Below are 71864 nucleotides of genomic sequence, written 5' to 3'. Positions count from 1 at the left end.
TGTTTTATACCGTCATGTCCATGATGTTATCGAGACAGTTTTGCTATCGTGATACCGCGATATTGAAAATACCGTTACATCCCTAACCAGATGTGATAGCATGCTATGACACCATAGACAAAGCATGTAAGTGTTTTAGAGTCCACAGAGTCATTAAATTCAAGTCAGTCCTGTGGTGGTTTTTAATTTTTAAGTCAAGTATGCTTATATTTCATGGAAAAGGAAGAGCATACTATGAATAAATTCTTCTTTTTAACTTCATTAGCTTAATTTTTTATTTGATTTTCAGATTGGTGTGAAGCTGTGGGAAAGAGACACCGAAATCCAGCAGAGCAGCAATCAGAAGTCGGCCTCATCTTTGGAATGTAATGAGGCGTGGTGGGAGGGTTCTGTGATGCGAAAGGTCAAAGGGTACCATCGAGTATGGGAGTTACACGCAACCCCTGCAAAAACTCTAGAACGACCAATCACAAATGAAATACCGTACAACAAAGACAACTCGGTGAGAATGACATGTAAACACATTAACAAATAGTAATGTGTAAATATTAAGCATTCTGTTTGAGTTTGCATCCGTTTCAACAACATATGTTTGTGTTAATTGAGATAACTAGTGTAAACATAGCATTGTTTGTTTTGTGTTTGTAAGTAGCAGTGTGTCAGCACTCAAGAGTGTTTGAATCCTGCCCAAGTCACTCACTTCAAAGGCCCTAGCTGGGAAAAGGGCAACGGGAGAGAGCATGAACAAATGAGAGAGAATGAGAGGAATATTGGCAACGAGAAGACAAGGACAGAGGGAGATGTGAAAAAGACAGACATGGAGAGGAAAAAGCAATCTGAAAGAGTGGCGAAGAGATTTAAGATATTAGACTCAGATGATGATGATGGCAACAAACCTCTACAGCACTGCAGCACACCAATAGGGGGCGGCAGAGATACACAGGGGTAAACATTAATGATAAATGTATGTTTTGCTTTAACAGTTTTGCTTGATAAATACGTAATATAGAGCAAATAAAGAGCAAACATCAGTGTCTTTCAAAAATATATTTTACACTTGTGGCTAGAAAATTTCAGCAAATAGATTTTTTGTTGGAAAATGTGAAAGTATGAGTTAATGTGAGTTATCTGAATTTCTCATTCCTAGTTGTTTTATTCAGAATATACATAATTCATTTCATGTCAATGACTTTTCAAGACAGAGTCAGTAAATTTTTCCTTCTCAAGGGAGTGACATTTCTCTCTCCGTTTTATTTTTCTTGGGTTTCAGCCCAGATATTTTCAGACATCCTGATCCCATGAAGAGAAACCAGAGCACACATGCTTGCTCTGATGGTAAATCTTACTAAAACATCACGCTCGCTTTGTGCTAAGTCACACCAAAACCTTTGATTTCTCCCCACCTCTTTGTTCATTAAAAGTTTTAGATTGTGAATTTGTGCTGTTTTTCAGATGATATGTCTCTGTGCTCTCAGCTATTAGACACAGAAATCAACAGGTTTCTGAAGCCACCATCTGCCTCTAAACCCAGCAGTCTACGCTGTGCAGGTGTCTGTATAAATGCACACAAACAAACAACACATTAGATAATAAAAGCAATACTGCCACTTTCTGTTTTTTTTGTGCTCTTACTGTTCATTTTGTCTCACATGTTCTTTTTCTCACAAATCAAATCTCAGGTTGTGTGAAACATATGAATGAGATGGACAGTCGTACATTTGGCGCTGTGTTGCGTAGCTGCAGGTTTCAGTGTGAAATGCACCTGGTGCTACGAGAGGCTGAGGATCGATTTAGGAGAAGCCAGCAGTTAAAGACTACTAGCTACACTCTAAAACACACTCACATCAACACACATGACAAAAACAGAAAGAGCACTAGTGAGGATACAGAGAGGAGCAAGAGGGAAAAACACAGGCTGAGTCATCAACCATCAGACAGATGTAAGAGACGGCGTCCACATGGTGTTTCACAGTGTCTTTGGGATTGTTGAAAGAATTGCTCCAACCTCAAATGTTTAGAGAGTAGCTTTGATAGAAAAAGGCCTGGAGAGCCAAACACACCCTCATGATTTATGTTTTTCATTAGGAGATACTTTCATCCAAAGCAACTGGAATTTATAAGTACATCCAAAGTCTGATGATCCGTTTATATTCTAACTCTATTCAGATAGATGTTAAAAATTTAAACAGTATGTGACGAATGGTCTGTGGAATTGAGATGCAATTTTATGATGATTGTGTCCCATTGCATAGAAGTATGCAGCCATTTTTCTTTAACAACAAGGTATTTTCACATGCTATAATGGCATTTTAATGCATTTGGTGCTTCTTTTCTGTTCTCTAATTCTCAGTGTTTCTTTCTCCAGATGTTAGGATCACACCCCTGAGACGCCCGAGAGAAATATACAGTAAGAGAAGTGTTCTTTCCCTTTCAGGTCAAAAGAGAATTGTAACTTTTAGACATACAGTTGATCTCAAAAGATTACATACACCTTGTAGAATCTTCAAAATGTTAATTATTACCAAAATAAGAGGGATTATACAAAATGCATGTTGTTTTTTATTTAGTATTGACCTGAATAAAATCGTTCACATAAAAGACATTTACATAAAATCCACAAGACAAAATAATAGTTGAATTCATAAAAATGACCCCGTTCACGAGTTTACATACAATTGATTTTTAATACTGTGTTGTTAAGTGAATGAACCACCGCTGTTTTTTTTTTTTGTTTAGTGATAGTTGTTCATGAGTCCCTTGTTTGTCCTGAACACTTAAACTGCTCGATGTTCTGCAAAAAAAATCTTTCAGGCCCACAAATTCTTTGGTTTTTCAGCATTTTTGTGTATTTGAACCCTTTCCAACAATGACTGCATGATTCTGAGATCCATCTTTTCACACTGAGGACAACTGATGACAACTTATTTTTCTATTACAAAATAAGAAAAATGTATACATATTCATTTTGTTCAGAAGTTTACACCCCTGGCTCTTAATGCATCGTTTTTCCTTCTGGAGCATCAGTGAGCTTTTGAACCTTCTGTAATAGTTGCAAATGAGTCCCTCAGTTGTCCTCAGTGTGAAATGATGTATCTCAAAATCATACAGTCATTGTTGGAAAGGGTTCAAATACACAAAAAAGGATTGAAGGATTTTTCTGAAGAACTACAGGCAGTTTAACTTGTTCAGGACAAACAAGGGACTCATGAACATCTATCACTATACAAAAAAGAAACCACAGCTGTGGATCATTCAGGTAACAACACAATATTAAGAATCAAGTGTATGTAAACTTTTGAGTGGGGTCATTTTTATAATTTCAGCTATTATTTTCTCTTTTAGACTATATGTAAATGTCTTTTATGTGAAATATCTTATTCAGGTAAGTAGTAAATAAAAAACAACATGGACTTTGTGGGATTCCTCTTATTTTGGTAAAATAATTAACATTTTGCAGATTCTGTAAGGTGTATATAAACTATTGATCTCAACTGTATCTCAGTTTGAAGGTAATTCATAATGTCTGTGCCACTATAAACATCTTCAAACTGCCCCGTTAATTTGATAAACGGTACATATGCATTTGCTTCTTTTTTGCTCTCTAATTCTCAGTGTTTTTTCTCCAGGTGTTAGGCTCACACCCCTGAGAAGACAGAGAGACATATACAGTAAGAGAAGTGTTCTTTCCTATTCAGGACAAAAAGACTAGCTCTTTAGTTTAGGAGTGAGGGGGAAGGAAGCATTTATAATGCCTCATAATGTCTATGCCACTATAAACATCTGCAAACTGCCCCATACATTTGATAAATGGTGCGTATGCGTGCAAAGAACTAGGCTATATTATTGAATAAGGAGTTATGTAACACGAGACTCATATGTTGCTTAAATGTCTTTCCATCTTTGCTTTCAGTTTTTTCCTTTTGCCCTCCTTTTTCCCCTCAGCCTTGCTCATTCCATTCCCTCTATTGCCGAGTTGTGGTCACTGAGTGCTGTTCAGTTGTTCCGATGTGGCTTCTTTCCCGTAACCTCAAGGCTTACTCACTGAACCTTCTAGAGATGTTCTCACTGTAATTGTCAAGTAAAGGCTAATGCAATGTCAGCCAGTCATTAACCATAATCAGACCTGGAAAGGGTGATCAGGAACCCAATCAGAAGATTTCCACTTTACATTTTACTCTTATTTAATAGACTTAATGCCTGGATGAAACAAGTAAAAGAAAAAAAATTGTGTATGTGTTTGTGTATGATAGAGAAAGACAGTGAGAGAGATAGTTGGAGCATATGTGTAGGAAAGATGGATACTAGTCTGTTCTGAACCCCACAACAAAGTTATTAGGACTGAGGTTATGACCAGACACAAGCACAAACTTGCAGGATTAAAACTCTGCAGTTCACACTTCACACACTGTTTCACTTTAACAAGATCAGTGTGTTCCAGTCCACCACTACACACGTTTGTATACTGCATCCGCATTCATACACACTAAGGGTTTTGTTTCTCTCAAGAGTTGGTGCAACAATCTGACTTTATTATACAATAAGAATTCCCCTCATGCTGAGAGGAATGTCCTGCTGTAGTCCTGCTAAAGAACAGTTTGTATTTGCTCTGTAGGATACTAGTACATGGTTCAGTACTGCGAGTGCAGTTTCACAGACTGCCCACTAAATCATTCTAAAGATCAATATACCTCCCTGCTGCCTGTGCAAATCTAACTATTTGTATTGCTGTTACCAGCATGGACACATTTTGTATGGTTTGGTTCTTTAATTCCACTTCCTGCCTCTCTTGTTCTAACTTTTCATTTTCTCTCAGGCCCAGGCATAAAAAAGAACACGGATCACAGCCATCTCAAGAAAACCTCAAAAGACTGTCTACCAAAAAATGTAAGGCACTTTTAATTAGGGCTGGGTATTGTGACCAATTCGGCGATTTGATTCGATTCGATTCTTATTTTTATGGTTTCGATTCGATTCCGATTTCGATTCGATTCGATTCGATATCGATTAGCTATCAATATTTCATTTAAAATGTTAGTTTTGCAGACATGGGATCCATATTTTGATATAAATTCTGGTAACTGAAACTCTCCTACTTAAGTTTATTACTGAAATACACATCTACATTAATAATAGGGTGCACACAGTTGTTTATTTTAAACAACTTTTATTTTAAATGAACACTGTAACAAGAAGTCATAAATATGTGCATCCATTGTACACCATGTAAACAAACTGCAAAATGCACATTACTGTAAAAAAATAAAAAGACTGTAAATGTGCAACAGTGAAATCTATTAAGAACTTCAAACATGTTTAAGAAATAAAACATTTTTCTAAATTCAAAACGTTCAAAACAGACCCATTATAAAGCCCTTGTCTGCGTATACAAAACATTCTAACTGTCCATAAAACTAACAGTTCTTAACTACAGCCTTATCATTTTTGATCACCAGATTTTTCTGCAAAAAAAAGCAACTGATCAACATGTTCTGATAGCTCCTTAGTTTGCGCTGTGATTAGATCACCAGCAGTTGAGAAAACTCTCTCAGCAGGAACACTAGTGACACCTTCAGGACGAGAGTGGAATATTCATATCCTCTTACGTGAAGCACGTGCATTAATCCCCGAATCGATATCGTTGGGGTAAACTGAAGATCGATTAAAATCGGAGAATCGATATTTTTTACCCAGCCCTACTTTTAATATTGGGTGAATTATGCCATAATTTCACACTAAGTTAACTTGCATTGAATCTGGAACATCCTATGTTGTTTTACCATATTTTTATAGTGCACACAGTCATGCATTGTTCTTTCTGTCATAATATTCTGAGTAGGGCTGCACGATAAATCGCATGCAATATCAAATGCGCATCTTGTCAGTAAAGCCGGTTCTGTAATCAATAGTAAATCTCCATCACGTGTGTCCTTTTAGATAGAGCAGCGTTTGCTACGCAGAGCTGTAGTTCATTGACAAGCTGCACAAAACCATGCAGACAATATCAGCAAGTTTGCGCAGCTTGTCAGTGAACAGCGGCTCTGTGTAGTAAACGCTGCTCTATCTAAAAGCACACACTGGCTTTACTGCGCATTTGATATTGCATGCAATGTATTGTGCAGCCCTAATTCTGAGCATAATCATGAAAAATTCATTAACTTGTTCTTTCACTGCAACAATTCACATTGACTTTAAACCAATAATATTTGTGCACTCATATGCATAATGCATATGTGACCCTGAACCACAAAACCAGTCTTAAGTAGCATGTATATTTGTCACAGTAGCTAACAATACATTGTATGGGTCAATATTATACATTTTTCTTTTATGCCAAAACTATGTTCCATGAAGATATTTAGTAAATTTCCTACTGTTAATATATTACAACTTAATTTTTGATTATTAATATGCTTTGCTAAGAACTTAATTTGGACAACTTTAAAGGCGATTTTCTCAATTTTTTTTTTTTTTTTTTTTTGCATCCCTAGATTCCACATATTCAAATTGTTGTATCTCAGTCAAATATTGTCCTATCCTAACAAACCAGAAATTTGACCCTTATGACTGGTTTTGTGATCCAGGGTCACATTTCATCTTAAGTCCCCATTTTTATCTAAATGTGAATTTGTAAAGGTTTTCTGCTTTAGTTTTCAGGCAAACACCGACAGAGACATAACTTTTCTGCTGATGAGTTGCTTTACCTCGATATGGGTGTGAAGAGGTTTGGTCACTCTTGGAACTCCATCCTCTGGACGTATCCCTTCCAGCCCGGACGCACCAATGTAGACCTGGCCAAGAAGTACCAACACATGCAGGCATGACATGACCAACAGTGAAGATCAGTTTTCTGAATACTGTAACTTAGGGATATGCGATATATATATATTGTTTGCGATAATATCTCAAGTGCACTACTGCACATGCGCATTTAGAGTTCATGCTTTCACTACGCCATTTAGTCTATTAAAACACATTTAGAATTCCCCCAAAATTTAGGATAAAGGGGGAAATATGACTTTTAAATGTCTTTTATATTTATATAATCTGATATAGTTAAAAGTACGCAAAGTGTACTTTTTTTTTCTCCAGATATCAGCAACGATTGCAAATGTGACATTTGATTTTATAAAACAGTCCGATTTTCAATAAGTTAATATTAATTGACTTACATTTAGACACAATTTCCAGTTTTTGCTCTCTTTTCATCAAATAAAAAGTTCCAACAAAGCCACAGCAGAACTGTTTTGCGTCTCTGAGCAACACACAAGAATTTACTTATTAAAATGTAAGAATTTAACACCAAAGATGATGCGTACATTTAATTAGATTAGAAAAAAATTGGCCTTATAAAGGTAAAAATGCCCATAAAAGGTAAAAATCAATTTAAACTTTATTGGAAAAGTTTATTTCTGTTACTGATGCAAAACGAGGATGATTCACATTACAGTAATGAGAAACTGGAGAAGTGCTAAATTAAGCCAAAAAAAAATCGGAACATCAGCATATTAGAATGATTTCTGAAGGATCATTTGACACTAAAGACTGGAGTAATGATTTTGAAAATATTTTTTTGCATCACAGAATGAACATTTTAAAATACAAATGTTTAAAAATAATATATATAAAACGTATTTTAAAAGAAATGCAGGCTTGATGAGCATGAAAAAATCTTACTGACCCCAAACTTTTAAAAAGTTGTGTGTTTATTTGTGTATTATTTAAAGTGAATAGTAATGATTAAATAAACCGATATTCGAATCCCAGCAAACGAATAATCTCACTAAGAGGAAATGCTAAAGAAACTGTGGCCGCTTTGGTATGTGACCGTCACACTGTTGCATAACGCAGTCTGTTCTTCTGGTTGTCTTTCTCAGTTCAAAACAACAACATGATATGTCCCACATTTGATGTACAGGCCATCAGATGTTAGTTATATTGCCGTGCCAGTACCTTCATAGCTGTGGTATTATCTAGCCTGTATTGTGAAAGAAGGGCACATATCATATTTTTGCTTCCTGTTTCATTTCCCTAGTTCTGCCATTTCAGAATCCTGATTCTGTTTTCTTTCTTTTACTGACAGAAAGCCAAAGCACGGGGTGTGGATCTGTCTGGGGCAGGAGACGCATAAAACATCACCAGATGAACTCATTTTCAGCCATCACAATTTGTTAAATCTTATTTGAACATGATTATTAGTTATGTATTGTAGATTTTTGTTAGAAATAGAACTAGAGAAAAGGAAAAAATATTTAGTTTTAAATGTTATATTTTTCCCCCATGCTCAATTTATTTGCAAAACAAGTCCTGTGGGTATCACAGTTACCTCTTTGTTTGTTTTCTGTCAAATCTACTTTATTTGCATGGGAGTCCACACTGTATGTATATTTGTATAAAGTTTACTTGTTGTGCAACAGCAGATTCCCTAGAGCCATGTCATCTAAATTCATTCCTCTTATGGCTGAAGTACACAAAGCTCTGTTATACAAGGATAATGAGGCATGGCATTTCCTTGAGATTCTAGCAAACGGAAGCAGCTTAATATTTCATCAAAAACTTTGCTACGCGTTCAGTACAGCAAACTCGGTTGAAATATGTTTATTTATGTGAAGCCGAAGTTTCTTGGGATAACAGCCAAAAAAGTTAACCTTAAAAAAAAATGTCCCATGAGACCCCTTTTCTCTGGAAAGAATGTCGCCCCTCTCCCCAGAAGCTTCACTGGGAATACTAGGAGAGATGTTGCTTGTTATCTTCCCAGAAACTTCCCGGGAAACTCCCATGTATTGGGATTGTTCATGCACTTCTGTGTTGAGCTTTGTTTGTACTCCAAATTAATTCTGTTGAATCAAGCTTTTCAAATATTGATGTTTTGTTCAAATGTTTGACAAGATACTTTTGCATACCACAAACATATTTGATTAAATACAAAATACAGATCAAGGAACAGTGCTGTTGTGGTGTGTTACAGTCTTTATTTTCCTTTACTACAATCATTGTTTTAATGTACATTCTTTTTCTCTTCCCCTATGGGAGACTGGCTGAACGGTTCATACACAATCACCACAAGCTTGGAAGAATATAGACCATCAAGAAAAGATATCAGAGAGCTGGTTTGCTGCTTGTCAACAAATTGGTAGGCATAACATAAGGAATGTTCATTAGATATCTGAGATGACTGGTTTTACATTTAACTTTAAACCTTTTCATGACAGGGTTGTGTAAACTTTAAAATAAGGCTTTGTCAAGCTAATATTTATGATAAAAATGACAGTTTTATGAAATTCTGCATCCAATTTGCTAACTCAGTTCAATTCTGAATGACAAACAACCCTGTTTTATGACTACATCTTCTGGGGAAAAAAAATGTAATTGTTCATTAATTTCTTGAATATTGTTCTGACATACTTGCACCTAATGACCTTCCAGCCACCGAGTAGTGGTTTATATAAGGTTGACTGCATCAACAGCATTCTGTCCCACATCTTCCAAAGTGAATGATGGATCCGAGTTAGGGATTGTGGATTCATGGGTCAGTTCACAGTCCAGAAGGTCCACTGAGGGCATCTCTACCTTATCCAGACTATCCAACAAATCCTTGTTCTCGGCTGATCCAGGATTACTAATTTTGTCTTCCACTTTCCCGCTGGTTATGGCTTCACTCACCATATTGACTCCAGAAATGAGGGCTTCTGAAATTGGAGATTTCAGGAGGTCATCCAAGAGGCTGGGTTCTTGGGGAACATCAGAATTGGCAAGATCTACCACAGGTTCAGGATCTTTCTCTGAAGCAACGGGTTCCTTCTCAATCAGGCTGACGGATGCCAACGCGGACTCCATTGCCTCAATACCTTTGTTTATAACATCTTCCACTGGTGCAGCTATCTGTTCAGTGACTGCGTTGACCGTTCCTCCTACAGCTTGTGTAAGGCTCTGCAGAACGCTGGTTGGAGAGCCAGGCTCACCGATGGTCTTCTCTTCTGCAGGCTTAGTGTCTTCTTGAACCTCGCCTTCAGAACATTTCTGCTCTGCATTTTTAGCCACAGGTGAATCCTCAGCTGTTCCAATCTCTTGTACAGCTGGACCTATTGTCTCTGCTCCTATCCCCGCTTCACTCTTCTTCCGACTGAGCTTCGCTCCCATTCTGCCTCCTTGCAATACAGAAATATAGCAGTTATTAACTATATATATATATATATATATACAACACCTCTAGTTTATCTAATACTGGAAGAACATAGTGAGAGGTTGTCATTGGGCCAAGCCCAAAAGTTTCATGGCAATGGTCTCAGACTATAAACTGAATTACAGATATTTTTACCGTTTTGCAAACGGCATAAAACAACATTATAATGGAAAGGAACTAAATCAAGAATTGTTCATCATAATTCTAAAGTTACTAACATGTAGGTATAATGTGGCCAGGGTGATTTGCATATATTTATGCAAAACATCAGCTAATGGAACATGTAGACCCAAAAACTATGTATAACCACTACTGCACTTATATATGCATACAACATATATATGTGACCCTGGACCACAAAACCAGTCTTAAGTAGCATGGGTATATTTGCAGCAATAGCAAAAAATACATTGAACGGGTCAAAATTATCAATTTTTCTTTTATGCCAAAAAATAATTAGGAAGTGAAAATGGATATTTAGTAAATTTCCTACCATAAATACATCACAACTTAATTTTTGATTAGTAATATGTATTGCTAAGAACTTAATTTGGACAACTTTAAAGGTGACAATATTTAGATTTTTTTGCACCCTCAGATTCTAGATTTACAAATAGTTGTATCTTGGCCAAATATTATCCTATCTTAACATCAATGGAAAGCTTATTTATTCAGCTTTCAGATGTATAAATCTTATTAATTTAACAAAAATTTACCCGTATGACTAGTTGACTATGACTAGGTTTTATAAACTTCAGCTAAATCAAGAACTGTTGGTCATAATTTGAAAAAGTTACTAACATGTAGGTATTACGTGGTCAGGGTGTTTTGCATAATTATGTAAAACAGCCAGTGGAACATGTAGAACGAAAAACAACTGAATTAGCTTGCCTAAATTTACATGTATAACCACTAATGCACTTTACATACAATATATATATATATATATATATATATATATATATATATATATATATATATATATATATAAGAAAAGACAAACTCTTTAAAAAACAGTATATTGGATAAAAGTCTGGAACTTGGGAAGCAGCATGGTTCCACATTTAATTATTAGATGTCTGAACATCATGTTCTGTTGTGGTTTTATTGGCTACTAAATAGGGAAGAGAAACAAGCACACATTGATGAATATGAACAGCTTCCATTAGCATTTATGTAAATTAAAACAAAAAGCTGCTCTTATTTTGCATACCCTGGACATTAAATGAAAAGCTTCTCATAAATTTACAAATATAAATTATTTTAAAATAGATAAAAGTTTATATGCAAGACAGTTTTATCTCAGCCACACCTTCCAACTGCTTAAGTGCTTTGAACACAGATCTCATCTGGGGACCACACTCAAAAAGAGATTTAAAGCACAGCCTATACTGTGAAATTAAGTTTTCAGAATAATAAACCCTGAATTAACACGGTGGAGTTTAAACACGTTATACTTTTTGCCACTGACGTGGCATCAGAACTGGAACACAGACAGAAGGACAAAGCAAAGTCCTGCTAAGACTACCGATAAGCAGGACACTTCTTTATTTTACTACTAATCTAAAACGTTAACATTACAACCTATGCATGCGTGATAAATCAAATAGTCAGTTAAGTAAAAACCTACCTTTGTTGAACAGTGAATGAGTGGAAACGCTAGCAGAGGCAGGATCTGGGATGGAGAGACTGACTGTGCAAACGGAGGAAAACTCTCGGATAGTGATGCACAGTTTCCAGACGAATCGTTTATTTGAACCGATTCTTTTGAATGATTCGTTCGAACCGATTCATTGGACTGCGTGACTGCAGAACTGCAGAAATATGCGAAATATGACTTTTCCAAGCAGTTAAAAAACACACAATGTTAAAGATAGTTAAAACTCAATATTTCACTAAATATAAACAAGTACAAGCGTACTCAGAGTGTATGAAGTGAATCTTAAGGACTGAGAAAGCACCTGAGGAGGTTTTTTCATGCGCATATGAATGTATATCGACAAAACATGTCATTATATATTAGTTAATTGTTCATTTACATACCATAAACAGCCTAAGTTTTAAAAACTCTTAACGTTTGACTATGCTAATCATAGATATGCTAATACAATTTAATTTCGCGAAAACAGATTCCGCGGCGAAAATACATGCCAGAAAGTCTGTCAAATTCGACCTAAATATTTTTTTAAACATAAATCAACTAAATTCCGCACTTCTAAGAAAATTTCATGACTTCGTTTCGAACCGGTTCATTAAAACGAACCGAGTCGTGAAAATGAATCGGATCTAATGCTACCCTTGATTGACTCCCTCCGTCAACAGGGCTGTTGGAAATTTACGTGTTCCACACAGACACTCCCTGCTCGCTCTCTTTTACAACGTCCGGTTTTAAAATGTGGAACTATTGATTAAAGTGAGTCATTTTCTGCCTCTTTGACTGCACAAACGGTTCAATGATGCCCAGGCATTCAGAGCTGTATATTTACACTGACACAGTTACACAGACACAACAAATACAGTTACTGTTCCAAACACTTTACTGACAGTATTTAGTATTTCAGGAAGTAGGCTAGAGATGATTAGCAGTATGCCACATCCTGCTTTTCATATCAGGATAAAAAATTAAGAAGGCTGAGGACAAAACTGCCCATCTGCATTGTATTTTTTCTTATATTTTGTAATATTTTATAATTTTTCATAATACTACAATACAATACATATTGCTGGTGTAAAGTTGTGTATCTTATTTAGTTTTTTTGTTGTGTGCTATTTTTTGTGGAAATTATCCACAAGATGGAGACAGAGCTGTGGATCATTTTGGCAACTTGATATGTACTAGTCTGATGTAACACTGAAAATGGACAGTGAACTTCATGTTTTTATAAGTTACCTTATGTGACCTTGAGATTAAAACATTGCTTTAGCTTTATATCTTCCCTTTTAATATTCTAGAATCTACTACATTCATGCAATTTCATCGCTCTCTTTATTTCTTTCTCTACTCTTTCTCTTGTTTGCATGCATGCAGTCATGTGCTTTTGCTATAGATGATGGCAGCTGTTGTTGTTAGCAGTAATTGTACAGCTGAAGCTGTAATTGCAGAGCTGTGAGAACTAGCTGCTTGTGTAATGAGTGCGAGAGACAGAGAGATGAAGCTGTTATCACTCTTAAGACTCTCAATCCCCTTATTTTGATTCCTCTCTCAGTGTCTGTCATGACATTTTCATGCTCTTCGTCCTTTTTTAGAGGAAGCTCTTTGCACGGAAAGTAAATACCCAGGGATGATTAGAAACATATGTTTCAGTAGCGATGTTGGAGTACTAGTGTGTTTGAGTTTCCAGCTCTGTAATTTGGATTGGATATGTGTTTTGCTGTTCTGAAATTGTCTTCTCACCTCGGAGGAAATAACATACACATAGATTTCCTTCTAACGCAGGGTGCATTTATGTTTCTTTTATTGTGTAGTAAAACAAACACAAAAAAAAACTCAAAAATCTAAATGTATGCCAGTCCAGACAGATATAAGAGTTTCATTGTCATTCAGAGCATGTGTAATGACAATGCCTTGGGTTTAATCCATTGTGTCTTTGATCACATGTATAGCCATAGAAATGTCTGATGATGTAACTCATGGGAATTTATGGACAGATTGAGATTTGACATCGAGATTTATACAGAAATCACGAGAAGTCACGTTTCAGACTTCTCAAGATTATAAGCTCAAACATCTAACAGATGTGGTCCGCTGTAAATAAAGATCATATTATTTAAAAGTTTTCGGGATTTTAATTTTCAGGTTAGTTTGACTATAGAAAAGTTACCTTTAAATAACTTTATACATGCTTGAGCCAGTGAAGATCAGTATGTGTTTCTGACCTCTTTGGTGTGAGTGGGTTGTTGGTGGCTTTAGTGTATTTTGAGGTTATTTTTATTCTGAGGGATGTTGAGAGATTTGCTGAAGTCTCAGATTGCTTGACATCTCCCTCCCCATGTTCTTACAGACAGAGGCCAGCTGCCTGCATTTCTTTCTTTCGGTGAAAATCTTAGAGCTGTAGATCTGTGCTACTGCCATTTTCAATATTGTTAAACTGTACCTTTAGTTAAAATAAAATGATTTAAAAAAAATTAATAAATCAAAAAGGTTCAATTAATTTGTAATATTTGTATTATTTTTATTTTACTTACACTACCAGTCAAATGTTTTTGAACAGATTTTTAATTTTTTTAAAGTCTCTTCTGCTCACCAAGCATGCATTTATTTGATCCAAAGTACAGCAAAAACAGTACAATTTTGAAACATTTTTACTATTTAAAATACCTGTTATTTGAATATGTTTAAAAATGTAATTTATTAATGATTTCAAAGCTGATTTTTTAGTATCATTTCTCCAGTCGCATGATCCTCCAGAAATCATTCTGGTATTCTGATTTGCTGCACAAAAAGCATTTATTGTTATTATTATGTTAAAACAGCTGATTTTTTCAGGTTTCTTTGATGAATAGAACATTCAGAAGAACAGCATTTATCTGAAATAGAAATCTTTCGTAACATTACAAATGTCTTTATTATAACTTTTGATTAATCTTCCTTGCTTTACTGTTTTAAATATTGATAATAATAATAGTACAAAATGTTTCTTGAACAGCAAATCAGCATATTATAATGATTTCTGAAGGACCATGTGAAACTGAGGACTGAAGTAATGATGCTGAAAATGTAGCTTTGATTACATTTAAATAGAAAGCTTTTTTTTTAAATAGTAAAAATATTTTACAATATAATTGCATTTTTATATATATTTTATAATATATACTATATTTTGGATCAAATAAATGCAGGCTTGGTGAGCAGAAGAGACTTGTTTAGAAAAAACATTAAAAATCTCACTGTTGGAAAAATTTTGACTTGTAGTGTAGATAGATAGATAGATAGATAGATAGATAGATAGATAGATAGACAGATAGACAGATAGATAGACAGACAGATAGACAGACAGACAGACAGACAGACAGACAGACATCCACTGTATCTTCAATGACATCTTGAAATCAGTCTGTCACATGTTGTAGTCTAATCCAGAGTATTTCCTGGATTTAACCCTTCAAATCACATACACATATGGCCATACATGGGTTTAACTGTGTACCATGTGTTCTATGCTGTAAATTTGAAATACATAGGCTACATTTATTATCAGGTGATATTAAGCATCATATATAAAGCATGTAATGTTACTGATTCTGATAAGAAGATTTTGTGGTTGCACATTAGTGTAGGAGTACATATTGATGTACATATGATGTATACATAGACATAGACACACACATATACACAATTTAACATATTTTTTTATTTTTTTTTTAAATATTAATTATGTTAATTATAACGAAGTAAATTACACTAAAAAGCACTATAGTAGTTAATTATAATAATAAAATGACTGTCATTTTATTTTACTATGCTATTTTACTACGCAGATCTCACATTGTTTTTCTCGTACATAACAGTACATTCCTTGTTTCCTCTTCCTTGAAATTAAGTTTGCTGACAGGAAATCGACTAGCAAATGCTCCCTCACTCTCTCTCTACAAAGCACCAGATTAACAAAAAGATTTTACTCTTTTCTTAATCCTTCAACACTCAAGCAGATGCGACGGCAAGATTGACTTAGATCTGCAATCGCGTGCACACAAGTCATGAACTTTAGATGCTGCAAAAAAAAAAAAAAAAAAAAAAAATGCCATGCCTAACTGATGCTCTTTTTGACTGTTTTGAGCGTCATCCAAAATAAATGTAATGTTTTATAGCATAGCTCAGATTATGTTACATTACAAGTTTTTGTACAGCATCACATAATGACCTCATGGTACACTATTAAAGGAATAGTACATGCAAAAATTAAATTTTGCAGAAAATGTACTCTCAGGTCATCCAAGATATAAATGAGTTTGTTTCTTAATTGGAAGAGAGTTGGAGAAATTTAGCGTTACACCACAGCGTTACTCACCACTGGATCCTCTGCAGTGAATAGGTGCCGTCAGAATTCACAGACTTCACAAGTTGTTAATTGATGGACTGGAGTGGTGTAGATTATCGTGATGGTTTTATCAGCTGTTTGTAACCTCATTCTGATGGCACCCATTCACTGCTGAGGATCCACCGGTGAGCAACATTTTTGGGTGAACTATTCCTTTAAAGAGTGAAAGATTTGTCACATTTAAACAGTAATTGTGCAATTATTAAGTAATTTTTTGTGCTTTTGGAATTGCTAAATATATGTGCAAAAATGTTAGTCACAACCCATTTTACTTCCATAATGTGATTCATTTCCAAAACACTATACAGTGGTGTGAAAAAGTGTTGGCCCCCTTAATGATTTTTTATTTTTTTGCATGTTTGTCACACTTTAATGTTTCAGATCATCAAACAAGTTTAAATATTAATCAAAGAAAACACAAGTAAACACAACATGCAGTTTTTAAATGAAGGGTTTTTTTTATGAAGGGAAAAAAAAAATCAAAACCCACTTGACCCTGTGTAAAAAAAAAAACAAGTGTTTGCCCCACAAAAGACAAAAGACCCCACAACAACATCTAAAGAACTGCAGGCATCTCTTGCCTCAGTTAAGGTCAGTGTTTATGACTCCACCATAAGAAAGAGACTGAGCAAAAAGATGAAAACCGCTGCTGAGCAAAAAGAACATAAAGGCTTGTCTCAGTTTTTCCAGAACACACCTTGATGATCCCCAAGACTTTTGGGAAAATACTCTGGACTGACGAGACAAAAGTTGAACTTTTTGGAAGATATGTGTCCCATTACATCTGGCGTAAAAGTAACACAGCATTTCAGAAAAAGAACATCATAGCAACTGTAAAATATGGTGGTGGTAGTGTGATGGTCTGGAGCTGTTTTGCTGCTTCTGGACCTGGAAGACTTGCTGTGATAAATGAAACCATGAATTCTGCTGTCTACCAAAAAAATCTTGAAGGACAATGTCCGGCCATTTGTTCGTGACCTCAAGCTGAAGCGAACTTGGGTTCTGCAGCAGGACAATGATCCAAAACACACCAGCAAATCCACCTCTGAATGGCTGAAGAAAAACAAAATGAAGACTTTGGAGTGGCCTAGTCAAAGTCCTGACCTGAATCCTATTGAGATGCTGTGGCATGACCTTGAAAAGGCGGTTCATGCTTGAAAACCCTCAGATGTGGCTGAATTACAACAATTCTGCCAAGATGAGTGGGCCAAAATTCCTGCACAGCGCTTTAACAGACTCACTGCAAGTTATCGCAAACACTTGATTGCAGTTGTTGCTGTTAATGGTGGCCCAACCAGTTATTAAGTTTAGGGGGCAAACACTTTTTCACACAGGGCCATCTGGGTTTGGATTTTGTTTTCCCTTCATAATGAAAAACTTAATTCAAAAACTGCATGTTGTGTTTACTTGTGTTATCTTTGATTAATATTTAAATTAGTTTAATGATCTGAAACATTAAAGTGTGACAAACATGCAAAAAAAATAAAAAATCAAGAAGGGGGCCAACACTTTTTCACACCACTGTATATCAATGAAAAAAATGTGTCTAAAATGTGTTTAAAGTAAACCTTTAAACTAAAAATGCACTAGCCAAATGTGGATCCTGTACCTCAATGGCTGCATGTTGACTTCTGCACAGTAAGAGTGGCTTCATTGCCTTATCTAGGCCATTGTAAGTGAATGTGGCAGAATCTCTATTCTCAGGTGAGAATCTCATCTTCTCTGTCAGAGATGAAAGAGAGTTTGAGCTTCATTTGAATTGCAAATAAGTGCCATCATACTTCACTGGCAGCATAAGTTATTTATGAAAGCTCTTTTTATGTTAGTTGTCAGCAGGCATGGGTCTTGTTGGGCCATGAACGGAAAATAGCTGTTCTGTGATCATTTAAGCAGTGCATATATTTTAACTGCTTTGGAGCTTAATTCAAAAGGCTTTTTTGCAGTGTCAAAGTTTACTTTTGAAACTTGTAGCCAAAAGTTACAAAATCTGTGCTGTTAACATACAGAATAAAAATGAGAATGCATGATTATCATTCACCAAACAATTCGAGGAAATGGATTTGCTAAATTTTGATAGATGGAAGCCTTTAAAAGGCAAAAATCATAAATCTGATCACTTTATGTTTGTACCGTCAACACTGTGGGATAACAGTTTACTACTAAAGGTCAAGGTTTTATGAGCAATAATAACAGTGATGCTTGCCAAGTTTAAAGGTTATTATTGTCATAGTGCGACAAACCTTGACAGTCAATGCATTACGTGATCAGACGTTGAAAGTCAGATATTATTAGAATTCATATCCCTCCGTTCAGCGACCATGTAATCAGCTTCTGCGACACGCCTCATCAGTTCAGTCCCCATACTGCTTATCAGGCGTTCATGGGTGGGACAGACCCCTCCGAGAGACCAGTGTTAAGTCTCAAATCCCTTGTTTCCAACAGCTGTGCGGACCCCATCCGAGACTTAGCTTGTGAATATTACTTAGGTCATGTGGATGCTTCTTTGTAATCTTCCTAGAGCTGTGGGTTCTCAATCCTGGTCCTGGCTGAAGTACATTTTAGATGCCTTCTAATCTAACATAACTAATCGGCTCGTTAATAGAGGGTTCAAGACCAGAAATGTGTGCGTCCAGTAAGGGGAGACAGACAAAACGTGCAGTGCTGGTGGGCCTCCTGGACCAGGATGGAGAAACATTGTCCTCAGCCCTTAGTGACCAAATCAGTTTGGATGCTGCTGTAATTATTTCTGATTTCTAATAATATTTGTATGCATAATTGTACTATATACAATTATATATGTTTTCACAATGCATCATCAATCGGCCAACGAACCAAACGAAACTTGCATATTTTGCTGATTATTACTGCTGATAACAGTCAATTATTGTCATGTTTTGGGCTGTACTAATCGATCAGACCCCAAAAAACATTTGGAGTATTATAGACTGCCAAAAGTTATGACAAATCAAGGAGAAGACTGCAAAAAAGAGTCTTGAGAAGGTTGCATGAAATGCAAAACAATGAATATTCCTTAGTATTTTTGTCTTATTTTTCAATTCAAATGTCAAAATACATTTACTAGAGATGCAAAATGAAGGTATAAAGTCTTGTTTTCTGAAAAAACAAACACCTGCCAGTTTTTATTTTTTATTTAATTGTTTGATTTAATTTTAAATGCAATATGAAATATGTTTTATTTTTTCTTACATTCTGAAAAAAATGTCTGATTTAATGGTTAAATTACATTTTATTAATCAGAAAATTCAGCAACAATTTATTGTTTGAGCTCAACAAAAAAGGGAAAAATTACATATTTAGGGCCCTTTGGCATGTTTGTTTGTTTTTTTAACTATATTTCCCAAGTTTTTTGCTTATTAATGGTTTAATTTAATTTTAAGTGAAATGTGAAATACATTTTTCCCAAATTATAATGAAATTAATAATAATAATAATAATAATAATAATAATAATAATGTTATTAAATAAATATTCATCAAGTGAAGCATAAAACATTAACAATTCAGTTTTGGGGAATAAAAGCATCTTTACATTTAAATTACTTTTTTTTTTTTTTTACTCCACTGACAGATATCTGTTCTTGTTTTATTCATAAATTTACTTAAATTTGACAAGGAACTTTAGTTTGCCAAAATATTGCGCCTTTCCTGCTTACTAAGTCCTTCTCTATATGATTTAGCAGCTTCCACGTTTTTTACATGGTTTAGACAGCATAAATTACCAGAAAAATATATTCAGTAGTACATTAACCGTGCAATCCATACTGTGTTGTTTACATCCGAGTATCGCCAGTATAGCCATGCATTGGGGTAACTGACCAAATTGTGACTTAAGTGCAAACCCTCTATATATTTATAACTGACCATACATTTTATAAACTTTTTTATTGAATAGATTATATTATTAAAATACATATCTCTGCAACTGTAATTTGTGCATCATTAAAAAACCTGCGTAAATGCTGATGCAGCTTCTGTGCTGCTTCGCACAGACGTAATTAATATTCATGAGTATTTTATTAATCAGCAGTTGAGTGGTGCGGATTTAGCGCCTATCAGCCAATCAGCTGCACATACTGCGCTTATGTCATTGAACTAATTAATATTCATGAGGCAAGTCTTCTCTCTCCCTCTCTCTCTCATCACTGTCATAATGATAACTGGCTTTTCAGATACGCGACGCTCAGGAGTTTCTGCAAACGTCTCGACGTACACAGTTTAATTTACTGCTTTCAGATGGATTTTTTCGACTTTATTCCAGGAAAGAGATGCTTCTTTATTCATGAAATCTGTTGCAGAGCCGTTTGGTCTAACTTCATGTCGCTTAAAATGTAGACAGCAAACAATCTTACGAGGGCAGAAGTGTTCAGTGAACGTGGAAATGCATGAGGGTGAGTTTGTGTTTTAATTATTGATGTCGTTTCATTGTTAATGAATGCTAATTTTGGACAAAACTTATTTGTACAAATGTCAAATGTGTTTTGAGAACATTTAATGTAAAGTACTGTGGTTTTACCATGGTACAGTGATGGTATCAAATAGCAAAAGCGTGTTGCTGAATGATATTTATCATAATTGTTTTCATAACTGTCATAATAGCATCTCGTTCAATTTAACTAGCCAGAATAATTTGCTATTTATGGTCAGTTTTATAAGTTTTCAGTTTTAACATCTATTTTCTTCATTGTTAATCAAATTTAGATTTGTGGAAAAGACTTCACTGCAATCGGTGACTTTAAAAAGAATCAGCAATCAAACTGCATATTTTATACAATATCTAAAATACTTAATTTTAGAATACCATTGTATTTTTAATTTATTTTGTCCATTTATCCAGTTTATAACATCATTTACAGTTTAAAACATAATTATTTCTTGGCTTTTCGCTCTGTTGTTTGGTCAGCCAGCCCAGAATGCCTTTTAGTAGAGTTATATCAAACCAGGCTGAATGTCTGCTTTGACCACTGTCTTTATATTGTTCAGCAAAATTGCAGCATGTGGTGCTGAATAGACAGCTCCTATACAAGCCCTCAATCAAACCACAAATTATAGAACTGTATTCACAAAATCAGAATTAGAATTTAGTAAGCTAACTCCCAATCACATGTAACGTCCCTAAACACAACACTGGCTAACACGTGCTGCAGTATATTTTAGAAACCTGTTGTCAAGCATTGTCAATGACATCAATTCAACTTTGAGTTTGAGGTCTGATGGCAAACCATTCTGGGTTCAGATTTTAGACTGGCTTCCTTTTCCTTTTCAATAAAACTTGTAAATTGGCAGCTCTGAATGTGTGGATGTATTCTAGGAGTTGGGGAGCTTGTTAAAATTTATTTTAGACTTGATGAATGTGACCTGAACATCCACATCCCACTGTGAGTGCTGACAAGTAGCAGTATAAGCAGGTGTGAAGTAATAAGCAATAAGCAGCAGACAAATGTGACCCTGGACCACAAAACCAGTCATAAGGGTAGATTTTTTGAAACTGAGAGTTATACATCATCTGAAAGCTGAACAAATAAGCTTTCCAATTCAATATGTGGTATATGTGCAATTAGTATATTTCCATTGATGTATGGTTTGTTCTGACAGGACAATATTATACAGTGTCCGAGATACAACTCTGAGGGATGTCTGAGGGTCCAAAAAATCAAAATACTGAGAAAATTGCCTTTAAAGTTGTCTAAAGTATGCATAGAATATTACTAATCAAAAATTAAGATTGTATGGTAGGAGATTTACAAATCTTCATGGAACATGATCTTTACTTAATATCGTAATGATTTTTGGCATAAAAGAAAATTTTCACCCATACAGTGTATTTTTGGCTATTATTACAAATATACCCGTGTTAATTAAGACTGGTTTCGTGGTCCAGGATCACAAATGACAAATTAGTAAGGTGTTTGTAATTATTTAATTATGTTCATATTAAGAAAACAGTTTGTTTCAATGTTTTCAACATTGATTAAAAAATAATATTTTTTTCTTGAGCAGCAAATCAGCAAATTAGAATGATTTCTGAAGGATCATGTGACACTGAAGACAAGAGTAATGATGCTGAAATTTTAGCTTTGCATCACAGGAATGAATTACACTTTAAAATATATTAAAATGGAAAACAGCTATTTTAAACTGTATTAATATTTCACAATATGTTTTTACTATGTTATTGATCAAGTAATTACAGGCTTGTAAACATCAGTGACTTCTTTTAAAACATTAAAAACACTATTTTCAACCCTAAACTTTCGAATAGTAATTTATATGTACAAAATCTGCATTTGTGAGTGTATATTTTGTTGTATTTACTTTGTAGCATGTATCCTGTTAAGAAACGTTCACTGAACATCCAAGATGTCCAAGACTTAAACATGCCCCATTGGTGTTTTCTTGCAGCCTTGGTTCTGCTTATCCTGATAGAGGAGGGTTTCGCACTGGCACAGAAAACTCAAGGTTGGTTTGAAGTTGGAATTCACATGCAAAGCCAAATATGGCGTGTGAAAAGATTGAAAATTGAAATCAATCTTTAATAAGTCTTTCCTATATTTTTTGCCTTTAATGTGTGTATGTATCCTGTTAGCTTTGCCGGAGAATGTGGCTGTCGAGGATAAGAAACCCGCTCACTGTGGAACTTTGGTCCAGACTGCAAATGGAGGATCGTTCAGTTCTCCAAACTACCCCAACACTTACCCACCAAACAAGGAGTGCATCTACATACTGGAAGGTACGAGTCTTACATTTCACAGGCTTCCACAGATACTTGTCCTATTTGTTGCTTTGGTAAAATGCATGCAGAACCATTTCTGAAGCATTATGTGACACTGAAGACTGGATCAATGATACTGAAAATTCAGCTTTGCATCACAGGAATAGATTACGTTTTAAAATATATTCAAATGGAAAACAATTGCTTTCACTTTTTAATATTATTTCAGTTTTTACTGTAATTTTGATCCAATAGATGCAGCCTTGATGGGCATAAGAGATGTTTTCTTTCAAAAACATTTAAAAAAATTTAATAAACCCAGACTTTTGAACAGTTGTGTATAAACCACTGTTTCTTGTCTACATCAGCTCATCCACGGAAGAGAATCCAGCTCATCTTCAATGACATCTACTACATCGAGCCATCCTTTGAGTGCCGCTTTGATAACATTGAAATCCGTGATGGTCCATTTGTTTTCTCTCCGTTGATTGATCGCTTCTGCGGGGCAAAGAGTCCAGGAATTGTCACCTCTTCTGGTCGCTTCATGTGGATCAGGTTTTCCAGCGATGAGGAGTTGGAAGGACTGGGCTTCAGGGTGGAGTATTCATATACTGCAGGTAAATGCATCTTGCAATTCTTCATGTTAGTATCTTTTGCTTTTTTGATGCTCTTGTCCTCTGTATCCTTTGTATTAGTTTTATTGGACTTGATTTTTAATCAAAATCCTCTCTTGCATCCAGATCCTGACTTTCATCTCCATATCGGGGGACTCTTGAACCCCATTCCAGGTAAACATAAAACAATGATGTATGTAGTATGGGGTGGATGGTGGAACATGCAACTTATATAGATTGTTTTTACATTACATTATTGAAAAATTGTGCTAATCTATTCAAAACTTTTGTATTTAAGTATTTTCTATTTAGTATTTAATTTTTTAGATCAGAAAAAAAACATTGAAATTTTATACTGGTTTATGTCAAATTTGATTTAGATTTCTATTAACCTACTAACTAAACCTAATGTTGAAGGTCCTGCAGAAACTTAAGTACTTAAAGTTTGATTTTTCAATATGTTTTTCTACCTATCAGAATGACACTTCACTCACCCAATTTTTCAGTTGCTATGGTTACTGCACCCAACAAATATAAATGTAAATTCCATCTTTAGTGCATCAGTTATGTAAACTCCTGAATATTTCAGTGCCCTAGAATTTATTAGTATTACTTTTCCCAGCTGCGGTATGCAGACTCTCGGGTCTCTTTCTCAAGTAGTTGAAAGAAATAATGTTATTGCTGTAGTATTAATGTGTCTTTGTCTCTTCTGTTGTCTCATCCCATCAGACTGTCAGTTTGAAATGTCTGGATCAGATGGTATAATCAGATCCAGTCAAGTTGAGGAGGAAAACAAAGTTAAATCAGGGGAAGCAGTGGACTGCATTTGGACCATACGAGCTCCACCGATGTCTAAGGTTAGTAATGCAACCCTGATGAAACATCCGTTCATCTCACACAGATTTGTAATGGATCATGTACAGTCACTGACGTCAAGTCTTGAAATTAAGTTGTGTTAGATACAGGATAAGATACAGTTGGCATAAAAATGTTACCTTTTGGTACTCTTAAAACAACATTTTTGTACCTTTTTTACCCCTAGTAGGTACATATCAGTACTATAGAGTAGTAATACACACTTAAAGTAGGAATATGTACATATTAGGAGTATAAAAGGCACAAAGACATCCTCAAAAGGTACAATTCTGGCCACTTTTTTTCTGTGTTTCATAAAATAAACCCCTCAATCAAAGTACTCAGTGATCATTAAATATTTTCCATTAAATATTTCAACAGAGTGCATATTATATTTGCACAATTATTCATTTAAATAAGTCCTCAATTTAATTAGTTAATTATTTACCAAAAGAATTATTGACTCTGGAACATCTTTCATTTATTAAACATTTTTTAAAGCACTGTCTTTTTAACAGTTAGTTACTTGAACTTTAAATGTAATTTAACTGTAAAAACAAATCAAATAAATATAAGATAACTAAATAAAAGATAATATTATGCACACACATGCATTTAAAAAAAAGTATACAAATTTAAAATATTTAAAATAATAAATAAAAAAACAAATAAGCCTTAGATAAATAATAAACTGTAATATATACATTTTTTAAATTAAATAAATATAATAATTTAATAAATACTAACATGTTTTTTTCTTATCAAATAAATTAATAAATGGACAGTAAACTCTTAAATTGTTTGATTGTAAAAGAAAAGTGACTGTAGAGACATGAAATGGCACAAATGTGTATGAAATAGGTTGCCTCTAATAATGAGCAATTATTCAGTTTAGTGTCTTTTTATAAAAAATATTTTGCCATAGAATGCTATGAATGACCAATCAGAAAAGCTTTTTCAGACAGCCACATAATAGAACTTTATATATTGCATTATACATAGTGGCATTAAAGGGATAGCTCATCCAAATATGAAAATTACACCATTAATTACTCATTCTCATGTCATTCTAAACGCAACACAAATTAAGATATTTTTGATGCCACATGGACTATTTTAACTATGTCCTTACTACCTTTCTGGGTCTTGAACGTGGTAGTTACAATGCTGTGTGTGCAGGGTGAGAAAGCCCTGGGATTTCATCAAAAATATCTTAATTTGTGTTCCGAAGTTAAACAAAGATCTTACGGGTTTTGAATGACATGTGGGTGAGTAATTAATGACAGTATTTTCATTTTTGGGTGAACTAACCCTTTAACTGTCTCTGTTTGTGTCTCTGTCTCACTCACAGATCTATCTCCGCTTTCTGGACTATCAGTTGGAGAACTCAAACGAGTGTAAGAAGAACTTTGTTGCGATCTATGAAGGCAGTAATGCCATTGAAGATCTAAAGGCCAAGTTCTGCAGCACCGTTGCCAACGACATCACGCTTGACAACGCTGTAGGTGTGATCCGAATGTGGGCCGACGAGACCAGCAAACTGAGCCGCTTCCGTATGCTCTTCACAGTCTTTGCTGAACGTAAGTGCTAATCTACATATTTACGTCCTGCATTTTTATTCAAGTAATAGCTCACCCAGAAATGGAAATTCTGTCATTACTTACTCATGTTGTTCCAAACCAATATGCTGTTATTTGTCCACTGAAAGTAAAAGAAGATTTAAAAAAAAAAAAAAAAAAGCTCACAAATGTAATTTTCCTTTATGTATGTTTCAACCTTTTGGATGAAATTTTCCTTTATCTTCAGAAAAAAAGGGGACAGAATTGTACCTTTTGGGATACAACAGCTTGTCAATGTCACCCTGAAAAGGTAATCTATGTACCTGTTTTTTTTTTCCCCTAATAGGTACATATTGGTACCTTAAGGGTGCATATTACTACTCTAAGGTACTAAAAAGTACCTATTAGGGGTAAAAAGGTACAAGGATGACCTTTTCAAGGTACTGCTTTAGTGACAAGCTATTGTATCCTAAAAGGTAAAATTCTGATCGCTTTTTTTCTGTTTGTCTAGAAGTACATTATAACTATATAAAAAAAAGATCTGTAACAAATATCTTCAGTAGTTTTGCATAGCAAACACAGTTAGACTGATGTACTTGATGTTGTGTGAGGGGTCCATCATGTGGACATTATTAGTATTGCATCATCTATATGGCTTTTATCTCATTAAAAACTGTTTTGCAGCTCCATGTTTGGCCAACACATTCTTCTGTCACAGCAACATGTGCATCAACAACACTCTGGTTTGTAATGGTGTTCAGAACTGTGTGTTTCCCTGGGACGAGAACAACTGCAAAGGTAAAAGTGTGCTTTCACAGGCAGTTTTCCAACCAGTGTTGCTAATGCAATTTAAAAGCTTTCTTGAGAATTTTAATGGATAGTTTAGGAAGCAATTGCTTTTGTCTATAACTGTTTTGTCCCTTCTTCAGGGTTTTGACCTCAATGAACTGCGGTTCAGTAAATTAATATTACAAAGCACATTATACAGTTGAGGTCAAAAGTTTACATACACCTTGCAAAATCTGCAAAATGAGTTCCTTGTTTGTCCTGAACAATTAAACTGCCTGCTGTTCTTCAGAAAAACCCTTAGGTCCCATATATGTTTTGTTTTTTTCAGCATGTTTGTGTATTTGAACCCTTTCAAACAATGACTGTATGATTTTGAGATCCAACTGAGGGACTCATATGCAACTATTACAGAAGGATCAAATGCTCACTGATGCACCAGAAGGAAAAAAACATGCATTAAGAGCAAGGGGTGAAAACTTTTGAAATTGAAGATCAGGGTTATTTTGTCCTCTGGGAAACATGTAAGTATGTTCTGTAGCTTCTGAAGGGCAGTACTAAATAAATAATAATAACAAAGGCAAAATAAGAACAATATACATATCTTCATTCTGTTCAAAAGTTTTCACCCCTGGCTCTTAATGCATAGTTTTTCCTTCTAAAGCATCAGTGAGCATTTGAACCTTTTGTAATAGTTGCATATAAGTCCTTCAGTTGTCATTAACATTTTGCAGAGTCTGCAAGGTGTATGTAAACTTTAGACCTCAACTGTATGTATGTATGTATACTGAATTATTATTCTATGAAGGAATTGACGTCATGGGTTAAAGGAATGCTATTAGCCCTGGTTATTAGGATTCATAAATTCAGCTTTTATTGTTCTCATTTAGTTGGAGAAATATTTTTCAAAAAAATTTTTTTTAAATTTTTCTCACTCGTGTTCTTCTGCTTTCTTTTGTTTTGTTTTTTTTGTCCTCGTCTCCCTCAGAAAAGAAGTCCAAAAGTTTCTTCCAACACATGAGTAAAACTCATAGCACTGTGATAGGAGTGGCGTCTGGTGTGGTCTTGCTTCTTCTCATCATATCTGTATTTATACAGATGAAGCAGCCGAGAAAGAAGGTGACTATTCATATCAAAATCACTATTTAGAATGATCCTTCGACAGGGACCAGAAATATTATGTATTTTTTTCATTGTCTTTTTTTCATCAGCTTCAAATATACATAAGCCGTTTGTAGGTTGATTTCCCAGAAAAAAGTAAACACTGTGGTGCTATCAAAACATTACTAGTTTATGTATACTAGTGTCTATTTGAACTTCCCGACACAGCAATATTGACTCAGCCAATGGTGTGACTTTGTGCTGTTTGTTTGACCAATAACAAGGGCAATTTTTTGGAAAACGTTTATTTTTGTAGTTTAAAAGGGTTTTACTAGTTTGACAAATAATGTTAACATAATATAGTAAGTAATTAAACTGACTATTGAATTTTTAAAGGATTAGTTCACTTCCAGAACAAAAAATTACAGATAATTTACTCACCCCCTTGTCATCCATGTCTTTCTTTCTTCAGTCATAAAGAAAAAATTTGTTTTTATGAAAACATTTAATCCCATCGGACTTCAAAATTGCCCTACATCGCTGTTTTACCCTTTTTTGTAAAGGTCGGTAGTTCTACATCAGTGTAGGATGATTTTTAAGTTGGAGGAGAAAATGAGATGGGAGTTTTTTGACATACCCTAACCGTCTTGAACCAGAGTGCATCACAGAGATAGATGAGCATTTGTGGTTAAAAAGTATATAAATATTATATAAATTATGGATAATTTATCCAAGGTTGCATTTATTTGATCCGAATTACAGCAAAAACAGTAAAGATTTTAAATATTTACAACTATTTACAATAACGGTTTTCTATTTTAATATATTTTAACATGTAATTTATTCCTGTGATTTCAAAGCTGAATTTTTAGCATTACTCCAGTCACATGATCCTTCAGAAATCATTTTAATATTCTGATTTCCTGCTCAAAAAACATGATATGTTGAAAACAGAGTTGAATTTTTTCAGTTTTTTTTTTTTTTTATCTAAAATAATAATCTTTTGTAACATTATAAATGTCTTTATCATCACTTTTGATCAATTTAAAGCATCCTTGCTAAATAAAATTATTAATTTCTATAATTACTTTCCCAAAAGAAAAATTATACTGACTCCAAGCTTTAAAATGTTATGGTGTACAATATTACAAAAGCTTTTTCTTTGGATCTTTCTATTCATTAAAGAATCCTAAAATGTACTCAACTGTTTAAAATATTGATGATAATAATATTAATAAATGTTTCTTGAACAGCAAATCAGCATATTAGAATGATTTCTGAAGGATCATGTGACACTGAAGACTGGTGTAAGGATGCTGAAAATTTAGCTTTGATCACATAAATAAATTACATTTTAAAATATATTCAAATAGAAAGCAGTTATTTTAAATAGTAGAAATATTTCATAATTTTACAGCTTTTGCTGTTTTTTTAGTCAAATAAATGCAGGCTTGGTCAGCAGAAGAGACTTATCATTATCTAAAAAACTTCCCTAAAAACAGCTTTCCTTTTTAAAATACACAAATCCCTTATTGAATATACTGTTTCATTCAGAAATAAAATAAAATTACTAAAGTGGAATGGTCTGTGAGTGTCATTTTACACTGACTTTAAGCATTAAAACTAATATTTGTTTGATGCATGAACATTTTACATGAATCAACTCAGCAGGTGACCTGTTCTGTTGCAGGTTTTGAGCCGTAAGGGTTTGTTCAGCGCTGCAGACATGCAGGAGGTGCTGGAGCCTCCCCAGTATGAGCTGTTCTCCATGCGTGAAGCGGAGCTCCCAGAGGATCTGTCAGAGGAGCTGGAGACTCTGCAAAAGCTCCGCCGCTCCTCCAGCGTATCCCGCTGCGTCCACGAGCATCACTGTGGCGCTCCGAGCAGCGCCTCCTCCATCGTCATGACAAGCAGAGCACATCATCTCTCACACGGCTCTGATGAGATGAGCACGGTTGTTGGCGCCAGAGGCTGGGGCAGTTACCACGGACGTAGGAGCAGCTCACGCTCGCACCCTTTCACGCACGACCCACGCGCTCACGCCTACAGCGCGCAGAGTCTGAGAGAGGCGTTGGAAGATGAGGAGCTGGGGCTGGAGGGACGGGTGATGGAGGAGATCGGGTACAATGATTTTATCACTCGTGGACGCAACGTCGTGATGGTACGTAATCATTCCAACCCTGTCCAACAGCGCTCCCTCTCTATGGACTTCTGAGTGGAGCGGAAGTCGTGTAAAAATTCAGTAATATAATTCTTAACTGTAAATGTTCACATTTACCCACACCTACTTTTATTATTTTACTATTTTATGTCAATGGGGTTTTTTGTCGTTCACAGTACCTACTTTGCCCTTGATTTCAAGCAAAGTCCAGTATTTTTTATTGTTGTTATACTCTTTCCTTAAACTACTAGATTATAAAAAAAGAAATATAGGTCAGGACTGAAACTAGGTTTTTATCACACCTGCCAGTGGTGGGTCAGTTGGCAGTAAATACCGATTCTAGGCTATGAAACGGTATTCTACATTATTTTTTGCTAATTAAAATCTTTTCTAATTATTCCTTAGCCGTTAATCCATATTTTTTGCATATATTCATATTTAGCAGCTCATGTCTTTGTGTCACCATGAGCTGGTTTTTAACTAGAAGATTTAGTTCATTTTGATAGTTTATTGCAATGTTTGTTCCACAGTAAAATACATCAGTAATATTCTGAAATATTAGTACAATTAAAAGAACTGTTTTCTATTTAAATATATTTTAAAATGTAATTTATTCCTGTGATGCAAAGCTGAATTTTCAGCATCATTACTTCAGTCTTCAGTGTCACATGATCCTTCAGAAATCATTCTAATATGCTGATTTGCTGCTCAAGAAACATTTTATTATTATCAGTGCTGAAAACAGTTGTACTACTTAAAGGGGTCATCGGATGCCCATTTCCCACAAGTTGTTGATATGATTCTTTAGGGTCTTAATGATAAGTCTATAACATACTTTGGTTAAAATTTCTCAATGGTAGTGTAAAAACCATTTTTTTACCTGATCAAAATAAGCCCTTTTTAGAGCGAGCTATTCTGTTGCATGTTCCTTTAAATGCTAATGAGCTCTGCTCGCCCCGCCCCTCTCTGCAGTGGGATGATGAGCCGCAATGTTTACTTTAGCTGCATCAAGCCGCATTTAGCAGGGAAACTTGCTAACTAGCACATTATTCAGAAAGGCCTTTTGCAAAGATGCATAAAAAACCCTTATACTCACTTCTGCTGTGGGTGAAGCTGCATCACAAATGATTTGCATGAACATAGACACATATGTAGATCAGGATCGACACTTTTCTTTCAAAAATGAAAGTAACGTTAATCCTCGTCTTCAGCGGCTCAGATGTCGGGAGTAAATGACGACTGCTATATTCATTATTACATCCAACGACAGAACACCTCAATCGCTCAATCTGAGACATTCTTGTCTTCCCCTGCACCTGAGTCACACAATAGCGATCGGAGTCGGACTGTTTCAGCTCGGTGAGGGCGGGTCTAAGGTAAGGCGCTCATGTCAGTCAGCTATCGTAGGAGGGGCCTCTATCGGTGTGCCATCACACCAACAAGAATCTGAGTATAACCTGATTTTAAAAAGGGATATTACTTTTAAAGATTCCACTGGGTGGATTTTTATCATTGTAGGGTGGTTGTGTACACAAACTGCCAACACACATTAATGTTCAAACTACATGTAAAAGTGAGTTTTGCATCCGATGACCCCTTTAATATTTTTGTGAAAACCTGATAATATTTTTCATGATTCTTTAAGCTAAAGCTTAAAATAAGATGTATTTAAAATATAAATATTTTGTAACATAATGTCACTTTTCATCAATTTAATTTAATTATTTAATTTAATTTAATGATAGTTTATATATTGAGTTCTAGAGATGTTCCCCTTTTCTTTGAACCAATCTAATTTGAGTTTGGTTGGAGTTTGCTGTGGTGTTTGATGTTGTGGTTTTGTTTTTAGAGGAGGCAGTGATGTTCACTGAGGTTTATTGAGGAGTGTCAGTCATAAAGTGTTGTTTATGACGTAGCTCACATGGGGATTACCAAGAAGATTGTCACGTGAACACCATTCTGTGGAAATAAATGTCATGTTTTAACATGTTTCAAAAAATTACTTTCGCTATTGTTCTTTCACTGGCCTTGTTTAGTTTATTATAGTAAACTAAAACCAAAACCATTAAAACAAACAAACAATTATTTTCAGTTCATTAACTTGAACTAAAATAACTAAAACTAAAACTGAAATAAAATTATAAAAAAACTATATACACTTCCAGTCAAAAGTTTTTGAACAGTACAGTTTTTTTAAAAAGACGTCTCTTCTGCTTAACAAGCATGCATTTATTTGATTTAAAGTACAGCAAATACAGTACAATTCTGAAATATTTTTACTATTTAAAAAAACTGCTTTCTATTTAAATATATTTAAAAATGTAATTGATTCCTGTGATCAAAGCTAAATTTTCAGCATCATTACTCCAGTCTTCAGTGTCACATGATGACATTTTTTTCAGGATTCTTTGATAATTAGAAAGATCCAAAGATCAGCATTTATCATAATTAAAATAATAAGAAAATATCTAAAATAAAAAGCTTTTGTAACATTATACACTATACCATTCAAAAGCTTGGAGTCAGTATATATATATATATATATATATATTTATTTATTTATTTATTTATTTTTTGAGGAAAGAAATTATAGAAATGAATACTTTTTTTTAGAAAGGATGCTTTAAATTGATCAAAAGTGAAAAAGATTTCTATTTCTATTCATCAAAGAAACCTGAAAAACTTCTTCTCAGCTGTTTTTAACATAATAATCAGTGTTTTTTGCAGCAAAACAGCATATTAGAATGATTTCTGAAGGATCATGTGACACTGAAGACTGGAGTAATGATGCTAAAAATTCAGTTTTGAAGTCACAGGAATAAATTACACTTTAAAATATATTCAAACAGAAGAGAGTTATTTTAAATAGTAAAAATATTTCAAAATTTTACTGTTTTGCTGTATTTTGGATCAAAAAAATGCAAGATTGGTGAGCAGATAAGACTTCTTGAAAAACATTCTTACTGTTCAAAAACTTTTGACTGGCAGTATATATAATAAAATAGTATATTACAAATGAAAAAAAAATGACAATAACAATAACATGTTGTTGAAAATAAAACTTTGAAAATGTTGAAAAATAAAAACTATAATAGTAGCTCAGTGATAATAAAATAACACTGCCTTGAATTTTCAGGTAATGCAAAAAATAATGAAAATATTTATATTTATTTTATTTTTAATAAAACTGTTCTTAATACAGCAACAAGTAACTCAAGGTCATGCTGTATTCTGATCTCTGCATGTTTATATTGAATACATTCACAATTTAGCACATGCTCTCATACTTAAAAATTCATGCAAACATGCAGGTTAAACTGTCATTTTTCATTTAAGTATGATGTTCATGACATAAAAAACAGACCTTAGACTTTTTTTTATTATTGTTATATGTAATGTAAACGCCTATTTTTGATAATAAAAGAAATATACAGTAAATATGTAACCAGAAAACTAAGATATAATAGCAATTTCTTCAGATTTTTTGGTTTATTTTTTCCAAATCCACATTAAAACGCCCACATTTATGGTTTTGTCTGCCATCACTTTGCAGCCAAAGGACTTTTTTATGACCATATTATTACTCTAGACTTTATGACCTTTATCATGCCCCAAACTGTACAGACCTACCGTGCCCTTTTCCCCTTCTCTGGTTCTCTCTAAGATATTTTTTGTGTCATTTTTCCATGTCGTTTGATTTGTTAATGTACTTTTATTCTGAAGTTGTCTTGCATGAAGCCCTCATGCTTGTGTCTTGAGCACTCATGGTTTGTCATGTCTAACTTTCTAAATTGGAGTTTTATTTTAAAGTAAGTAAATCTGCATTTGTTTTCTTCATGCCTCACTGAGCCCTGTTTCACATGCACATTTTTACAGTTCAGATTTCTTAGACAAGCTACATTTTTAGCATATTTCCCTTGTAAGTTACACAACCGCAAGTCTGTCTTGATCCACCACTGACCCCATATCAGCCAGTTGAGCTAGTGATGTTATAGTGCTTATTATAATAGCATATATACGTAAGAATGACACAGTAAAAGTGAACATATATGAGACCCTTAATCAATAGATTTATTGTCTTTAGACAATTAAAAGACAGCTGTTTCTGATAAGAAGCGATCATTAGGAGATACTTTTGTCCAGTGTTCCTTTGATATAATCTATAAATCTCTTGATAACACAGACAAACGCTGTGAAAATTAGGTCAGTTTCAGTGTTTGAGTCAGGAGGTTATTAAAGAAAGATGATCCCATCTAATATACTTGTGCATACTAGTTGTGTGATCAAATGATCACTGAAACTTTCATTTGTTATTTAGTTGCAATTCCTTTCAACAATATAGACACTGAACGTGAAGAAAATCAAAGCCAAATGCCTTGCTCAAAGGTGTGTTGTGTAAAAACTGGATTTTGATCTCAATAAACATTCAGGTTTTACACATTTTACTTTACTTTACTTTACAACTTTATTAGTCCCACAAGACTAACCATGACTGCCAAATAGAATTTTAAATAGAATCCTTAAATACAATCCTATTTAAAAAAAATTTGCTGGTTTGCGGCCTCAGTGTTATTAAATGCTCGAAAGCAGCGTGCAACTTGTGCAACTAACGACATTAAACGCATCCTTGTATTTCCTCAATGCCGAAGTAAGCCTAAGGGTGAGACTTCCTTATCAATTTATAGAAAATAGTACGAGTAATATGTGGTTCTGAATTGTATTAAGTAACTTTTGTTTCTGAATGAAGTAGTAAAGTAGTAAATTATTCAGTATTGGTTGAGTGAACAATTCAATCACTTACTCATAAAGAAAGTCACTTGTTTCGATCTTAACCAATCAGCGTTTCAACGTCACTTATTTAGTTCCTGAATGAAGCAGTAGTTTTTAACAAATCGTTCGAGTGAACAATTCAATGACTTACCTATACAGAATGTCACTTATTTAATTCCTGAATGAATTATCATATTTTAATGCTTCAGTGATTCAATGACTCACTCATACAGACAGTATTCATTGAGTGAACAACTAAATCACTTATTCATAAAGAAAGTCGCTTATTTCGATCTTTAACCAGAGTTTTTGAGCAGACTGGTTGAGTGAACAATTCAATGACTTACTAATACAGAAAGTCAATTATTTAGTTCCTGAATGAATCAGTGTTTTTAATGCTTCAGTGATTCAATGACTCACTCATACAGACAGTATTCATTGAGTGAACAAATCGGTTGAGTGAACAATTCAATGACTTACTAATACAGAAAGTCACCTATTTAGTTCCTGAATGAATCAGGGTTTTTGCATGATTCAGTGATTCAATGACTCACTCGTACAGACAGCATTGGTTGAGTGAAAAATAATTTACTCATAAAGAAATTCAGTTGTTTTTGTTGAATCAGTTGAGTGAATAATTCAATTCAATTTTATGGGTCTGGCTTCAGGTCTCATTCATATCCAGCTATTTTTTGACTGTACAAACTGCTCGTTTTGCTGTTTGATATTGCAAATTGGTATGTCTTACCATATTTTTTATGTATTACCTTAATTATGAAAACACTGGTTTGTAGTGCAAAGACTTTTAGTGTTTACTGCATGTTGTCATTCCTCTTTTTATTTTGCTATATAGTGGTTAATGAACTGGAAGTCTCACCCATGCGTTGAAGAATAAGGTGCATACCTGTCCAAAATATGTGAATATGAGGCATGACTGGGTGGGTTTCTGAGCATCAAGCTAGAACATAAAAAGTGGTGCTAACCCTGTTCTAAAGTACATCTTTAACTGCGGTTAAAAGTGGGGTTTAGGATGACATTAACTAAGAGTTGAGCACAGTGTGAAAATGCATTTTCCAGACTGTTCACTTGCCTAAGTGCATTTTTATGAAGCAATTTTGATATCACCTTTGACATCTCAAATTATATAACATTATTATTTATGTAATACACCACATAACCCTGTTATTTCCCCACACGTCACAATTTTATGGCCCCTGTAATACTGCAATAAACACAATAAACATAAAGGCTAATCTACCACAACACAATCTTTGTTTCATTAATTATTCTTTCTGTTTTGTATAATGTTATGCACAACCTGACACAAAAGGAACATTCCTGCAGTGGACTTAACATGTGACATGATCACTCTGTTCAGTACATATTTGACTGCTCTGTACTTTATGAGATCACACAGGAAACATTTTACTGCCGCGGCCCTGAGACATGCTTTGTCATTGTTGGGTAAAAGATGAACTAGCAAAATCGTTCAATCAAGAACTAGAAATACTAGTTTCATGGCTATACATAGACATTTATTCAACAAAACTGCAGTTGAACATTTTATATATCAAATATACAGTTTCTGTATTGTATGTAAGGAGAAAGTGTGGTTTGAAAATAATCAACTAATTATTTGTCTTTATGAAACTCCACTATTGTTTTATACATTTCAAGTATACTACTGTTGTGCAGACAGCAAAATATATCCTATCAAGATATCACAACTATATATATATAAAAATAAATAGAAAACATTAAGAAAACATAACATGTACACGATTTCATACTGAGATTTCATGATAGCTCATTTAATGATTGGTCAAAGAAGTGTCTGTTAGAGTAGGCCATGAGAGGCAGACGTTCCCCCCAAACGGCATCTCTGAAATTGCGTCGTCTCCATGCATACACAATACTGTTCAGAAAACCCTGGAGTGACACCGACAGTGCCTGTATGGCAGTACATGGGAAAAAATATTCCACATGATTAAAATGCATCTTTTCAAACTATTGTTTTTCAAAGAATCTTATACAAACAGTTCAGTAAACAGTAAGTTTATATTGAATAACTTAGGCCTTCTGTATATTTTAGACACAATATTGCTATTTTATTTGTCTGTTTTTTGCTTTGTAAATGCAAATGTGCGTCTCAGTGTAACACACAATTGTGAATGAATCAGCACTTGTAAACAAATCGGTTAAGTTCATGAATAAGACAGTGTTTTTGTATCAGTTAAGTGAATGATTCAATAACTCACTCATGCAGATAATGGCTAAATTCAGAACTGCGTACTATTTTTACAATATCTTTATATAGAAAATAGCAAGAGTAATTAATATGTAGTTACAGATTTAGCAAGTCACTTTTGTTCCTGAATTATTAGTGAATTATTCAATGATTCAATGATCACTTGTTTCATGTTGAAATGAATTAGAGTTTTTGAATAAATCAACTGAGTGAACGATTCAATGACTCACTTATACTGACAGCCACTTGATTCAGTATGAGTGAAAGTCACTTGTTTCGATCCTCTACTAATCAGCGTTTTAGAACAAATTGGTTGAGTGAACAATTCAATGACTTACTTATACAGAAAGTCACTTATTTAGTTCCTGAATGAATCAGAGTTTTTGAATGTTTCAGCGATTCAGTGACTCACACAGACAGTAGTGATTGAGTCAACAACTCAATCACTTACTCATAAACAAAGTCAATTGTTTTGATATTTTACCAATCAGCGTTTTTGGATAATCGGTTGAGTGAACAATTCAATCACTTACTTATACAGAAAGTCACTTAGTTAGTTCCTGAATTAATCAGCGTTTTTGAAAGCTTCAATGATTCAATGACTCACTCAGGCAGACAGTATTGATTGAGTGAACAATTCAATCACTTACGCATAAAGTCACATGTTTCGATCCTTTACCTATCAGCATTTTTGAACGAATCAGCTGAGTGAACAATTCAATGACTGATGTATACAGAAAGTCACTTATTTGGTTTCTGAATGAATCAGCGTTTTTGAAAGCTTCAGTGATTCAATGACTCACTCATACAGACAGTATTGATTGAGTGAACAATTCAATCACTTACTCATAAAGAAAGCCACTTGTTCGATCCTTTACCAATCAGCATTTTTGAACAAATCAGTTGAGTGAACAATTCAATGACTTACTAATACAGAAAGTCACTTATTTGGTTTCTGAATGAATCAGCGTTTTAGAATGCTTCAGTGATTCAATGACTCACTCATACTGACAGTACTGTTAAGTGAACAATTCAATCACTTACTTATAAAGAAAGTCACTTGTTTCGATCTTTTACCAATCAGCGTTTTTGAACAAATCGGTTGAGTGAACAATTCAGTGACTTATACAGAAAGACACTCATTTAGTTCCAGTGTTTTTACAAATTGGTTGATAGAACGTTTCAATGACTCATTAATAAAGACACTCTGTTAGATGTACTGTTCTAAAAGAATCAATGAAAATCCCCAATACTAATGCAAAGATGTGCAACTAATGCATAATACTACGTTGATACTTATATTCTGCTTTAGAAAACATACTTTACCTGTGTGACATAGAGAGGGAAGAGACTGTGTATCGTAAGTTGTGCAAAAGATAGACAGATGAGAACTAGAGCTGAAAAAAATGAAACATTTAATTTAGTTCAATAAAATAATTACAACCTTTCAGATTAATACATATAGACGTATTATAAACAAGTCACATTTAAGAACGTGTGTTATCGTGCTAACCTGGTGCCCAGCAGAAAATAATAACAAGGATCATGTATCGAGCCGAGGACCAAATCCCTCCTGAATGTCTCTGTGTCATTGTGATCATGCTTGTGTTCTTATAATGCCTATAAGAGCTCTCTAACTTCCAGTACACCACCTAAAGGATGACAAATGCATATTACAGGAGATTATTTACATAAAACACCTACAGTGAAGAATTTGAATGTCATTCCATTAAACAATACAACATTAAACCATGTGGTATTTATTTTTCAAGCAAAACAAGACATCAGTGTCATCTATAAATGTTTGTGTACTCACTGTGCAGACGATGATGACCATCAACACACTGCTCAGTGGGAAAATTCGAATGGAATTAGCATGACCTCGATCCTGTTGGACAAATGACAGCCTGTTGAGAACAGCTTCAGAGGTGATTTAGCTGAACTTGTTTGATGGTGTCTAAATTTCTTACCACTGTTATGCATGAATCATTTGTGAGATGCAGAAAGAGAAGGCAGCTGCAAGAGGAATCAGACATGAATTAAGTAAAATGGTACAGACATTCACTTACAGACACACTCACAGACAATCATTCTCACCTGTTGCAAAACCTGGCAGTGGGTCCTTTGCTGAAGGGTGTCAGCGTTGGTGTGTTTGCCGGTGTAAGAGTAGCTTCCGTATACTGGACGGTATAAATGTAGATGAAGTATCCAATTATTGGTACAAGCCTGAAGCAACGATAAGTAAACATACAGATCATTAAATAAACACTGCAATAAAGTTACTGCCAAGGATTACTTTATCATATTTACAGTTTTACATGTTAAATGCATTTATGCAAGCTAACTGAAAGTACTCACCATGCAATAATATAGGTCAGACAAAACCTCCTCCTTCTGCGTGAGAGCTGTGCCAACTAAATTAATGCATACAAAATTAGTACAATCAAAGAATATAAACAATTATATGTATATGTACCTTTGTTTGTCCTAAACAGTTAAACTGCCTGCTGTTCTTCAGAAAAATCATTCACGTCCAACAAATTCTTTAATTTTTTAAGCATTTTTGTGAATTTGAACCCTTTCCACCAACGATTGTATGATTTCGAGATCCATCTTTTCACACTGAGGACAACTGAAGGACTCATGCAACTATTACAGACGGTTCAAACTCTCACTGATGCTCCAGAAGGAAACTATGCATTAAGAGCCAGGGGGTGAAAACTTTTAGAATTTGAAGATTAGGGTAAATTTAACTTATTTTGTCTTATTGGAATCACTTTTTTTAGCCTCTGAAATAGGCAAAATAAGAAAAATCTCCATTCGGTTCAAAAGTTCCCCCCCAGCTCTTAATGCATTGTTTTTTACTTCTGGAGCATCAGTGAGTGTTTGAACCTTCTGTAATCGTTGCATATGAGTCCCTCAGTTGTCCTCAGTGAGAAAAGATGGATCTCAATATTATACAGACATTGTTGGAAAGGGTACAAAAATGCTGAAAAACCAAAGAATATGTGGGACCTGAAGGATTTTTCTGAAGAACAGTTTAACTGTTCAGGACGATATTTTATTCAGGTCAGTACTAAATAAACAATAACATGCATTTTGTATCTTATTTTGGTAAAATAATTTACATTTTGCAGATTCTGAAAGGGGGGTGTAAACTTTTGACCTCAACTGTAAATTAACAGGTTTTGATCTAAATATATTATTAAATAAGACTGAACTACATTAAATGACCAAAAAAAAAAAAAAAAAAACATTTTAGTGATCTCAAGGGTTAAACCAGGTAGAAAAAAAACTCCTAGGGTATTTCTAAGAAATGTACTGCATGCAGACAATTGTATGTGACTACCTAAGGAAGATGCGGGAGGAATGTGGCACAGCCTGACAGGTCTCAGACTCAGCCAAACTGCTGCGTCAGCAAACATTCATATCTGCTGTCCTGTTATGTAATAGTAACATAGATTTGATTTATAAACTACTGACAGACCCTGCTCACCTGGGTTTCAAAAGCTTCCTGCACTGGTTTTTCCCTCCATCCTTGAAACGCATGTGCTGACTCACAGGCATAAATGATGACTAGCAGAAACGAGATGCAGTAGAAGGCCTGAGAAGACACAGAGAGTTAATGCTTAAACTACTTAAGTTCATCAACTGTTTGATTTCAGTTTGACAATTCAGTTTAAAGATTTATGCATTGCTTTAAATGAGTTTTGACAGTAATGATGCTGAAAATTGAGCTTTGCATCACAGCAATATATTACATTTTAAAATAGAGAACATGTCTTGGTGAGCATAAAAAACAAAAAACTGTTTCCTCCAAGCTTTTGACAAGTAGTGTATATAAAAATCTCATTTTACAATGTGTCCAACCCTTATTTTGTGTCCAACTGTATTTTAAGCACTATTAATAAACAGTTTCTTTACTGCGGTGACCTCTCAGTATGTATCATCCTAAATAAGTAAATAATAAACTCAAGTTTTTATTGTCCCACTGTGTCAACTCACTGTCAAATGAGGGTTTTATAGGGCAGTGCATGACTCAGTGTTCTATATGTGCGTGCATGAGGCTCTTCAGTAGTTTTATGTAAACACAAACTAATGTAGAAGATCTACGAAGCACTGAATAAACATCTAGTGTGTAACTCTACACCTGTTACAGATGATTATTTCTTTGCCGCTCAAGGAAGTCGTTGCATAACAAAGTCATTATTCTGCAAACGCAATGTACAGGGCGTTGTGTCAATAGAAATATTATTTTTTCCGCAGCGGTTGGAGACATTAAAGGAACAATTCACTCTCAGAACAAACATTTACAGATAATTTACTCATCCCCTTGTCATCCAAGATGTTCATGTCTTTCTTCTTTGTCGAGTAAAACATTTCAGGATTTCTCTCAATATAATAGACTTCTATGGTGCCCCCGAGTTTGAACTTCCAAAATGCAGCTTCAGTCTCATCTAGCGAAAGGATCTGTCATTTTCTTAAATAAATATTAGTGGTGGGCATAGATACATTTTTTTAAATCTAGATTAATCTCACTGTAATCTTGGAATTAATCTAGATTAAAATGGTTAATTTGAATTCTGCCGAAGGCATTCAGAATATGTGTGCTACCCAAATAATGACTAAAAGTAAGTCTTTGAGAACGGGTTTCTCAAGCCAGGTGGCGCATTAGACCAGGGGCTCATCTCCTGTTTCCAAAATGCATCACAAACTGCTTGACAATTGCATTTACAACACAATTAACTATACAAACTTGTGTAACCAACTATTCCTACACTGCATGTACTTCTGCGTAAAAGGCTGCACGACGCACGCGTTGCAGTTAAATACACAGACGCGCACGGGCATGGATGTCTTCGTGCATAGTCTTCGGTTAAACTGCGTTGCTTTTAGAAGCGTCATCTCAGTTGTTGCATATAGTTTAATGTCTTTATTTCGGGATTATCAAAGTAAATTATAACTCACGCACGTGCCCCAGTAAAAAGGGTCTAGCAACGCCCCTGCCCTGAAGCAAACCCGGCAGCTTCATAGCTGCATCCATTTTAGCACGTCTGGTTTGATGTGGTAATTTCACAGTAGGCATACACACAGGTTCGAATACTCGTTCTCGCCCCCTACAGTGCAATTCGGCTAGGTATACATCCGTGCTAAAATATCAAGGTGAAAATCATCATAGCTTGCGTAGTATAGACCCAGCTCCCAACCCAACTTTGAGAATAGATTAACGGCGATATTTTTTTTTACATTAACATATATTTGTCTCACATTAACGCAGCACGCCCTGCTGAAAAAAACAGCATATGCTGGTTAGGTATGTTTTGGTGCTGGGATGCTGGTTTTAGCTGGTATATGCTGGTCCTTTGCTGGTTTATGCTGGTCCCTTGCTGGTTTTTGCTGGTTTATGCTGGTCATGTTGCTGGTTAATGCTGGTCCTTTGCTGGTTTATGCTGGTCCTAGACCAGCAACATGACCAGCATAAACCAGCAAAGGACCAGCATAAACCAGCTAAGGACCAGCATAAACCAGCAAGGGACCAGCATAAACCAGCAAAGGACCAGCATATACCAGCTAAAACCAGCATCCCAGCACCAAAACATACCTAACCAGCATATGCTGTTTTTTTCAGCAGGGCGTTAACGCCGATAACGGCCCACCACTAATAAATATATATTTATACAAGACAAGACAAGCATTTGAGGTTAAAAGGTATATAAATAGTCAGTTTTGATGGTTAAGACCCTTCTTTCCTCGGCTGTGATCGTTTAGAGCCCTTTAAAGCTGCATTTTCGAAGTTCATACTCGGGGGCACCATAGAGGTACATTATATGGAGAGAAATCCTGAAATGTTTTCCTCAAAAAACAATTTCCTTACGACTGAAGAAAGACAGACATGAACATCTTGGATTACAAGGGGGTGAGTACATTATCTGAAAATTTTTGTTCTGAAAGTGAACTACTCCTTTAACAATTGCTTTCAGACTTTTATTGGAGGTTATCCTTAATCGAGTTGATTAGATAACAGCTATAAATGATTTCATGTTTCTGTCTGCAGTTTCTCACCAAAGACAAAGTCAATCCGTATGTGCATATATTTTCACTGAATGGCCAAATATCATAGAGAAAATTAATTATGGTGGTGATCATCAATACAAGTGTTGCCAGGAAATCTGCCAGCGCCAGCTGAAGAAGAGGCTTAGCCTGTAACACAAGAACAATCACAGAGAACATTACAAGTGACGTATTATAAAAATCTGACTTGTTCTATCTTTAAATGCTATAATCAGGTTCCCGGTGCACCTACCAAACCAGAAAACGTGAAAAAGGACAACCCAGTTTATCTTGTTAAAAAATGAGCTGCTCAGATTGTCCCGTGAGGGGATCTTATTTTAAAATGACCACCCCTTAATCTGCGAGTTTCCACCCGCGCCGCCATTTTGTCTTCGCAAACGACTATGGTGTACCAGTTCTAACGCCATGGCGGAAATTCGAACAAAGCATGCTACAGAACACTATTTAAAGTGCCAGCCTGAGAGGAGACATGAGAGCAGTGGATTTGTTGATTTACTGTATATTACACTGCTGCCACAAAGCAAATGTGATTTCTTTCGCAGCTGTTTACCTGCATAGACATAACCAACTGTTTTTGTAACTCTTGTGTGTTTTTGACATAAACCGGTGTGTATTTGACACTTTAAGCACAATAAGACATGAAAGAGAACTTAGTTCAGTACTCACATATCAGAAGTTTAAACTGATATGGCTTTAAAACGGATGATTTCAGTTTGATAGACATGATAAACAAAACCAAACAGATGTTTTTTTTCATTGTTCAAAAAACAGAACAATGTCTAAAAGCTGATACGTGACAAGGTGTACAGTAAACAAGCTAAAAAACACATAACTACGTTTTTATAAGCTGTCGACCTAAAAAAATGGCAACTAAACATTCATTATTTAACCATGTCAAAGGATTATTTCAACACCCTGCATGCATGAGTCTCTTCAGTTGTTTTATATAAACACAAACTAAAGCAGAAGACTTACAAAGCACTGAATGAACAAATAGTGTGTAATTCTACACCTGTTACAGAGATGTTTATTTCTTAGCCGCTCGAGGAAGTCATTGCATAACAAAGCCATCATTCAGCAAACGCAGTGTACAGGGCATTGTGTCAATAGAGATATTTATTTTTCCGCACTGAATGTGCACGTGTAGAGTTAGTATCCCCAATGGCGGATTGCTTTCAGATTTTAATTGCAGGTTATCCTAAATCGAGTTAATTAGATTCATTATTTAACCATGTCAAAGGATTATTTCACCACCCTGAAAGGAGGAGATATATTGAGAAACTAAATTTTATTGGTCTATGTCTGTGCACCCTTTTCCTTACCTTCTTTTTGTTGGAGAAATGATCCAACTGAATGGCCCAACGTGAAATACCATGACATCTACAACTACTTGTGTCCTTAAACTCTCGTTTTTGGGGTCGGCAGCTTATAAAAACGTAGTTCTGTGTTTTTTAGCTTGTTTTCTGTACACCTTGTCTCATAGCAGCTTTTAGACATTGTTCTGCTTTTTGTTAAAAGTCAGAAATGACAAGGAGTCCGCTTCCAGCAATACAAAGTGCTCTGTCTCTATTCTGGAAAAGGGGGCGGGGAGCAGCAGCTCATTTGCATTTAAAGAGACATGCACAAAAATAGTAGAGTGCTTCTACTTCCACTCAAAATAGGCATTTTCACAATGATATAATGAATAATCTGTGGCGTATTTTGAGGTGAAACATCACAGATACATTCTGGGGACACCTGAGATGTTAAGCATAATAGCTCTCCTTTAAAACATGAAGAACATGCTGCATATTTGCAAACGAAGATTTGTCTGATTGAGACTACTGAAGAAATATTTTTTACAAATGTTATGGTGAACTTTGCAAAGAAATTATCTAAAGGGTGTGATGCTGATGAAGAGAAATGCATGCAGTGATGTAATCAGAGGGCTTCGTTTTCATGCTCAGCCTGTGTTTGAGTGCACGGGCACACTGTTAGCTAATATTGACCATCGCTGTTGACATTCGCAGCAATAGTGGGGAATGCATGTACTCTAAATGTGCTTCAGCTGGGGAATGTAGATGCATTAAATTCTGCCTCACGTCAGGCGATCAGATTTGCTGAAAATACATTTAAGTTGCCATTTTATGTGTCTATTTAGAGGCTAAGAAGTCAGACATTATTCTGTCATTTTATAGACGTTTCCATTAACCATAAAACATGATGCAGTGATGTGCAAAATTCAAAATACAGACGTAACATACATAAAATAGCATATTAATACAGTACATTGTGCCCTAGTTTTTATGACATTGATTACAGCATGGTGGCTTAATCAGATTTGTTCCTCAAGATGACAATTCACTCTTGCATACAGATTATACAGATACCATACCAAAACTGAAACCATAAAAAATTCCTTATCCTTAAAACAAAATAAACATTAACTAAAATAAATATAAAATATTTACTTACACTCGTAACATGATGTACTAAAAAACTAAAACATATAATATAATAAATTGTAATAAAAATTAATAAAAACATTTACTTTTTTTGGCCAATTTTAGTAGTTTCCTCACCTGTTCATTGAGATGCTTTCTCTTTACAATGGAAACCACAACAACAGAACAACTACCTATCAGACTGCAAAAGAAAGAACATTTCAAGAACTATTCAATGCAAAGTGATAAATGCATTCAAGTCAAAAACAACAACCACACATGAGACAAAAGTTAAGACTTTTACTTTGTGAGCCATTTCTGTCCTGGTCTCTCCTACACTGTAAACTGGTAAGCTGAAAAAGCAATCTTAATAACCTATTTCTGCCTCATCTAACACTTACATTTAGTTTTGTCAGGGTAAACTAACTTTTTAGATGTTACATAGAACATTTGACTTAAATAACATCAATTATTTTTGATGTTACCACATTAGCCACATTTTAGTTGCTGTGGTTGGTCACAAATCTGTATAGAGGTACTTGTAAACACACATGACATACAGTATTGCCATAAACAACATAAAATGCCACATAAAACACTATAATTTGAATGATTAAGTTAAATATGAGCATTTAAATGTTAATGTGATGGCTTGTGCAAGGATGCCTTTTGCCGTTAAATTCAAAAGGATTGATAATTTAACAGTATTTAACATAATTTTAACAATATTTACAGTAAATACAAATTGCATACACTACCAGTCAAAAGTTTTTGAACAGTAAGATTTTTAATGAACTCTCTTCTGCGCACCAAGCCGTAATTTATTCGATACAAAGTACAGCAAAAACTGTACAATTTAGATTTTTTTTTTTTACAATTTAAGTATTTTTTTATTTGAACATATTTTAAAATGTAATTTAACATGTGATTTCAAAGCTGATTTTTTAGCAAAAGAGACTTTAAAAACATTAAAAATCTTGACTGGAAGTGCACATAATGACTCACTTTTTTAGTAAATTATAAAAGGAATTAATATTTTTACTTAGAAAACAATGTCTGTGTTTTATAACAAAATGTAATATAATTACTTTTAAATAAAATGATCCCATCAAATGGTAATATTGTAGTATTATCCGTTTCCTTTTTTAAATTACTAACGCTTTTACAGCTCAAAATGACGGACTCTGTGCTTAAATAATGGAACAGATTGATGTTTTGCAAAAGAGACTTCTTTAAAAACATTAAAAATCTTCTTGTTCTAAAACTTTTGACTGGTAGTGTGCACATAATGACTCACTTTTTCAGTAAATTATAAAAGAAATTAATATTTTTACTTAGAAAACAGTGTCTGTGTTTTATAACAAAATGTAATAAAATTACTTTTAAATAAAATTATCCCATCAAATGGTAATATTGTAGTATTATCCGATTCCTTTTTTAAATTACTAACACTTTTACAGCTCAAAATGACGGACTCTGTGCTTAAATAATGGAACAGATTGGTGTTTTGCAAAAGAGACTCCTTTAAAAACAATAGAAATCTTCTTGTTCTAAAACTTTTGACTAGAGGTGCACATAATGACTCACAAGAAAAACGTGTTTTATAACTAAATTATTAACTAAACAATTATTAAAAAATTTCCTTTCATATTACTAACACTTTTACAGCTCAAAATGACGGACACTGCTTAAATAATGGAACAGACTGGTTTGCCCCATGTGTTTTCCTATTATGTCACATGTAAATTCCTAAAATCCTTACTTCACTTTTCAGAAGTCGCACTGCGAGTTAGGCGAGTTACTGCCTCTCAAATCAAATGCATAACTTCAGCTGCAAGCAATGGTTTCTCTTTGTGTTCAAAGCAACAGATCGCTAGCTCTTATATCAAAACAATGCTGGAATCACATGTCAGTCAAATAAACGTTAGAGAAAGTATTTCCCACCTTAAACTTAAAGTCGAGATGTAGATCCAAGACAAAATAGTAATCTGTTTAAGAAATAAAGACGAAAATAAATTTAAAAAACATTCATATTTTAATAAGAATAAACGACGCCATTAAGTCGAAAGTTTGACAGTCATCATCTGCAGTGCAGTGGCGAATAAAGACATATGCTGTTTTCCCACATTAAATTATACAGTATTCTCGTTGACTTCAGGTGAGTAGTTAATTGTGAAGTGATTAATTACCTTTGTATCTTCATCTGGTAATACGCATGGCTGCATGATGAAGATATTTAAGATTTATTCCATGAACTACATGCCAGCTCGTTGTTGTTTGTTGTGTGTCCCGTCAGCAACTGTCTGACTGAGTCCCGCCGTCTCACCTGGACGTTGAACCTCTGGTCACGTGACGTCTGTCGTCTCACCTGTTCTCCTCTCATTTCATAACCACGCATGCATTTGCGGGTAAAACTACATGTTTTACATTACGGAACTTGTTTCATAGTGTATGTGTCACCATGGAGATACAACATGAAAGTCGACCCTCTTAGTAAAACTTTAGCCTATAATAAATAATAGGAGATCAGATTAACAAACATTATATAATTCTACTTAATGTTACCAGTCAAAAAGCTGTTGAACCGAAATATTTTTAATGGTTTTAAAACAAGTTTCTTCTGCTCACAAAGCCTGCATTTATTTATTATCAGTAAAAACAGTACAATTTTGAAATATTTTTAGTAATTAAAATAACTGGTATTTAAAATGTAATTTTTTCCCCTGTTATTTCAAAGCTGTATTTTTAGCATCATTACTCCGGTCACATGATCCTTCAGAAATCATTCTAATATTTTGATTTGCTGCTCAGAAAACAAAACAAAACATTTATTATAATTACTATGTTAAAAACAGCTGAGTAGAATTCTTCAGGTTTCTTTGATGAATAGAAAGTTCAGAAGAACAGCATTTATCTGGAATAGAAATCTTTTGTAACATTATAAATATTTCTATTATCACTTTTAATCAATTTAAAGCATCCTTGCTAAATAAAAGTATTAGCTTCTTTCATTTTATTCAAATAATAATAATATTAATAATCATTATGACTCCAAGCTTTTGAATAGTATTGTGGTAAATGTTACAAAAGCTTTTTATTTCAGATAAATGCTGATCTTTGGATCTTTATATTCATCGAAGAATCCTTAAAGAATTACTTCGTTTTAAATATTGACAATAATAATAATTGAATAACAATAATAATAATGATAATAATAATAATAATAATAATAATAATAATAATAATAATAATAATAATAATAATAAATGTTTCTTGAACAGCAAATCAGTGTATTATAAAGGACCATGTGACACTGAAGTCCGGAGTAATGGAACTAAAAATTTAGCTTTGCATCACAGGAATAAATTACATTTTAAAATATATTCAAATAGAAAACAGTTATTTTAAATATTAAAAATATTACAAAATGTTACTGTTTGCTGTTCTTTGGATCAAATAAATACAGGCTTGGTGAGCAGAAGAGACTTATTTAAAAAAAAAAAAAGAAATCTTACTGTTCAGTAAAATGAAAAAATATAGGGTCCCACTTTACATTAGGTGGCCTTAACTACTATGTACTTACATTTAAATTAATAATTTGGTACAATGTACTTATTGTGTACATACATGTTTTTAGATTGTACTTATCTTTTTTAAAAAACCTATATGTAATTACATTTGCAATTAATTTCTGTAATTACCACTGTTGACCATCCCTTACAACCTTACCCATTCTTACACCTTAATAGAAGTAAAGGTGTTTTGCAATGCAATATGACCATAAGTACATAATTGTTAAGGACACAATAGAAAGTGTGACCAAAAATAGATTTAGATTTGTGTGATGGGTAGGCTTAGGTGTAGGGTCAGGGTAAGGGTATAGTAAACACAGTCTGTGTGTGTGTTCATGTCTTGCAAATACTCGGACCCAAATTTACAGCAAGCACCACGATCACTAAAATGAGTATGCAACTACCTCTACTGGTCAAAAAAAGGCATTGCAACTGTTTGACATAATTTTTTGTCCATTGCAAATGCTGTAGGCACCAATTATTGCACTGAGGCAGAAAATAAAATCGAAATTGTTATTGCCTACAAACATCCGACAGTTTCGAAATAATATAAAAAAATATTTGAAAAAGACATCATTTTGTAGAATTCATAACTTAATTGTTGACAGCTTGATTGTTGTAAAATAAAATCCAACATTAATCATAAAAACAATAATGTAAAATATGTATATTTGATATAAGAAGAAACAAACAAACAATAAATAAATAATAAAATGTACACTACCGTTCAAAAGTTTGGGGTCAGTAAGACTTGTAATAGTCTCTTATGCTCATCAAGGCTACATTTATTTGATTAAAAATACAGAAAAAAATAGTAATATTGCAAAATGTTTTTACAATATAAAATAATGTTTTTTTATTTTAACATACTTTAAAATAGAATTTATTCCGGTGATGAAAAGCTGAATTTTCATCATTCTAATATGCTGATTTATTATTAGAATGATCAATGTTGGATAATATATACCAAATATTTTTTGGAACCTGTGATTTTTTTTTTTTCCAGGATTCTTTCATGAATAACAAGTTTAAAAAGTACAGTGTTTCTTCAAAATATAAATATTTTATAACAATGTAAATTATTTATTATTAACTTTTAATAAACTTTTAAATATTAACTTAATACATCCTTGGTGAATAAAAAAAAAAAAAGAAACAATAAAAATGTACTGACCCCAAACTTTTGAACGGTAGTGTATATAAATAAAAAAAAATACATCGTTTCAGGTATTCTTGTTATGAATTTAGTGGCTTTATAACAAATAAATAAACAAACAAAATAAGCTAAAAAGTAAGGTTGTCCAAAGCATTCAGATTCAGCGTGAATACAGAGATTATATTTTACAAAACTGTAAAATGTAAATGAACTAAATAATGTCAATTTAGTTCATTTATTGTAGTCTAGCAGACGATAAAACGCACGTGGGCGTTTCAGAAAACATCGGAAGTTATGAATAATTATGACATCACTGCCCCGAGTGCAACTGCAGCAGGAAGTGACGCCAAGTCTTCCACGGTGGCTCCTCTTCTTACGTGGCAACGCGTCAAGCGACGGCGAGACACTGAGCACAAAGAGACGGAATATTAATTAAAATACATTCTCACATATTCTTCATCGTTTCGCTTATTGCTAGGGTTTAGGTTTTACTTTTAAATCATCATGGGTCTGACCATCTCATCGCTCTTCGGGAGACTTTTCGGCAAGAAACAGATGAGAATACTGATGGGTGAGTGTTTCAAGCACAATACATCTTTCTGATGTATTTCCGTGATAGATGTTTAGTTTTAAAACAAAATTGATAACATATGGGTGTAAGATGAAATGATTATTAAGTTGTTGATTTGTATTAATGGACGTATTGAAATTCAACAATTAATGTGTATTTCTTGGCCAGTGGCTAATGTTAGCTTGCTAGCTTCAGCTTGTATGAATGGATAAAATCAGAAATAAATAACAAGCCTGTATTGAATTTGACACATAAAGGTCGTTTTTCTTATGTGTTTTACTTTTTCAGTGGGTTTGGACGCTGCAGGTAAAACCACAATACTTTACAAGCTAAAGCTGGGAGAAATTGTGACCACTATCCCAACTATAGGTGAGATTACACCATCATTACTGTGATTGTTCTCCATTTTCTACTCTTTCACAATGTAAAGTTTTTTTATTTAAAACTGAAGGAGCTTGATATGATTAAATCTTAATGTGGTATATGTGAATCTGTTTTAAGATTCTCACCATTTTGAACGCTAATGTCACTGCCATCGCATTTAGAAGTTCAATGTGGGTTTTAAGGAAAAAATGCAGTTATAACGATTAAAAATAATGTTTTGTGTGACTTGTTCACAATATACATGTACACTGGTGGTCAAAAGTTTAGAATAATAAAGATATTTTTACAATTATTAAAAAAAAAGCCTCTTCTGCCCACCAAGGCTGCTTTTATTTAATCAAAGTTACAGTAAAAAATATAAACACTGAAAATAACTTTTCTATTATACTATATATTTACTATATTATAAAATTTCATTTATTCCGTGATGAGTTTAATTATTTGTATTCGAAATGTATCGAATTATTTGAAAATACAAAGTATTTTATCCATTTACAACCCTGACAGGTATCAGAGCTGAAATAAAGTGCAAAGGCTTGTGCTGTTAATATACCTGTCATTAAGCCCCGCCTTAAATATGACTGACCAATCCTATTTTAGCAACTGTTGCTGTCTGCCACCATATCACAAGATTTTACTGAAATGATCTGGCAATATGGTAAAACAGTTTCAGGCGTGTTTTCACTTTGAGCTACGTTAACCGAGGCAGCAAAGGGTCATTTAGACACCGTCATCAGCTGATAATCTCTTAACAGCCAAATATCAGCCAGGGAATTGGACTGCTAATAAAATATATATTAATATTATGATGCACCTTGAGTGAAGTGTTATTGAACTGTATTTGTTTTCTGCTCATGAACAGGTTTTAATGTAGAGACCGTTGAATACAAGAACATCTGCTTTACCGTGTGGGATGTCGGCGGTCAGGACAAGATCCGTCCTCTCTGGAGACACTATTTTCAGAACACACAGGTACGATCTTTATTTAGGGACGTTTTGCCTGCCAAAGTGGCACTTAGCTGTTTCTGAATGCGAAGTAACTTATAATAGATCAGTTGCAGGAACAGTGCCGTTTGAGCATCCCGGTCTGAAATCACTTTAAATAGTACAATATTGGTTGAGATGTACTCAAGTGGTTCATCTTAAAGCTAATTTTTTTTATTTCTTTTGCATCAGGGTCTGATCTTTGTGGTGGACAGCAATGACAGAGAGAGAGTGGCTGAATCTGCAGAGGAGCTTTCTAAAATGGTAAGAATTGCTCTGTCTTGAGCATCCAGTGTAATTTTTGGATATTACATAAAACACTCTAAAACCTGTCATCCTCAGTAACATAAATTGAGATCAAGTTACAAAATGTTTACATTTGTATTTGTTCTTGGTGAAGATTCTCTTACCAAAGCACCTTGAGAAAAGTCCATGTAATATGTTTTAAGCCTCTTGTGCAATTTGTATTCCAGTCATTTTGACTAGAATCCTGAAAATGCTAGTTTATGTTATTGCATTCAACAAAAACTTGCTGTGTCAACTTTAACTCATTCTACACTACCGAAACTCCACCAAATTTTTTAGTTGTGACTGTTACGGTAGTGACAATTTTCTGAGATAATGCCCTAAAAAAAAACTAAGATGTCACTGCTGAAACTTCACCAAATATTTTGGTTGTGACAATTTTATGGGATAACACTCTAAAAAAAAAACAAATGTCACTATCGAAACTCCACCACATGTTTCGGTTGTGGCTGTTATGGTAGTGACAATTTTATGGGATAACACCCAAAAAAAAACAAATGTCACTACCGAAACTCCACCGCATGTTTCTGTTGTGGCTGTTATGGTAGTGACAATTTTATGGGATAACACCCTAAAAAAAAAACCAAATGTCACTACCGAAATTCCACCAAATTTTGTAGTTGTGACTGTTTTGGTAGTGACAATTTTATGGGATAACACCCTAAAAAAACAAATGTCACTACTGAAACTCAAACAAATCTTTGGTTGTGACTGTTATGGTAGTGACAATTTTATGGGATAACACCCAAAAAAAAACAAATGTCACTACCGAAACTCCACCGCATGTTTCTGTTGTGGCTGTTATGGTAGTGACAATTTTATGGGATAACACCCTAAAAAAAAAACCAAATGTCACTACCGAAATTCCACCAAATTTTTTAGTTGTGACTGTTTTGGTAGTGACAATTTTATGGGATAACACCCTAAAAAAACAAATGTCACTACTGAAACTCAAACAAATCTTTGGTTGTGACTGTTATGGTAGTGACAATTTTATGGGATAACACCCTAAAAAAACAAATGTCACTACCGAAACTCCACCACATGTTTTGGTTGTGACAATTTTATGGGATAACACCCTAAAAAAACAAATATGTCACTACCGAAACTCCACCATATGTTTCGGTTGTGGCTGTTATGGTAGTGACAATTTTATGGGATAACACCCTAAAAAAACAAATGTCACTACTGAAACTCCATCACATGATTCGGTTGTGACCATTATGTTTGTGCCGATTTTATTGTACAACACCCCCCAAAAAACAAAGATGTCACTACTGAAACTCCAACAAATTTTTGGTTGTGACTGTTATGATAGTGACAATTTTATGGGATAACACCCTAAAAAAAACAAATGTCACTACCGAAACTCCACAATTTTTTGGTTGTGAAATTTTTATGGGATAATACCCTAAAAAAACCAAATATGTCACTACCAAAACTCCACCAGATGTTTCGGTTGTGACTGTTTCTTTTGGGAAATAAACTCCCAAAAAAGTGTTTAATTATGAAAAATGGCGTTCGGTAGTGACGGTTCTTAAAGTTACACATAGACTTTTGAACACATTTACCACAAAATGATGAGCCCATCTACTCACCATGTAGCTCTGAGAGAGTGACACAAATATTTACTGAACATAAATGTAGGGGTGTGGTTAAAATCAGCCTCAGCCAATGGGCTAAAACATACATTTGTTTCGGTAGTGACCAAAACTTTTTTTTTTTTTTGGTCCATATGTACCATATATGATTTGTTGACTTTTTTTTTTTTTTTTTTACAGTTGCAAGAAGATGAACTGAGGGATGCCGTGCTGCTGGTTTTCGCAAACAAACAGGATCTGCCTAACGCCATGGCTGTCAGTGAACTCACAGACAAACTTGGGCTGCAAAGTCTACGCAGTAGAACGGTAAACACATACCCAATTGACTCTAAAATGCACTTTGTTAAACATCGACTGCATTTTAACTATCCCTTGTGTGTTTCCACAGTGGTACGTTCAAGCAACCTGTGCTACACAAGGCACCGGACTCTATGAAGGACTGGACTGGTTATCAAACGAGCTCTCCAAGCGCTAGTGTGCCTGCTGATAGTGTCGAGATGTGTGTGAACTTTAGAAAGACGAAGTGTGTCGTTTGATAGACTCCGTCTTGAAGAACTTGAGTGAGTGAGTGTGTGTGTGTGTGTGAGAGAGTGTGTGTGAAGGAGCTATCAAGTGTTCAGCATCATGTCTAATCTATCTTATCTGTCTTTTTCTATGCTGTATTCCTACTAATGTTCTTTTAATTCCTTACAAAGCTGATTGTTTTTCATGACTGTAAGATAATGCTTAAATTGCACGTTTACTTGATAACTGTGAGAGCATTACGGCACAACAAAAAGGAAGTCTGGGAGGAATTCCAGGTCGAGGCGTCCCTCTCGTGCAAGTTTGGAGTAGTTGTAGCTTAAGAGCGAGTAAATGCCAGGAAGAAGCCGTTGTGCATTGAAGCTCACTCCGAGATCCTTGTTGCATTGCTGCCTAACTTGACTTGCGAGAATCTGGTAGGATTCGCCGCTCCATGAACATTCCATTTCATGGCAGTTAATTTTATTCCAGGGGGTTGTTTTGTAAATACACATTAACTTCTGTCTTGTTTCAGGGACTTTGCCACCAACAGATTTTTTGGAACAAAATGGTACATGAAGTATTGACAGCAATATGGAGTCATCCATGATTAATTAGCCCAATGATCTCTAACTGCCTTTGATGTTAAATACCTCCATTCAACAATATGCGAGTAAATGTTTTAGTTGAAAGCATTCGAACAGATCATAGTACCTTGCTTGATTTTTCTGGACATGGTGGATTGGACCGGGATGAATTGTTTCTTCAACCTGCTTCATGTTTCTTTTCTCTTTTCATGTCAAACGGATGTATGTATGTATGCTGGCACCTTCAATATCAGCGATTTCAGGTGCATTCGGTGAGAATTTTGTATGGGACACTCCAGTACACCAATAAGGTCCTCATTTCCTGAGCAGGATGTTTTGATCTTGTACACTTCCCTACTGCGGCAAATGCCCTACTCTTGCTCGAACTGTGCCACAAGGTCCACCCCTGTGAGAAAATAAAAATCTGATAAAAACTAAAAGGATACCGTTGTATGTAGGTTTTTTGTTTATGTACTTTGGTGTCATTCTTAAACAATATTTCATCCAAAAATGAAAATTCACTCAACCTCAGGCCAATCAAGATGTAGGTGATTTTGTTTCTTTATCTAAGCAGCTGAAAAGAACATATGTAAATCTATTTATTTGTTTACTGATAATTTAATATTACTGTGTGAATAATATGTAATCAAGTATTCAATAAAAAAAGGAACTAGTCTTGATTTGAAGTATTTTAAAATGTAACAATCTAATTACAAGGGCTTCATTTTTGGAATCTAATTACGTAATCCAGATTACATATAATCAGTTACTACCCAGCTATGAATATAAATATTTATAAAAAAATGATTTAAGGTTTACTTACAGCTACAATACACACTAGAGGTGATATGACACAAATTTCATCTGCTTTTTATTGTTTCATGTGCATGTTTTTTTTACTGTTTTTTTTTTTTTTTTACCTTTTTTGTGTAAATTAAAAATTAGCTGCTATTACCTGGCATTTTGTGAAATAAAATGCCCAACTTTGTGTACTCTTCAAGTTATCAGGTTATCAGGCCTTCTGGATTTTAACATTGATTCCCAACCTGCATTATTCCCATTTCACTATGTAAACAAACCTGCCGATCATATTTATCCAGTAAGTAAGACCAAAGTCCCTTTAAGGGTATTCTATAGTCTTTGGTAAGACAGGTGTTTCACAGATTTACAATGTAAATGACATTGTACATTTTTAATAAACATTAGAACATACATTTTGGCACTGGCCTTTAGCTCAACCTTTAAGAATCAATAGTACATTTCACAAACTGCTGATATTGCATTTATTGCAGTAGACTAATGTTATGCATCATTTAAAACCGTCTGGATGGGTTCCAACGAGATTTCTGTAAATTAAATAATTATTCTGGCACCACTAGGACATTTATATTTGAAGAAATCATAGCAATAGAATAATGAAGGCTGTCAAAAAGCCAAAGCACGTTCTCCTTCGACTGACAGACTTGAAGTAAAACAGCGTAACGTTATAGTACTGTATTACAAGCACGTACTGATAATAATAATAAATAATAATATCAATAATAATTGTATTATTATTATTATTTGTTCATTTCAACAGTATATGAACCTTTTTGAACTATTATGCGCTGTTTTACTTCTTTTCTAAAATCTGTAATTATGGAAAAACTCATCGGAAGTGGCGTGGCGTCATTTCTTCCACGGCGGCCGTGACGTGGCATTACGCAAGCGCAGAGCCGACCGGGCTTCCTGACACCCGACGAGCATCACACCGAAAAAACTTTACACATTAGGATTAATCCCTTAGTTTTAGGTGATTTGTGTCCTTCATCATGGGTCTGACCATATCATCGCTCTTTAGCAGGCTGTTTGGAAAGAAACAGATGAGAATTCTCATGGGTGAGTGTTGAGTCTCATGCTAGCTAAGCTAGCGGCGTTAGCCAACTTTCGCAATTCTGTCATTCTCCGGAATATAACAGATAAAATACTAAACTATAGCTGATTGCTCTGCTTTATATTAAAGTGTGCTTTTCTTTACCATGTAGAGACTGAGTCAAGTCGGTATTTATTTACCTGCTAAATTGTCTTGCGATAAGATACCACAAGCTTTGAATAAATGCATTTGGTAAATAATTAAAGTGTACTGTCAGTTTATGAGCAGGAACAGATTAGCCAATGACCGTAGTATAATTTATATAGTATGTAATAATGTTTTAGTATACTGTCTAAATTCTGTAGTAATTGTCATTAAACCACCTTGCGTTTATTTTAGCGTCCTACTCATATTGTAGTGTTTGATATGGAAAAGTATCAATGAAAAGTAATCACTTTTATGGGAAAATGTACTTTTTGTCTTCACTAAATGTTTTTAAAAGGATAAAAAAAAATATTCTTAAATGTAATTAAACACACACACACACACACACACACACACACACACATACACATATGTTATATATATGTGTGTATATGTATGTATGTATGTGTGTGTGTATGTTTATATATATATATATATATATATATATATATATATAATTTTTTTAACAAACATTTATAAATGCAACTGTGTGCTTTTGTTGAAGTAAAACTGTATTATTAACATAGTATTACAAACGACTTGAGTAAGAGTTCATAAAACTCACTTTTTATACTACTTCTGATTTATTTTTATTTTTTTTTTGTAGTTGTTTTCTGTAATGTTCTTTTTTCTGTTTTATTTTTGTATGCTTTTTTGAACAGTAAGATTTTTAATGTTTTTTTTAAAGAACTCTCATTGGCTTGCCAAGGTTGCATTTAATTGATCCAAAGTACAGCAAAAACAGTAAAATCTTAAAATATATTTATACTATTTAAAATAACGGTTTTCTATTTGAATATATTTTAAAATGTAATTTATTCCGGTGATTTCAAAGCTGAATTTTTAGCATTAATACTCCAGTCTTCAGTGTCACATGATCCTTATCTGAAATTAAAATCTTTTGTAACATTATACCACTCAAAATCTTTTATAGAATTATTTTTAATTCGATAGGAATTATAGAAATTAATAGTTTTGTTTAGCAAGTATGCTTTAAATTGATCAAAAGTAATAAAGTCATTTATAATGTTACAGAAAAGTTCTATTTCAGATAAATGCTGTTCTTCTGAATTTTTTAGTCATCAAAGAAACCTAAAAAAAATTCTACTCAGCAGTTTTTAACATAATATTAATAATAATCAATGTTTTTGAGCAGCAAATCAGAATATTAGAATGTTTTTGAAGGATCATGTGACTGGAGTAATAATGCTAAAAATTCAGCTTTGAAATCACAGGAATAAATTACATTTTAAAATATATTCAAATAGAAAACAGTTATTTTAAATAGTAAAAATATTTCAAAATGTTACTGTTTTTGCTGCACTTTGGATAAAATAAATGCAAACTTGGTGAGCAGAAGAGACTTCTTTAAAAAAACCTTAAAAATCTTACTGGTCGTGTAATTGTATAATGTTCAATATTTTCAATTGAATGAAAGAAAATTATTTGAAATATTAAGGCCATTTAAGGACATGAGCTCTTCGTTGAGTTTTTAGTAACTGTCGTTTTTGTCTTCCATATTTAGAAACCATATTCTAATCAATGAATCTGTGCTGTTTTACAGTTGGTCTGGATGCTGCCGGCAAAACCACAATACTGTACAAACTCAAACTAGGAGAAATTGTGACCACCATTCCAACCATAGGTAAGAGGACCGGACTATTTTTTGATATGACTATGATCTCAAAGCGGTTCTCATGGGTAGATTGCGGTCATTGTCTTGTGTTGCGTTCTGAGTCATTCAGGGAATTTTTATGAATTTGTGGTACTTTATGATATCTCAACGTCCACTTGGATGTCATCATACATGTGGTGTCAGTGATTGCCTGATTGTCCTGTCTTACACCACAACATTCACTCAGTGTTTAATAAAAAAGCAGAACTATTTCACTAAATGCACTATATGTCGCTGTATTTCTTTTGGACAGGTTTTAACGTAGAGACTGTTGAATACAAGAACATCTGCTTCACCGTGTGGGATGTCGGCGGTCAGGATAAGATTCGTCCTCTCTGGAGACACTATTTTCAGAACACACAGGTAAGATCTTGATGTACATTCATACAAAAAACATATGCAAACTTACTTATTATAGATGTGCAGAGACTCATTGCTCTTTTTGGGTCTACCTTTGTCTTCAGGGACTGATCTTTGTGGTGGACAGCAATGACAGAGAGAGAGTGGCAGAATCTGCAGAGGAGCTTTCTAAAATGGTAGCATATATCATTGTGATCTTAAATGGCAACCAAGTGCAGTGAATCAGGACATTTATGGAAGTGTTGTGTTTGCTAAATGTGGTTGAGTTGCCTCATCTGTGTCTTTTCCTGTGCGTATGTGCAGTTGCAGGAAGACGAACTGAGGGACGCCGTTCTGCTGGTTTTCGCAAACAAACAGGATCTGCCTAACGCCATGGCTGTCAGTGAACTCACAGACAAACTTGGGCTGCAGAGTCTACGCAGTAGAACGGTAACACTAGTGTGCACTACTTACTCTCTAAGACATAAGTCTCTTATGTTCACCAAGGCTGTATTTATTTGATCAAAATACAGTTAAAATGGTAATATTGTAATATTTACAATCTAAAATAACTGTTTTCTATTTGGATACATTTTAAAATGTACATTTGAGATCAAAAGTTTACATACACAATCTGCAAAACATTATTTATTTTACCAAAATAAGTGGTATCATGCAAAATGTTATTTTTTTTTATTTAGTACTGACCTGAATAAGATACTTCACATAAAGACGTTTACATATTTCAAAATAACAGTTAAATTTATAAAAAATGACCCTGAAGTTTACATACACTTGATTCTTAATACTGTGTTGTTGCCTCAATGATCCACAGCTGTGTTATTTTGTTTAGTGATCATTGTTTATGAGTCCCTTGTTTGTCCTGAACAGTTAAACTGTCTGCTGTTCTTTAGAAAAATCCTTCAAGTCCCACAAATTCATTTTTGTGTATTTTAACCCTTTCCAACAATGACTGTATGATTTTAAAATCCATTTTTTCACACTGAGGACAACTGAGGGACTCATATGCAACTATTACAGAAGGTTCAATTGCTCACTGATGCTTCAGAAGGGAACATGATGCATTTAGAGCCAGGGCTGAAAACTTTTAAATTTGAATATCAGGGTAAATTTAACTTATTTGTCTTCTGGGAAACACATAAGTATCTTTTGTAGCTTCTGAAAGGTAGTACTAAATGAAAAAAATTGGATATTTAGGCAAAACAAGAAAAATGTATGCATCTACTTTCTGTTCTGAAATCATTGAAGCATCAGTGAGTGTTTGAACCTTGTGTTATAGTTGCATATGAGTCCCTCAGTTGTCCTCAGTGTGAAAAGATGGATCTCAAAATCATACAGTCATTGTTGGAAAGGGTTCAAACAGACAAAAATGCTGAAAAACCACAGAATTTCTTGGACCTGAAGAATTTTTCTGAAGAACAGCAGGCAGTTTAACTGTTCAGGACAAACAAGGGACTCATGAACAACTATCACTAAAAACACACATCTGTGGATCATTCAGGTAACAACACAGTATTAAGAATCAAGTGTATGTAAACTTTTGAACAGGGTCATTTTTATACATCTATTATTTTCTCTTGAGGACTATATGTAAACATCTTTTATGTGAAATGTCTTACTCAGGTCAGTACTAAATAAAAAATAACATGCATTTTTGTATGATCCTTATAATATTGGTAAAACAATTAAAATTTTGCAGATTCTGCAAGGTGTATGTAAACTTTTGAGCTCAACTGTAATTTAACCGCTGCTTCTATTGCTTTTATTGCATTATCTTGGTCTGTTAATCTGACCTTTTTTAAAAAAAATTTTTTTTTTTCAAATTTAAGAGGGTAAACATGATACAAAGATGTACCTTTTAGCTATTGCACCTTAAATTATTGTTTCCATGATAGCATTATGCCTTTTTTCTAACATACTTTGTGAATTGAGTGTGGGCTGTGACAGCTGCTTTTAATGATTTTTGATTGATTGTCTCTGTCTGGGCTTCTTGCAGTGGTATGTCCAAGCGACCTGCGCTACACAGGGCACTGGACTCTATGAAGGACTGGACTGGTTATCCAATGAGCTCTCCAAACGCTAGTGGGCCTGTTAAGGGGTGAGATGGTGCGTATGAACCAATGGAAAGGCTAGAGACTCCTCTTAGAATTTTTAAGTGTGTGACGCAGCTGGAAACTGGGGAGAAACCATCAAACGCTCTGCGCCTGTCTTAGCTTTCTTTTTCTACAATATATTTCTTTGCCCAAGTTTATCACTTTCTTTTCATGTTTTAAAATGAACAAAAACAACTTTTTTGTTATTTTGCAAGAGGAGAAATGTTTTGAAGGACCTTCCTTTGCTATGGCCTTTTCCGTTTCTCAGAAAGTCCTCATGCAAAACCAAAAACACTGGAGTCCCTGTTTAGTGAGCAGGGTTATTGGTTTTGCTTTAGTCTGATCTGCATCGTTTATGTAAGAATTCGTTGTCAAGCTCACTGGAGAATCTCTGGGGTTAGTGATATTTTAGAACTGGACTTTACATGTGGAGTCGTTTGGCGAATCAAAGCCATGCCTGTTTCATCGATCCTTATAGATATGCAATGCTGTAAAGTTTGTTACATTGCATTATCCGCTGTAGTGGCGTGGAGTCCTGTGGTCCTTCTAAACATTATTCTTGTCTGCATGAGTCTTCTAGAGTTTACTTCTGGATCTTGGTTGAAATTCCCCTCATCAACTGCACATGGCATGAATGGCATGAAAAGGTGAACTTTTTTTTTTATTAGGTTAGGTTTTATTTTCCCACTGTCCATTGTTTTTGGCAAATGTTTGAGTGGCCCAAAACAATGGTTTTACTCTAGGTCAGAGTCAAAGGGAACACGATGTTCTTTAGCCACAACGATGCAATGAAGTTCGTTCCATTCTAATTTAAAGTTGAAACTTATGTGTTTTATGTTTGTCATGCCATGTGAAATGTTTGGCTCAGGCGTGTTTCTTGAGCTTATCATTATTTGTGTCTGAATCTGACTGCTAAATGCAGGTTTAATGTATTGAAGAATTCCGTGTCTGGTTGAAATGGTTTCCTTTCCTAAACTGATGTGTAACAGATACAATCTATTTTACCCTATTATCATGACAAATTTGTTTGTGTACTATATGTATCATATTGTTTTAGAATAAAACATAATCGTGAACTTATCATTGTGTTGAATTGATGAATCTGTTTTGCTCCTTATATGCAGACTTTATATGCATATATCCCACTTTTTGAGAGCAAAAATCATTTATATATGTAAAAAAGAAATTATAGTCATATGGCATTTTTCATGTTTATATTTGTTGGCAGAAAATGTCTCAGTTCTATTTAATCCAAACTGCACTAATGCATCAATCCAGCAGATGGCACCTAGAATCAACAACTGCAGACAAATTATGTAGACTCAACAGTGTAACTAAAATAATCAAAACTGCTTTCCATTACAAATAGCTAAACATCCTTATATCAAGATGCATTTACTTGAGATGCAAGGTGAAGAGATGAAGAAACTAAACAAAATTAAATTAGTTGAGATGCTCAAAAAGAACAAATACCTGTCAGTTGAGTATGAAAACTTGTTTACCCTTTGAATTAAGTTTTTTTTTTTTTTTTTCTGAGCCCGTTGGTAGATATTTGGTCTTGTTTGAATCAGCTTTTCATATTACAAGATTTATGTCATTTTGCATCTTGAGTAAATTGTTGATTTATGAATCTTTATGCATTTGCACTGAAAATCAGATATTGCTAAAGAGCATTTTTTTATAGTTTGGTTTTAAACGGGTATGAAATTTGTGTTCATAAAACCTGTAAGAACCCTGTAACAGATTGAGATGAAAAAGGGTTTAAGCGTAAAAACAATACGTGTAATACTGCTTTAAATTGTTGTTTTTCCAAAAGAATATTAAAAAGTGTTCTGTTTAATTAAATTGCATTTTTGTTTTTCTGAACAAAAATAAATAAATTTTCCCTAATTTACAGACAGCACCCACTAAAATGTCATTCACTAACAATCTTGTCAGGCATATTTACAACAAAAATCAATTAATGACATATTAAAAGACAAATTACTTTCACCCCAAATACTAATTAGCTGTAATTCTAGATTTTGACCAAAATTGCCACTATATTAGGTTTTGCCCATTTGTCAGTAAGAATTTTTTACTTATTTAAAACAGAATAAAATGTAACATGGCCCATTATTCTTTGATGTATTTTAATATGTACAAGTCAGATTTTTTTTACATAAATATTGTGTTACACTGAATGACAATGTAACATTATTTTAACCAAATTCTGATATTTTATTCACCAAAAACTTATTTGAAAACTTAAAAGTAGACCCTTTACATACATTTTAATGTGCTTTCTATTGACATAAAATCCTTAAATTTCTTTTGACGTGGACATCCTAACATCTTTGACCCAATTACATCAGAAACTTATTCTAATTACACGAGCTAATACAGTTATGTGAGTCATTACATCACTATAGCAAGCGAAGCTCACTAGAACTTATATGAAAGTCTTTTAGCACTCTTCTTCATTTTTTGTTTTAGTGAATTGCTAAAGGAATTAAGAATACAATGCATGCTTTATGGAGAGGGATGGGCAGAGTACAAGTCATAAATAACTCAAGTACCTGTAATGTACAATTGAAGTCAAAAGTTTACACACAACTTGCAGAATCTGCAAAATGTTAATTATTTTACCAAAACAAGAGGGATTATACAAAATTCATGTTATTGTTTATTTAGTACTGACCTGAATAAGATATTTCACATAAAAGACATTTACATATAGTCCACAAGAGAAAATAATAGTTGAATTTATAAAAATGATCCCATTCAAGAGTTTACATACACTTGATTCTTAATACTGTTCTTACCTGAATGATCCACAGCTGTGTGTTTTTGTTTAGTGATAGTTGTTCATGAGTCCCTTGTTTGTCATGAACAGTTAAACTGCCCACTGACCTTCAGAAAAATCCTTCAGGTCCCCAAATTCTGTGGTTTTTCAGCACTTTTGTGCATTTTAACCCTTTCCAGCAATGACTGTATGATTCTGAGATCAGAAACATTAAGAGCGGAGGGTGAAAACTTTTGAACAGAATAAAAATGTGTACAACTTTTCTTAATTTGCCTAAATATCTTTTTTTTTTTCCTTTCATTTAGTACTGCTCTTCAGAAGCTATACAGAAGATACTTACATGTTTCCCAAAAGACAAAATAAGTGATATTTACTTATTTAAGCTTTCACCCTCTGGCTCTTAATGCATTGTATTTTCTTCTGGAGCATCGGTGAGCGTTTAAACCTTCTGTAAAAGTTGCATATGAGTCCCTCAGTTGTCTTCAGTGTGAAAAGATGGATCTTATAATCTTACAGTCATTGTTGGAAATGGTTTGAATACACAAAAATGCAGAAAAACCACAGAATTTGTGGAACCTGAAGGATTTTTCTGAAGAACAGCAGGCAGTTTAACTGTTCAGGTCAAACAAGGAACTCATGAATGACTATCACTAAACAAACAAAAGACAAAAACAGCTGTGGATCATTCAGGTAACAACCCAGTATTAAGAATCAAGTGAATGTAAACTTTTGGTCATTTTTGTGAACTGGATATAATACATAATGGACTATATGTAAATGTATTTTATGTGAAATATCTTATTCAGATCAGTAATGAATCAAAAATAAAAATATGATCCCTCTTATTTTGGTAAAATAACATTTAGCAGATTCTTCTGTAAACTTTTGACTAAAAAATGTATGTATGTGATAAACGTACTGGGAAACCAAGCAGAACATAAAGTTACTTGTCACAGTTATCTCAACTACAGTTGTAAACATCACTGATATAACAAGAACTGCCCTATTGCGTGTTTATCTTTTATCAGTAAGAATTCGATTTGGGTGTGGAGATGGCCACATCACAGGTTTTGTTATTTGTTTATTCAGTTTCATAGGGAGGAGGCAGACTTGAGATCCTTTCAGAGTCAGGTGCAACTCAGGAAAAACTGCATTTTCTTCATCATCTTTATGTATGTACACAAATTGAGGATCCCCTGTTTAGTTTCTGTGGGCTTGGTTTCAGTTAGTTGATTGAAAAATTAGCCTGGGGGGAAAAGTAAACGTAAGTGTCTTACTGAGAAACCAAAACTGATGAGGGAGAGGGAGGAGTTTATTAAGAAAGTGTTGTGGAGTATTTAAACAAAGAGGAAGCAGAGATCGGTCCTTTCTATCCTGCAGACTCTCTTGTCTGAGACGGAGTGGAGATGGTCCGCTTGTATGCTGTGATCTAGTGTACAGTCTGGTAAGTGATCATATTTGTTGCTTTTTAAAACTTTCAGCAATAATAATTTAATAATTGTTTTCATAATGCGTCTTTATGCAATCTCTTGACTAGCTTCACAATAAGGAAGTTGTGTTTGTGTAACTCTATGAATAAAACATCTGCCTGTTTGTCAAATAAAATGTACAATCCATTAAAAAGTTTCTGTTTGCTGACAAAAAAAGATCTCAAAAAAGTCTGAAAAGAGTTCGAAAAACACTTCCTGCATTCCTGTGATTATGTGCGCAGTCTTCTCTATCTTCTGTCTTTTGTGACTTGCTTTCATATAACTGGTAGGTACTAATAATCAATGATATTAATCCATCTCCTTTCAATCTTAGCTGCCACTAGATGACTGCAAACGAGTTGAGACGTCACGCTGCCTAAGGATCTCTTTGGCTTTGTGCCAATGCTTGCGTTTATTATTTTGTAAGTAGCCCTCACACTGAATTCTTTTTTTTCTTTCTGGTATCAGTCCTACATCTTTGAAGTTCAGAGTTCTGATATAATAATGTGATCATTTCATGTTTAGATTTTGAGGAGAAGAGGAGTAGAACTGCCAAGGGATTCTGCACTCGGGTCCGCTGCCCTGTTTTAGTGCATTCTCTGGCAACACTGGATCTCTGGCCGGGGTCCAGCGGACCTGCAGTGTACAGCGCCAGGTCTATGGCCCGCTGACGAAGCACCAGAAACTAGAAGCAACCGCACAAACAAAAACACTGAAGCCGACTTACCCTTAACACCCCCCCCCACCCTTTTTTCCTTTGGTCGGCTTCTGGTTGTCTGTTGCTTGGTTAGTAGGCTGTGGGGATGGCCTGCTGTAAAAAAACAACCAGTTTCTTTTTCTTTTATGAAGGCTGAGCGCAACTCTTTCCAAAAAAATCAATAAAAATAGAAAAACCCGAAACTGAAATAATGTCTGTGTTTGATTTTATTCAAGTTATGAAATTCTTTTTAAAGAATAACAAGGGGTCAAAGAGATTCTCATCATTATCAGACTCATGTCATTACAAACTTATTCATCTAATCTGAGTTTTTAAACATGTCAATGATATTTTTATCTTTTACATTCATGGACATCATCCTTCTAACGACCTTGCCCACAATTTAGCATAATGAGGTTTGAGAAACAGAAACCAAGAGCAGAATCGAAACGTAACTGCCTCATTCTGTGGCCAAAGTAAACAAAACCAAACCCTGCTGATCTCAGTGGAGAAAGAAAAAGCTAAATTGTGACTCTGGACCACATACCCAGTCTTAAGGGTCAATTTTTTGAAACTGAGATTTATACATCATCTTAAAGCTGGGTAATATATAGATTGTATCTAATATATTGTATCTTACAGATACAACTATCTGAAAATCTGGAATCTAAGGGTGCCAAAAAATCTAAATATTGAGAAAATCGCCTTTAAAGTTGTCCAAATGAAGTTCTTAGCAATGCATATTACTAATCAAAAATGTAGTTTTGATACATTTATGGTAGGAAATTTACACAATATTTCTTAACTTAATATCTACCTCATTTACCTAATGTTTTTTGGCAAAACCTAAAAATTGTCTTAATTGTTAATTTTTATTGATTAATGTTAACAAATGGAACCCTATGGTAAAGTTACTGAAGGTAAGATGTAAACTTCTTTTGGGGATTTGGTGTAAAGGAGAGTATTTCCATCCATAACTGTGTATTGAAAATGTAAATGGATGCAAAGCAACATATGTGTTGTCTAAACAAAGATGAGATTCATTTTAGTGGATGTTTAAAATGCTGAAACAAAAATGCAGTGTCATTCACCGTGAAACAACAACAAAGTATTTCTGTCAAGGGATGGGCCAGAAACTTACTGAGAAAATGAAACTTATGAAAATGGACTACAGCTGTTCACAGATCAGTTGAGGGCGGGAATAGTGTATCAGTATAAATTACAGAGAGACACACCGATCTTTCCTTTCCATGACCAAAGCCTTCTGCTGCCAGATCAACAAGGTAAGACAACTAGATATCAAGAAAATTTCCCATAATTGTTATTACTTTATTATAAAAGTGTATTCAGCCAATTTCAGTCATCGCAATTAAATGATAAATACATTTTTATTTTGGTGTTTTGTCACTGTGTAACCTAGAAACTGAATAATCTTAACAGGTTTTATGGTGTTTCCTCTGTGGGAGACGCTGTGGAAACTTGACTGGTCTTGTAGCACTAATGTGTGAGTATATCAGATGTTTTTTTAGTCTTTTTTTGAGCAATTGTAAAAGACAGGGAACTAAACATAAACCTTACAGTGTTTAACCAATGATTGCATTCAAATGTGTTATTTAGTTATATTGTTGCATAGCAAGTTATTATACAGTTATATAATTGATATTTGACACCATCTGCACTTCCTGTAGCTGAATGCTTTTGTTGTTTGTTCTAGCATCATGAAGGAGGCGGAGGCCATGTAAATCCTTGCTCCCACGGGCGGGTCATGTGGCCCAGCGTTATTCAGAGGGGAACTCATTTGCATGAGTCTCCATCTTTGATTTGCACTGGTGTCCAGATGCGCAGAGGCCAGCACATTAGTGCTATGAAGACAACATTAACTCACCTGACGCCTCAAGTCTTCCACAAATCCTACAAAGAAAAGAACCAACCCTCCCCAAAAAAACCAATGCATGTGATACTAAAAGTGAACCAAGAAAACTCTTTAACACACTACTGAATAATGCTACAAATGTAAAAGTGAAGAAGTGTATTTTTTTGTGAAACTTTGGTTTCTGCATTGCTTGGTTCAGTTTATCCGGGGCAGAACTGGGGAAACAAAGAGCCCCGGAACTAAATGTAAAAAAAAAAAAAAAAAAAGTAAAATCTGCAAAAAAAAAAATCCATATTGTGCAGTGTTTTTTTGTTTGTGTGTTTGTTTATCTGCCTATGTTTGATGATGGATTTAGTAACTCAAACACTTCTTATGGTAGGTCAACACAAGATTGTTTAGACATAAAAATATAAAATAAATAAAAAATATTTATTGGTGACATATAGTATATTCTTATAAGAAAGTATGGTAGAATTTTACAACAAGGTCAGATTAATTAACAATGAGAAATACGTTTGCTACAGTATTTATTAATCTTTGTTAGCATTAGTATAAAAATACCATAAAATAATATTAACATATACAACTCTTGATTTAAATAATGTAGTAAATGATATGAATTGATAAAAATGCTTTATTAATCCTATGCTATTTATCACTGATAGTCCATGTTAATTAATGTAGTTTATGAGTGTGAACAAAAAGAATTTAGTAAAGTATTACCAGAAGTATAAAATACATTGTACAAAACAATCAAAAGCATTGCATAGATTTGACATATACACTAGTCAAAAGTTTTTAAATGTTTTTTAAAGAAATCTATTCTGCTCACCAAGCCTGCATTTATTTGATCCAAAGTACAGCACAAATACTCTGAACTATTTTTTTTACTATTTAAAATTACTATTTTTTATTTTTATATATTTTAAATAATTGTAATTTATTCCTGTGATCAAAGCTGAATTTTCAGCACCATTACTCGAGTCTTCAGTGTCACATGATCCTTCAGAAATCTTTGTAAATGCTGATTTGCTGTTGAAAGGAAAATGTATTATTAGTACTATTATTATTATTATTATTATTATTATTATTATTATTATTTAAAACAGTTGAGTAATATTTTTCAGGATTCATTGATGAATAGAAAGACCCAAAGATCAGCATCTGAAATTAAAAAGTTTTGTAACATTATACACTACTATGCCATTCAAATGTTTGGAGTCAGTATAATTTTATTGGTATTTTGGGGGGAAATTAATACATTTATTTAGCAAGGATGCTTTAAATTGAACCAAAGTGATGAAAAACAAGACATTTATAATGTTACAAAATATTGCTATTTCAGACAAATGCTGTTCTTCTAGACTTTATTCATCCAAGAAAGCTGAAAAAATTATACTCAGGTGTTTTTGATGTTTAAAGTCAGGTTTGTAATCACAGAAATTAATTACATTTTAAATAATGTTATTTTAAATAGTAAAAATAACTGTTTTGCTGCACTTTGGATCAAATAAATGCAGGCGAGCAGAGACTTCTTTTAAAAAAACATTACAAATCTTACTGTCCAAAAACTTTTTACTGGTAGTGTAAGCAGGAGGCCAACCATGATCTAAACTTCGTGTCACTGTCAATCCCAGACTGTCTGTTTTATAATATGGCTTAAACTTCTGTATTTGAATTGTTACATAAATTATATGATTGAGAACATCTGAAATCCCTCACGCGGAAAGTTTTACTTTCACTTTCGTTTCTGTGAAAAGCACTCAGCCAACGTGTCTGCTTCGGACTGGCTGCTGCATAGCTGTGTACTTCGAGGAGGTGTGAACAGTTTCTATAGGAGGAGTATAAATAACGGCTGAAAATCCACGTTACATAAACTGCTATAGACTGCTCCCAACCTTACACAAATCATCAGTATGGTAAGTTTTTTATTGTTCCTTTCAAAAAATATTTATAAGTATATATAAATTATTATTATTACTACTGCAAACTAGCAAGCATGCAAATATTTAATGAAATGTGTGAATCCATATTTATGTGAAAACACTATTTAAGAGTGATGTGTAATGATGTTTAACAACGTGAAATAGAAGTTCCTTAACTTTTACTTTTCCATTTCAGTAACTATTTAACACATTATGTTGCATTAAATATCATGTATGTTCATGATTTAGATAGATTTATAGACAGATTGAGGATAATAGACAGAAAATTATATTAAAAAGTGTCACTGAAGATAAATGCATACCAAATACGTTTAAGGACATATGTACTAATGTGTCTTGTATTGAGGCTATGGTTGTAGACACAAACATTTTAACTATACTGTATTTTAAGTTAATCATTAACTCTTAGTTTGTGCATGGCAAGGTAAGCTCAAAGTTCAGGCTATTGTATTTTATTATTCACCTCACCTCTGTAAATAATTTGTTTATGTAAGAGGGTGTGCCAGTTTCCTCAGGGTAAATAAAGGATGGGTGGCTAAACAACTTGCTATATAAATTGATAATCTGCAAGCAAGGTAATAAAATAATAACTGAAATCAATATCTGCATTTATTTATTTATTTGTCAAGTAGCTATGTATTAGATGAGAAAATGCACTGCATAACTATGACAACATAATTAAAAATAAGACATTTAAGGTTCATAAATATGCATTGCACGGTCCTAAATAAAATCAAACACTGTATTATATTGTGCAATATACAGTTTTAAAACTACAGACAGGATTTTTTTTCACAAACATTCAAGTGTTGATATGAATTATAATACCTGAATGTTTAAAAATTAGATTTTGGTCCTTTTTTGGTCTGTCCTTTTGTTACTTTTTATGTTGTTTTTAATTATTAGACTGCTGTTCAAAAGTTTTGGATCAGTATGATTTTTAATGTTTTTAAATAAGTCTCTTCTGCTCATCAGTGCTGCATTTACTTAATCAAAAATACAGAAAAAAATATCATTGCTGTTTAACATAATGGTTTTCTATTTCAATATTTTTTTAAATATTGTTTATTCCTGTGATGCAAAGCTGTATTTTCATTTGCCATTACTCCAGTCTTCAGTGTCACATGATCCTTCAGCAATCATTGTAAGATAAGTTATTCTATATTTATTAAAGAACCATAAAATAATAAGCAGAACCATAAAAAAGCAGAATTATTTTCAACAGTGATAAGAAGTCAGCATATAAGATTGTTTTCTTAAGAATCACATGACACTGAAGACTGGAGTAATGATGCTGAAAATTCAGCATTCCATCACAGGAAAAGAAAATTACATATAAAACAGTTATTTTATATTTAAATAATATTTCACAATATTAATTTTTTTTCTGGATTTTTGATCAAATAAATGCAGCCTTGATGAGCAGAAGAAACATCTTTAAAAGCATTACAAATCTTACTGATCCCAAATTTGGAAAATTAGGGGAAATCTAGGAAAATAAACCAAATTAGGTTAAACGAACATTAACTTTGGGACTGACCTTACTTTTAAAAAGATATTCCAACTAAACTCACATAAAATTAAAAAGGGGATGGGTCAATAAAATGACGTTCTTAGATTAAGTTAAGTCAATAGTCAAAGCAAAAAGATAAGAGTCAGTAGGTAAAATGATTAAGTCAACATTTCATTACAGTCTATCTATTTGAGCAACA

General features: G+C 34.0%; 6 protein-coding genes and 2 long non-coding RNA genes across 8 annotated transcripts in view; 6 read left to right on the top strand and 2 right to left on the bottom strand.

Annotated features, from left to right (window-relative positions):
* Window positions 1-8128, top strand: part of terb1 (telomere repeat binding bouquet formation protein 1) — a 15774-nt gene extending 7646 nt beyond the window's left edge. Inside the window, exons 12-20 of the mRNA XM_073850209.1 lie at window positions 290-502; window positions 653-945; window positions 1271-1335; window positions 1453-1548; window positions 1680-1940; window positions 3627-3668; window positions 4814-4884; window positions 6648-6815; window positions 8081-8128. Of these exons, the coding sequence (XP_073706310.1) occupies window positions 290-502; window positions 653-945; window positions 1271-1335; window positions 1453-1548; window positions 1680-1940; window positions 3627-3668; window positions 4814-4884; window positions 6648-6815; window positions 8081-8128 (1257 nt within the window). The remainder of the gene's footprint in view (window positions 1-289; window positions 503-652; window positions 946-1270; window positions 1336-1452; window positions 1549-1679; window positions 1941-3626; window positions 3669-4813; window positions 4885-6647; window positions 6816-8080) is intronic.
* Window positions 8129-8949: 821 nt separating this feature from the next.
* On the bottom strand, window positions 8950-11881 carry LOC141345947 (uncharacterized). The gene is made up of 2 exons (XM_073850866.1): window positions 11811-11881; window positions 8950-10145 (listed from the first exon to the last, which is right to left on the bottom strand). Exon 2 carries the CDS (start codon window positions 10135-10137, stop codon window positions 9439-9441), a length of 699 nt encoding a protein of 232 aa, XP_073706967.1. The 5' UTR covers window positions 10138-10145; window positions 11811-11881; the 3' UTR covers window positions 8950-9438.
* Window positions 11882-20425: 8544 nt separating this feature from the next.
* Window positions 20426-32335, top strand: neto2b (neuropilin (NRP) and tolloid (TLL)-like 2b). Its single transcript, XM_073850554.1, has 10 exons — window positions 20426-20626; window positions 22638-22694; window positions 22822-22965; window positions 23316-23564; window positions 23688-23735; window positions 24291-24418; window positions 25768-25996; window positions 26660-26773; window positions 27750-27880; window positions 29553-32335. The coding sequence occupies exons 1-10, from the start codon at window positions 20518-20520 to the stop codon at window positions 30075-30077; spliced, it is 1734 nt and encodes a 577-aa protein (XP_073706655.1). The 5' UTR covers window positions 20426-20517; the 3' UTR covers window positions 30078-32335.
* Window positions 32336-33310: 975 nt separating this feature from the next.
* On the bottom strand, window positions 33311-47854 carry LOC141345174 (uncharacterized). The gene is made up of 12 exons (XM_073850043.1): window positions 47726-47854; window positions 47481-47524; window positions 45675-45738; window positions 43105-43242; window positions 40538-40645; window positions 39400-39455; window positions 39139-39267; window positions 39012-39057; window positions 38858-38929; window positions 38555-38693; window positions 38368-38438; window positions 33311-36743 (listed from the first exon to the last, which is right to left on the bottom strand). The coding sequence occupies exons 1-12, from the start codon at window positions 47759-47761 to the stop codon at window positions 36591-36593; spliced, it is 1056 nt and encodes a 351-aa protein (XP_073706144.1). The 5' UTR covers window positions 47762-47854; the 3' UTR covers window positions 33311-36590.
* A 2765-nt stretch (window positions 47855-50619) lies between these two features.
* On the top strand, window positions 50620-55638 carry LOC141345175 (ADP-ribosylation factor 4-like). Its single transcript, XM_073850044.1, has 6 exons — window positions 50620-50835; window positions 51124-51204; window positions 52082-52191; window positions 52396-52467; window positions 54291-54416; window positions 54499-55638. The coding sequence occupies exons 1-6, from the start codon at window positions 50769-50771 to the stop codon at window positions 54583-54585; spliced, it is 543 nt and encodes a 180-aa protein (XP_073706145.1). The 5' UTR covers window positions 50620-50768; the 3' UTR covers window positions 54586-55638.
* Window positions 55639-56891: 1253 nt separating this feature from the next.
* On the top strand, window positions 56892-62462 carry LOC141345462 (ADP-ribosylation factor 4). Its single transcript, XM_073850314.1, has 6 exons — window positions 56892-57076; window positions 58819-58899; window positions 59183-59292; window positions 59394-59465; window positions 59593-59718; window positions 61286-62462. The coding sequence occupies exons 1-6, from the start codon at window positions 57010-57012 to the stop codon at window positions 61370-61372; spliced, it is 543 nt and encodes a 180-aa protein (XP_073706415.1). The 5' UTR covers window positions 56892-57009; the 3' UTR covers window positions 61373-62462.
* Window positions 62463-65453: 2991 nt separating this feature from the next.
* On the top strand, window positions 65454-66545 carry LOC141346074 (uncharacterized). The gene is made up of 3 exons (XR_012357136.1): window positions 65454-65611; window positions 65971-66058; window positions 66162-66545. It is a non-coding gene; the product is annotated as an uncharacterized lncRNA (long non-coding RNA).
* Window positions 66546-67522: 977 nt separating this feature from the next.
* On the top strand, window positions 67523-68645 carry LOC141346062 (uncharacterized). Its single transcript, XR_012357133.1, has 3 exons — window positions 67523-67616; window positions 67774-67837; window positions 68048-68645. It is a non-coding gene; the product is annotated as an uncharacterized lncRNA (long non-coding RNA).
* The last annotated feature ends 3219 nt before the right edge of the window (window positions 68646-71864 follow it).

The sequence above is a fragment of the Garra rufa genome, chromosome 11 (assembly GCF_049309525.1).
Source record: "Garra rufa chromosome 11, GarRuf1.0, whole genome shotgun sequence".
In the NCBI taxonomy this organism is placed as follows: domain Eukaryota; kingdom Metazoa; phylum Chordata; class Actinopteri; order Cypriniformes; family Cyprinidae; genus Garra; species Garra rufa.
Note: the sequence above shows the minus strand (reverse complement) of the source record. Positions and strands in the feature narration are given on the sequence as shown.

Bases quoted from the DNA above. Each gene is read 5' to 3' on its own strand.
- LOC141345947 (XM_073850866.1), bottom strand. From the start codon at position 10,137: ATGGGAGCGAAGCTCAGTCGGAAGAAGAGTGAAGCGGGGATAGGAGCA.
- neto2b (XM_073850554.1), top strand. From the start codon at position 20,518: ATGAAATCTGTTGCAGAGCCGTTTGGTCTAACTTCATGTCGCTTAAAA. The intron at 20,627-22,637 runs GTGAGTTTGTGT...GTTTTCTTGCAG, and splicing joins GAACGTGGAAATGCATGAGG to CCTTGGTTCTGCTTATCCTG. The intron at 24,419-25,767 runs GTTAGTAATGCA...TCTCACTCACAG, and splicing joins GAGCTCCACCGATGTCTAAG to ATCTATCTCCGCTTTCTGGA.
- LOC141345174 (XM_073850043.1), bottom strand. From the start codon at position 47,761: ATGCAGCCATGCGTATTACCAGATGAAGATACAAAG. The intron at 39,268-39,399 runs GTGAGTACTTTC...TCGTTGCTTCAG, and splicing joins CTGACCTATATTATTGCATG to GCTTGTACCAATAATTGGAT. The intron at 39,058-39,138 runs GTGAGAATGATT...TTCCTCTTGCAG, and splicing joins ACTGCCAGGTTTTGCAACAG to CTGCCTTCTCTTTCTGCATC.
- LOC141345175 (XM_073850044.1), top strand. From the start codon at position 50,769: ATGGGTCTGACCATCTCATCGCTCTTCGGGAGACTTTTCGGCAAGAAA. The intron at 52,192-52,395 runs GTACGATCTTTA...CTTTTGCATCAG, and splicing joins ACTATTTTCAGAACACACAG to GGTCTGATCTTTGTGGTGGA. The intron at 52,468-54,290 runs GTAAGAATTGCT...TTTTTTTTACAG, and splicing joins CAGAGGAGCTTTCTAAAATG to TTGCAAGAAGATGAACTGAG.
- LOC141345462 (XM_073850314.1), top strand. From the start codon at position 57,010: ATGGGTCTGACCATATCATCGCTCTTTAGCAGGCTGTTTGGAAAGAAA. The intron at 57,077-58,818 runs GTGAGTGTTGAG...GCTGTTTTACAG, and splicing joins ACAGATGAGAATTCTCATGG to TTGGTCTGGATGCTGCCGGC. The intron at 58,900-59,182 runs GTAAGAGGACCG...TCTTTTGGACAG, and splicing joins GACCACCATTCCAACCATAG to GTTTTAACGTAGAGACTGTT.